Consider the following 72,089-nt stretch of genomic DNA (forward strand, 5'->3'; position numbering starts at 1 on the left):
CCCAATTGAATGGGAATCGGGCTCGCAAGGGGGCAATTTTGGATCTTGGTAGAGAGATGTTCAGTATCTCTGATTTGGTATGGTTAACTTTAAAGTCCGATAGAGAACTATACTGGTCTATGCTTTTCACCAGTGGATCTAGCCCTTTCTCCGGATTCGCCACCAGAAACAGTAAATCATCTGCAAACGCAGTACATTTTAATTCCTTTCCTTCGTATTGAACTCCAGGTATATCAGGGGATTGCCTAACTAGTTGCAGTAGCGTTTCTATCACTAATATAAAAAGTGAGGGGGACAGAGGGCATCCCTGTCTGGTTCCGTTTGTTATAGCGAAAGATGGTGACAGTGTACCGTTGACTTTTAATCTAGCGTATGGATTTTGGTAAAGGGTAAATATCGCTTTTGTGAAAGTGTCTGGGAAGGCGAAGCGTTGCAGTGTCAACTTCATGAATAACCAGTTGACTCTGTCAAACGCCTTTTCAGCGTCTATACTTAATAGGGCCAGGGGTATCTTTTTCCTATGAGCTATGTGTATAGCATGAAATATCCTGTGGGAATTGTCTTTTCCCTCTCAGCCTTGGACAAATCCCGATTGTTCATGGCCTATTAAGTCTGGTAGGAGCTTGCCTAATCTACATGCTAAAATTTTAGCCCACCATTTTAGGTCCAAGTTCAAGAGGGAAATCGGACGATAGCTTCCACAGCTCAAGGGGTCCTTCCCTTCTTTAGGGATCAAGGTGACGTGGGATTCGAGAGTATGTTTGGGCATAGAGCCTCCTTGCATAAGCGCGTTACAGACTTCTGTGAACCTTGGGACTAGAATGTCCTGCAGTTTTTTGTAGTATAATAAAGGCAGGCCATCGGGCCCTGGGCTTTTCCCAGGTGGGAATGTTTTGAGGATGTTGAGCGCTTCCTCAGGTGATATCAGCTCAACAAGGCGATTTGAATTTTCTGGTGTTAGTTTTGGGAGATGTAGAGAATCCAGAAAGTCCCTGATATGGCGCTCCCTTTGAAGCTCTTTCTCAGGGGTACCTATCTGGTATAAGTTGTATAGTTCCGAGTAGAACTCTTTAAGAGCCTTGGCTATTTCTGGGGTGTCGCTGGTCACATTGCTATTTAGCTGTTTTATAGAGGAGATATGAGTAATATTTTTAGTTTTCTTAAGCAAGGATGACATCAGTTTTCCCCCCTTATCTCCATGAGCATAGACCTTGTGTTGAAAGTTCATCATTTGCTTCGCTACTCTATGGCTAAGTAGGTCCCGGAGTTTAAGTCTGAGTTCTGTCAGTGCTATTTGATGCTCACTACGCTGTGTAGCCTTATGCTTTCTCTCAATTGTCGCTATGTCAGCCAATAGCGTATCTACTGCTCGTTCCTGTTCCTTTTTAACTCTGGTACCCAGGGAAATGACGCAACCTCTAATAAATGCCGTGTGGGCTTCCCAGACAATAGGTTGAGAGCTGTGTGTGGGTGAGTTAAGCGCAAAGTACTTCATTAACTGAGTCCTGACCTGATTCAAATGTAGTTGATTGTTCAGCAGGGATTCATTTAACTTCCAACTCCAGTTCCTTTGTGGTAGGGAGGCCAGGGTGAAGGTTGCCGAGCAAGGAGCATGGTCAGATAAAGTGATGGTTCCTAGCTCTGCTGACCTAAAAGAGGGAAGGAGAGATGCAGACGTCAATATGTGATCAAGTCGTTGATACGTTCCATGTGGAACTGAATAGAAAGAGAAGTCCATGGCCGTGGGATGAAGGCTACGCCATACATCTACCAAACGTAGTTCTTGTAGTTTCTTATGTAGTTTGCTGAGAAGTTTTTGTGTTACACGGGATTTGGCTGAAGATGAGTCAATGACGGGGTCCATTACCAAGTTCAAGTCGGCACTTAAGATTATCTGCCCTTCAGCAAAAACTTTAAGTGTGTCTAGGGCTTTCAAAAGCCAGTGTACAGGAGATTTATTTGGTACATATAGATTTGCTAAAGTGAATTTGCGGGTTGCTATTAAACCTTTGACTAGTAAGAGGCGACCCTCCGCATCTGTGTGTTGCTGCAGTAAAGTGAATGGGATGGATTGGGGAACTGCTATGGCTACTCCCTTGGAGGCCGACGCAGGTTGCACGCTATGGAACCAGTGGGCAAATGGACGGTTTGGTAGCCTTGGCATTTTCCTCTGACGTAGGTGGGTTTCCTGCAGAAACACTATCTGAGAGCCCATTTTCCTAAGTGCCATCATAACTTGACCTCGCTTCTGTGGTGAATTTAATCCCTTTACATTGAATGTCGAAGCCTTTATGTCAGCCATCTTAGCAGCTGGGTAGATTTTCTCTTAAGTAGGACTAGGGCCTAGGTTTCTGACTGGTGAGGTTTCAATGAATCGAAGAGGGATATCGGTAGGGTGGGAGTGGAAAGAAGCGGTGGGAAGAAGAGTCCAAAAAGAAAAGGGGAAAAGAAAAGAGAAAGAAAAAGGAAAGGTAGGGAGACTTATTTCTAGTCAGCGCAAGTGTGTTTAGCGCACTAAGTAGGGAGAGGCCGGAGTCAATACCAGTTAATCGCACAGTGAGTGTCTTATATGCAATTTTCCATCTGCGATTCTCTGAGAAGAAATAGTAAGCGCAATTAAAAGAGAGTTTCCCTCTGCTTATTGCCTCTCAGTAATCGCGTCGGAAAGATACTAAACAGGCGCTTGCCACTAATGGTCTTCTAGGTCATTTTCACAGGCGAGGTTAGGACATTGGCATTAAGATCAATTAATGACATATCTTGCGAATTGTTTTTGTAAGCCATCTCCATTATGTAGACGCCATGGATCAGGTGAAAGCAGTGAAGTCTGTAGTTACTATAAATGAGTCAGAAACATGGAGCCTGGGCACGATAAGAAGCCTGATCCGAAGCTTGCCCATGATCAAATGTCCATTTGCATACGTGTCCCAGACTCCATGCATGCGACTTTTCAGGACAACAGGCGGTAGAAGGTAATATAAACATTCGCATCGAAACTTTGAACTTAAAGTTATAGTTAAACGAGGTACAAGGGTACCAGAACACTTAATTAAAACAATGGTTATCATGAGCCCATGATAAGTATTGCGACTAAGTCGCATAGCCTACCGCTGTAGGGAAGTGGAATATTACAGTATACATAGAATGCAGGCTAGAGTAAAGGCACATGCGAACATAACCTGAACAAGATAGGGTTACTCTAAGAACCCTCTCGTGTCTCGAAAAAATACTGGACCCGCACTCAGCGTGAATGTCCTCAGGTTGGGAGTTCAGCGTATCCCGATAGATGCTTGGCCAGCTTCCCGGGCTTGGAACGGTGGACCTTTTTCCATGGCTCCAGCTGCGGCAGTTTCTGCAGCGACGTCGCATAGCTCACCGGCAGCCATGTAGGTATGTCCATGGGCTGCATTTCTGCATTGTGTTCCCATGCTTTGTCCAGATCTTCGGATGTGTGGACTACGATGCGCTTTCCATTCTTGTTTATGCAAAGTCCGAACGGGTACATCCAGCTATATGGGATCTTTTTCTTTCGGAGCGAATCAAGCAAAGGTTTAAGTATGCGCCTTTTTGCTAGTGTCGAGGGCGCAATGTCTTGATATAGAGCGATGTCTGAGTCGCCATATGTGATCTGTCCTTTAGCGCGAGCCGCTTCCATGATGTGCGCCGTGTCCACGAAGGACAGCAGACCGCAGACCACATCTCTTGGTCTCTCATTGGGTCTCGGCTGGGGTCTCAGCGCCCTGTGGATGCGCTCGATGACAAGTGATGTAGCAGAGTCGGAGTCTAAGATACTCGCGAATATCTCCATACCCACCGTACGCAGAGATTCAGTCGCCCAAGTTTCGGGAAGAACTTTTATGCGGATGTTACGCCGTCTGCTACGGTTCTCTTGGTCTTCTAACAGAAAGAAGGCTCTATTAAGTTCCTCAGCGTGACCGTTAAGGCACTCTGTCACTCCGTTCGCATGCGATCTTAGCTCTTGCGTCGCTTGCTCTAGGGCCTCGACTCTGTATCCAACCTGGGAGATTTTAATTTTAATGTCGGCCAATTCAGTTAGGACCGGTCTTAACGCCTTATCCAGCGCTTGGCTGAGCACTTTAGCGAGGCAGGATTTAGACACTGGTGTCGGGTCCTGCTCTTCTGCTGTGCCGCCACGTTCACTCTCTTCTCCAGAGTCCTCTACTTCCGTCTCCTTCATGCACGCCGACGCCATCTTGGCGCCAGGTCCCGGCGAGTGAGAACTTCTCTTTTTCAAGAATTTCTGCATATCCTGCTGTCCTTTATGGGATCGAGGTGTGTCTGGGGGATCTAATCCCCTATCTCTGCCATATTTGACCATTTTTGGTCCGGTCACCGCTACTTATTAAGCTGTAGATGTTAGGACGTGGAGGAGCAGTTCTCTCACACAGCCATCCACGCCAGCAGCCAGGCTCCGCCCCTAACTGAATAATTTTTAATGAATTTCCTATAGAAATTTGTGAAGCCCAAGAACCGTTGCAGTGCTTTGAGGTTCTCAGGAAGATCCCAATCTAAAATTGCCTGGACCTTCCTAGGATCCATACGGAAACCTGAAGCAGATAAAAAATAACCTAGGAATTGTATCTCCTGAACGGCGAAGACACATTTTTCAATTTTAGCATATAATTTATTCGTCCGTAGGACCTGCAGTACTTGTCTGACATGCACCTCATGTGTTCTCAGATCAGACGAATAAATTAAAATATCATCTAGGTATATTACCACAAACCTGCCGATTAGATGACTAAAAATGTCATTAACGAAATGTTGAAAGACGGCAGGAGCATTGGTCAGACCGAAAGGCATAACTAGATTTTCATAATGCCCCTCAGGGGTGTTAAAAGCTGTCTTCCACTCATCCCCCTCCTTGATACGAATCAGATTGTAGGCCCCCCTAAGATCAAGTTTGGAGAACCACCTAGCACCCGCAATCTGGTTAAACAGGTCAGGAATGAGAGGAAGAGGGTATGGGTCTCGGATGGTTATCCGATTTAATTCGCGAAAATCTAGGCAAGGACGCAGACCCCCATCTTTCTTTTTAACGAAGAAAAACCCTGCAGCCACGGGTGAAGAAGAGGGTCTGATGTGTCCCTTAGCCAAGCTCTCGGAGATATAATCTTTCATGGCTTGTCTCTCTGGACCCGAAAGATTATATAACCTGGTCTTGGGTAATTTTGCGCCGGGAATAAGGTTAACCGGGCAATCATAAAGACGGTGAGGTGGTAACTTCTGACAACCCTTTTCAGAAAAAACTTCCTCAAAATCCGAAATAAATGTAGGTAGGGTAGTTATGGAGGCGACTAAGCAATTGCTATTTAACCAATTTTCTCTGCACTGCTCACTCCACTCCAATATCTCCCTGGCCTGCCAATCCACCACTGGATTGTGTGCTACCAACCAGGGAAGGCCCAGCACTACCGGAGAGGGAAGGCCCTCCAGAACATAACATGAAAGCATCTCGTTATGGTGGTCCCCTACCCGAAGGTGTAAATTATGAACAATGTGGGTGAGGAGCAGAGACAGAGGAGCAGAATCAATAGCGAATATGGGAATAGGTCTCTGTAGCGTACAGAGAGACAAACCCATAGTGCGGGCAAAATGGGCATCTATCAAATTTACCCCTGCTCCACTGTCTAGAAAGAAAGAAATAGTCTCCGTCTTAACACCAAAAACAATAACCGCTGGCAACACAAATTGCGATGTACGTATGGAGGAAACATATACCCCCCGGCTGACATCCTCCACACAGCCTGGGGTTAGTAGTTTTCCGACGGTCTTTTGTTTCTGAGGAAAGAAGGACAGACATTAATGAAATGACCCCTCTCCCCACAAAAAAAACAAACCCCACTCCTACGGCGAACCTCAGGAGGACGGACCTGACGAGTAGTTCCTCCTAGCTGCATAGGCTCGTCTAAGTCCGTACAGACTAACTGCTGCTTGGGAGGGGTTACCGATTGCTCCGGTTTTTTCAACCTGTCCCTAAGGCGTCTATCTATTTGGATAGAAAGGGACATAACCGCATCAAGGGAAAAGGGGGTCTCATATAATTCAAGCGCATCCTTAACCCTTTCGGATAACCCAGAGCAGAACTGACTCCTGAGAGCCGGGTTGTTCTATTGGGTATCCGTAGCCCACCTACGGAAGTCAGAGCAATACTCCTCTACCGGCCGCTCTCCTTGTAGGAGTCTCCGTAATCTTGATTCAGCCAGTGCGACTCGGTCAGGGTCATCATATATGAGACCCAAGGCCCCGAAAAAATCATCCACTGACCGAAGAGCCTGGGAATCAGTGGGCAAAGAGAACGCCCAGGACTGCGGGTCCCCCTGCAGCAGGGAAATAACAACCCCCACCCGCTGTTCTTCATTACCAGAGGAGTAAGGGCGCAGTTTAAAATATTATTTACAGGCCTCACGGAACGTCAAAAACTTGTCCCTTCCCCCAGAAAATCTGTCAGGGAGAGGGACCTTGGGTTCCGCAACAACCTGGTTACCAGTAGCAACCGCTGGGCTTGCGGTCAGTTGTAATTGCTGCTGTTGCTGGAGGACCGACGCCTTTAATCCTGCCACCTGCAAAGACAGGCCATGAAATTGTTTGGACAGAGCACCAATTGGATCCATACTGGATTGTAAGTAGGTAAATTTTTTATTTATTTTTTTACCTACACAAAATAAGGGCCAGAGATAATGTAATGACCGGCGTCACGCACAGGGAGGAAAAAGGGAAAGCCCTGCCCAAGGGAGAGGGAAAGGTAGTGACCCCTGACTCACCTTGCGGCTGACACCTGACTGTCCTGACGTCCCCAGACAGGTTCCTCACCCGTGCGGCGATCACGTGCCTAAACCCTGGCTTTCCCTAAAATGAGCCCTAGATATTGAACGGGCCGGTGGGATCGCTAGTCCGCACCACTGACACTAAGAGGGAAACACCAGGGACAGGACAGACAATACAGACAAACACATAAACCCAGGTGGGAGACCACAGCAGACCACAAAGGTCCAACAGGGATCCGGAGGGAAACGTTCTGGACCAACAACCAGAGAACGCAGCAACACAGCTCCAGTGGGTCAGTATAGAAGTCCAGGCAGGAAGCTCTATATCTGGCAACCAGAGAAGTGTGAGAGGGGAATATAAGGAGGTTGGGAGTGCTGGACAAGGAACAGCTGAGCAGAAGGAGCTACGGATCCCTGAGTGAGCCAAAAAGGGTTGCAAAGCAAACCCAGAAAGCTACCATAAGGAAACAGCCCTATCTTACATAGAGCGCGCAGCCAACCGCTGCGACTTCCTGACCCCGGGTATAACGGAGTCAGGCGTGGTTCTTGACACCCTCGTGACAATTAGACACTCGCTACCAGTCCTAAATGGGGGCCTTTTTTTACACCCAGTGAAAGGGAGGACAAACTAAACTACTATCAAGACATCCTGTGTAATCAGTTGGCCGTTGTCTATGTGCGCCATCACCCATCCCCATGCAGGTCTGACGAGAGGGCCCTCTGTGCTCACATTCCACTGCCATGACTGCTGGGTGGGTGGGGGCAGGAGCAGTTTTAGCTCCATCAACAGCAACTTAAGTCTAGAGTCGCTGATGAGCAGTTTTCTTCACCCCCCTGCTGAAAAAACTACTTACCAGCAGTAGCAGGTAGACATAGAGCAGAACCTGAACCAGTAGGTCGTGGCATACTTGGACCGTACCCTGCCAACTCATATCGAAGATCCCTTGGACTACTGGGCAGACAAACTCGATTTGTGGCTGCAACTGGCCGAGTTTGCCCTGGACAAGCTTTCCTGCCCGGCCAGCAGTGTGGCAAAAGAGCGGGTGTTTAGTGCAGGGGGGCCAGGTTACCCCAAGGAGAACTCGTTTGTCCACCCAAAATTTGGAGAAACTGACCTTTGTGAAGATGAATCAGACGTGGATCAGCCAGGATTTCAACACACCAGCAGTGATGGCCAGTTCGCAGTGTTCGTCGACGAACACATGCGATCTGCCATCTTTATTCCCAAACCCGGCGATGCAGAGGTAAGTCCTTACATGTGCCTGCGCCGCGAGCCGCTCTGAAACACATGCGGTCACCGGAGCAGGCAGTTCCGAGAACAGCCTTCATCGGGCTGCTCCCGGTAACCGCATGTGTTTCAGAGCGGCTCGTGGCGCAGGCACAGGTAAGGATTTACCTCTGCATCGCCGGGCTTGGGAATAAAGATGGCAGATTGCATGTGTTCGTCGGCAAACACTGCAAACTGCCATCACTGCACACCAGTGCCTGATGTATCAGACTAGATCATCCATGGTGCCACACCTAAACTTTGTCAAAAGAGACCTATTTATTCTGGCTACCTGCTTCATCTACTATTCTGATGCTGCCACTCCCCTGATGCCACACACCTGCTGGCAGGTGCTCCTACTGCAACCCACCATCTTCAGCTGGTACTGGTATTGCCCCCCACCTCACCAATATATCACTGGGCAAGTCTGTGGACTTCTTATGCTGGGCCATGAGTAGGCCACCGTTTTGCCTTTCAGGCTTAGATTACATCACCATTTATTTGACCCTTCTTCTGATCTCTCAGAAGGAAGGAAAAATAAGACACATAACGTATCCTGTCCATGTAGCAGCTGTAAGGCCTGTATGACATGGTCTCTATTTAGCATCAGAATTGGCTTATGATTACGTAGCCAAAAGCAGGAGTGGGTACAAAACACAGAAGACATGCAAATATTTTGGATCGACTCTTGGTTTTCTTTTGGCCTTAGCAATACTGATGGATTACTGACCAAATACTGATCATGTGAAGGTGGATGCTCAACAGACAGGATCTGTTTTTGGGGGTTATTGTTCTGATGGATCAGAGGAAAGGCAAAATAATCAGTTACATTAACACAGACTTACTGCTGACCCCCTCTCCACTCTGTCTGGGGGGGCGCTACTTGTATAAGGGTTTAATAGAACAGGTTCTGTAGACATCTATGTGGAATCAGTGAATCAGTGTAAAAGGAGTGCGCTCTTTCATGCTATAGTAGGATCTTGGGCATCTGCATGTTCTTTAAACCAGACTCTAACATTGACCTGTAAGGTTGAGTTCACACTTCAGTTATTTGGTCATTTTGGCCCCGTGACTGCCCAAAGAAGTAAAGTGTGCAGTGCATGTCATACTAAGAGGAAATAGCTTTTTTTTTTTTTTTTTTATCAAATTAAACCTTTTTGGAAAATTCAGTGAGCCGACCAAATTTTTTAGAAATTTGCTCATCTCTAGTCACAATGACCCAATTAACCAGCTAAATAACTATTATATATCCCATTGATGGTGGTAAGTAAAGTGTTTTTTCAACCAAAAAATATAGATAGGTCACACTGACCCAGTTAACGGGTAGTGATGAGCGGCAGGGCCAATATTTGAATTCGTAATATTTCGCAAATATTTTGGCGAATATTTGTCATATATTTGCGAATTCCAGAATTCGTTATCTCCAGTCATTATTTTCTTGATTGCGGAAAACGGCAATTGAAAAACTTGCAATAAAAATTAGCATTTCAGAAATTTGCATTTCGGAAATTTGCAATCAACACTACTCCTAAAGTCAAATATATTGCAGCCTTCTCATTGGCCCACAAGCTAGAAGCAGGGAGGGATCATGTGTACTGATTAAAAAAAATCTATTTGAAATTACGAATATTTGAAATTACAAATATATATGAATCTATTCTAAATATTCGCAAATTCTCGAAGTACCGATATTCGCTATAAAAATTAGCAATTCGAATATTCGTGATCAACATTATTACCGGCTGAATAACTATTATATATCCCTTTAAAGGTGGCAAGTACATTGTTTCTTAAACCCCAAAAATAGGTAGGTCACACCGACCTAATTAACTGCCTGAATAACTATTATATATCCCTTTGCAGGTGGCAAGTACAGTGTTTTTTAAACCCAAAAAAGGTAGGTCACACCGATCCAGTAACCCGGCTGAAAAACTATTATACAGTCAGGTCCATAAATATTGGGACATCAACACAATTCTAACATTTTTGGCTCTATACACCACCACAATGGATTTAAAATGAAATGAACTAGATGTGCTTTACCTGCAGACTGTCAGCTTAAATTTGAGGGTATTTACATCCAAATCAGGTGTAGGAATTACAACAGTTTGCATATGTGCCTCCCACTTGTTAAGGGGCCAAAAGTAATGGGACAGAATAATAATCATAAATCAAACTTTCACTTTTTAATACCTGGCTGCAAATCTTTTGCAGTCAATTACAGCCTGAAGTCTGGAACGCATAGACATCACCAGACGCTGGGTCTCATCCCTGGTGATGCTCTGCCAGGCCTCTACTGCAACTGTCTTCAGTTCCTGCTTGTTCTTTGGGCATTTTCCCTTCAGTTTTGTCTTCATCAAGTGAAATGCATGCTCAATCAGATTCAGGTCAGGTGACTGGCCAACCATTGCATAACATTCCACTTCTTTCCCTTAAAAAACTCTTTGGTTGCTTTTGCAGTATGCTTTGGGTCATTGTCCATCTGTACTGTGAAGCGCCCTCCAATGAGTTCTGAAGCATTTCGCTGAATATGAGCAGATAATATTGCCCGAAACGCTTCAGAATTCATCCTGCTGCTTTTGTCAGCAGTCACATCGTCAATAAATGCAAGAGAACCAGTTCCATTGGCAGCCATACATGCCCACGCCATGACAATACCACCACCATGCTTCACTGATGAGGTGGTATGCTTAAGATCATGAGCAGTTCCTTTCCTTCTCCATACTCTTCTCTTCCCATCACTCTGGTACAAGTTGATCTTGGTCTCATCTGTCCATAGGATGTTGTTCCAGAACTGTGAAGGCTTTTTTTAGATGTTGTTTGGCAAACTCTAATCTGGCCTTCCTGTTTTTGAGGCTCCCCAATGGTTTACATCTTGTGGTGAACCCTCTGTATTCACTCTGGTGAAGTCTTCTCTTGATTGTTGACTTTGACACACATACACCTACCTCCTGGAGAGTGTTCTTGATCTGGCCAACTGTTGTAAAGGGTGTTTTCTTCACCAGGGAAAGAATTCTTTGGTCATTTGCCACAGTTGTTTTCCATGGTCTTCCGGGTCTTTTGGTGTTGCTGAGCTCACTGGTGCGTTCCTTCTTTTTAAGAATGTTCCAAACAGTTGTTTTGGCCACACCTAATGTTTTTGCTATCTCTCTGATGGGTTTGTTGTGTTTTTTTTAGCCTAATAATGACTTGCTTTACTGATAGTGACATCTCTTTGAATCTCATCTTGAGAGTTGACAGCAACAGATTCCAAATGCAAATAGCACACTTGAAATGAACTCTGGACCTTTTATCTGCTCATTGTAATTGGGATAATGAGGGAATAACACACACCTGGCCATGGAACATCTGAGAAGCCAATTGTCCCATTACTTTTGGTCCCCGAACAAATGGGAGGCACATATGAAAACTGTTGTAATTCCTACACCGTTCACCTGATTTAGATGTAAATACCCTCAGATTACAGCTGACAGTCTGCAGTTAAAGCACATCTTGTCTGTTTCATTTCAAATCCATTGTGGTGGTGTATAGAGCCAAAAATGTTAGAATTGTGTTGATGTCCTGATATTTATGGACCTGACTGTATATCCCTTTTGACGCTGCAACTACAGTGTTTCTTAAACCCCCCAAAAAAGGTAGGTGTATTTTAAACCAACAAAATAGGTAGGTAACACGACTTAATTGACCAGCTGAATAACTATTATATATTCTCTTTGACGGTGGCAAGTACAACGTCATCGCACAGACCTGTCACTTACCAGTAGGAGGAGCGCCGACCGGCCACAGACAGCGCATGTAAGTATAAGCTAAGAAACCATGGCAGCCAGGACTGCAGTAGCGTCCTGGCTGCCATGGTAACCGATCAGAGCCCCAGCGATTAAACTGGGACTCCGATCAGAAATGCCGCTCTGTTGTCACCAATGATGGGGGGGTTGTTAGCCTGTGGCCACTGCCACCAATGCTTTTAATACTGGGGAGGGAGGGAGGGGGGGCCGCATTGGCCACCAATGCTTTTAATACTGGGGAGGGAGGGGGGATCCGCACTGGTCACCAATGATTTTAATACTGGGGAAGGAGGGGGGTCTGGCCCCTGCTGACTGGCAGCACCCGATCAGGGGGCTGAGATCCGCACAATTAACTCCTCAGGTGCGGCACCTGAGCGGTCAATTGTGCGGATCACAGCCCCCTATAAGAGATCGGGTGCTGCCAGGCAGCAGGGGGCAGTTATGTACACAGTTCTTAGTATATTCTAACTTGAAGCGTCCCCATCACTATGGGAACGCCTCTGTGTTAGAATATACTGTCAGATCTGAGTTTTCATGATCTTGAAAACTTAGATCTGAAAAAGCTGATATGCAGACGGATCCGCACTGAATGGATACCATAGTTTGCATTTATAGGTGTGGATCTGTCTGTGCAGATACCAGACGGATCCGCACCTAGCGCAGGTGTGAAAGTAGCCCAAAACGCTGAATGGCTATGATATATCCCTGTGATGGTGGTAAGTACAGTGTTTTTTAAACCAAAAAAAAGGTAGTTCACACCGATCCAATTAATCTGATGATTAACTGTTATATATAACTTTGACAGTGGCAAGTACATTGTTTTTTCAACCCAAAATATAAATGGGTCACACCGACCCAATTAACCGGCTAAATAACTATTTTATATTCACTTTGACGGTGGCAAGTACAGTGTATTTTAAATTTAAAAAAAATATAGGTCACATCGACCCAATTAAAAGACTGAATAACTATTATATACCGTATTCCTTTGACAGTAGCAAGTTGTAATGACCGGCGTTACGCAAAGGGAAGGAAAAGGGAAGGCCCTGCCCAAGGGAGAGGGAAAGGTGGTGACCCCTGACTCACCTTGTGGCTGGCACCTGACGTCCCTAGACGGGTTCCTCACCCGTACGCCGATCACGTGCCTAAACCCTGGCTTTCCCTAAGATGAGCCCTATGTAGTGAACGGTGAGCGGTGGGATCACTAGTACGCACCACTGACACTAAGAGGAAAACACCAAGGAGAGGACAGACAATACAGACAAACATATAATCCCAGGTGGGCGACAACAGCAGACCACAAAGGCCCAACAGGGATCCGGAGAGTAACGTTCTGGAACAACAACCAGGGAACGCAGCAACACAGCTCCAGTGGGTCAGTATAGAAGTCCAGGCAGGAAGCTCTATATCTGGCAACCAGAGAAGTGGGAGAGGGGAATATAAGGAGGTTGGGAGTGCTGGACAAGGAACAGCTGAGGAGAAGGAGCTACAGATCCCTGAGTGAGCCAAAAAGGGTTGCAAAGCAAACCCAGAAAGCTACCATGAAGAAACAGCCCTATCTTTCTACATAGAGCGCGCAGCCACCCGCTGCAACCTCCTGACCCCGGGTATAACGGAGTCAGGCGTGGTTCTTGACACCCTCGTCACAGTACCCCCCTCTCTACGAGGGGCCTCCGGACACTTAAGACCAGGTCTCTCAGGATGAGAGGCATGAAAAGCCTGAACTAGCCTGTCGGCGTTTACCTCAGAAGCAGGAACCCACATTCTTTCCTCGGGACCGTAACCTCTCCAATGCACCAGATATTGAAGAGAGCGGCGGACCCGACGAGAATTAATTTTGGATATCTAAAACTCTAGATTACCATCCACAACAACAGGAGGGGGTGGCAGCGGTGACGGTTCTAGAGGTGGAACATATTTTTTGAGTAACGACTTATGAAAGACGTTATGGATTTTAAAAGTCTGAGGTAGCTCCAGGCGAAAAGCCACAGGGTTGATGATGGCTACAATTTTGTAAGGGCCAATGAACCTAGGACCCAGTTTCCAAGAGGGAACCTTTAATTTAATATTCCTAGTAGACAACCACACATAGTCATTCACTCCTAGGTCCGGACCTCGCGACCGTTTCTTATCAGCCATGCATTTGTATTTACCTCCCATATTTTTCAAGTTAGCTTGCACCTTCTGCCATACCTATGAAAGAGATGACGAAAACCGTTCCTCTTCAGGAACCCCAGAAGACCCCCCCTCTTTGAAAGTACAGAATTGGGGATGAAAACCATATGCACCAAGAAATGGTGACTTGCCAGTGGATTCCTGACGACGATTATTTATGGCAAACTCAGCTAATGGTAAATATGATGACCACAACTCTTGGTTTTCAGACACAAAACATCTTAGATATGTCTCAAGGTTTTGGTTGCTACGCTCAGTCTGTCCATTCGACTGAGGATGGAAAGCTGAGGAAAAGGACAAGTGAACCCCCAAACGGGAACAAAAAGCTTTCCAAAATTTAGAAATAAACTGGGTAGCCCGATCCGAAGCAACATCGGAAGGGACCCCGTGAAGCTTCACGATTTCACTGATGAATACCTGAGCAAGAGTCTTAGCATTAGGTAGTGCGGGTAACGCAATGAAGTGTACCATTTTGCTAAACCTGTCCACTACTACCAAAATAACTGTTTTACCCGCAGACAAAGGTAAGTCAGTGATAAAATCCATTGACAGATGTGTCCATGGCCAATTGGGAATGACAAGTGGCAATAAAGACCCTGCAGGACGTGTATGAGAGACTTTCGCACGCGCACAAGTAGAACAAGAAGACACAAAATCCTTTACATCCTGATGCAACCTTGGCCACCAAAAACAACGAGACAATAGCTCCAAGGTTGCTTTACTACCCGGGTGCCCAGCATGTGCCGAATTATGATGTTCCTTTAATAATTCGAAACGCAGGTTCAACGGAACAAACAATTTCTCTGAGGGGCAAGAGACCGGGGCGTCCCCCTGGGCCTCTAACACCTTTCCCTCCAGAGCAGAGTGTACCGCAGAGACAACCACTCCTCTTTGTAGAATGGGTACCGGATCACTCACATTACCCCCTCCAGGGAAACAACGAGACAATGCATCAGCCTTGGTATTTTTTGCCCTAGGACGATAGGTAATAACAAAGTTAAACCTGGTAAAAAATAGCGACCACCTAGCTTGTCTAGGGGTGAGACGCTAAGCTGATTCGAGGTACAGAAGGTTTTTGTGGTCCGTAATCACAGTGACGGGGTGGATTGCCCCCTCTAAAAAGTGACGCCATTCTTCAAACGCTAGTTTAATAGCTAATAGTTCCCTATTGCCAATATCATAGTTCTTTTCTGCTGCAGATAGTTTTTTAGAAAGGAAAGCACAAGGACGCCATTTGCCAGGAGACGGACCCTGAGACAGCACCGCCCCCACTCCCACCTCTGACGCATCAATTTAAACAATAAAAGGCTGGGAGACATCAGGTTGGACTAGTACAGGTGCCGAGGTAAACCTCTCTTTTAGAGAGGAAAAAGCAACTTTAGCGGTGTCAGACCATTTAGAAAAATCAGTCCCCTTCCTAGTCATGTCAGTAAGGGGTTTTACAATAACTGAATAATTTTTAATGAATTTTCTATAGAAATCTGCGAAGCCCAAGAACCGTTGCAGTGCTTTGAGGTTCTCAGGAAGATCCCAATCTAAAATTGCCTGGACCTTCCTAGGATCCATACGGAAACCTGAAGCAGATAATAAATAACCTAGGAATTGTATCTCCTGAACGGCGAAGACACATTTTTCAATTTTAGCATATAATTTATTCGTCCGTAGGACCTGCAGTACTTGTCTGACATGCTCCTCATGTGTTTTCAGATCAGACGAATAAATTAAAATATCATCTAGGTATATTACCACAAACCTGCCGATTAGATGACTAAAAATGTCATTAACGAAATGTTGGAAGACAGCAGGAGCATTGGTCAGACCGAAAGGCATAACTAGATTTTCATAATGCCCCTCAGGGGTGTTAAAAGCTGTCTTCCACTCATCCCCTTCCTTGATACGAATCAGATTGTAGGCCCCCCCTAAGATCAAGTTTGGAGAACCACCTAGCACCCGCAATCTGATTAAACAGGTCAGGAATGAGAGGAAGAGGGTATGGGTCTCGGATGGTTATCCGGTTTAATTCGCGAAAATCTAGGCAAGGACGCAGGCCCCCATCTTTCTTTTTAACGAAGAAAAACCCTGCAGCCACGGGTGAAGAAGAGGGTCTGATGTGTCCCTTAGCCAAGCTCTCGGAGATATAACCTTTCATGGCTTGTCTCTCCGGACCCAAAAGATTATATAACCTGGTCTTGGGTAATTTTGCACTGGGAATAAGGTTAATAGGGCAATCATAAGGATGGTGAGGTGGTAACTTCTGACAACCCTTTTCAGAAAAAACATCCTCAAAGTCCGAAACAAATGTAGGTAGGGTAGCTATGGAGGCGACTAAGCAATTGCTATTTAAGCAATTTTCTCTGCAATGCTCACTCCACTCCAATATCTCCCTGGCCTGTCAATCCACCACTGGATTGTGCGCTACCGACCAGGGAAGGCCCAGCACCACCGAAGTGGGAAGCCCCTCCAGAACATAACATGAAAGCATTTCGTTAAGGTAGTCCCCTACCCGAAGGTGTAAGTTATGGACAATGTGAGTGAGGTTTCTCTGAGACAGAGGAGCAGAATCAATAGCGAAAATGGGAATAGGTCTCTGTAGCGTACAGAGAGACAAACCCATAGTGCGGGCAAAATGGGCATCTATCAAATTTACCCCTGCTCCACTGTCTAGAAAAAAAGAAATAGTCTCCGTCTTAACGCCAAAAACAACAACCGCTGGCAACACAAATTGCGATGTTCGTATGGAGGAAACATATACCCCCCGGCTGACATCCTCCACACAGCCTGGGGTTAGTAGTTTTCCGACGGTCTTTTGTTTTTGAGGAAAGAAGGACAGACATTAACCCCATAGGGACACAGCCTTATTTCCCCTTAAGGACCAGGCCATTTTTTGCAAATCTGACCACTGTCACTTTAAGTGCTGATAACTTTAAAACGCTTTGACTTATCCAGGCCGTTCTGAGATTGTTTTTTCATCACATATTGTACTTCATGACACTGGTAAAATGAAGTAAAAAAAAATATTTTTTTTGCACAAAATAATACCTAATTTACCCAAAAATTTGAAAAATTTGCAAATTTCAAAGTTTCAGTTTCTCCACTTCTGTAATACATAGTAATACCCCCAAATATTGTGATGACTTTACATTCCCCATATGTCTACTTCATGTTTGAATTATTTTGGGAATGATATTTTATTTTTTGGGGATGTTGTAAGGCAGGGATGTCAAACTCGTGGCCCTCCAGCTGTTGCAAAACTACAACTCCCATCATGCCTGGGCATACTGCAGCTATCAGGGAATGCTGGGAGTTGTAGTTTTGCAACATCTGGAGGGCCATGAGTTTGACATCCATGTTGTAAGGCTTAGAAGTTTAGAAGCAAATTTGGAAATTTTTCAGAAATTTACAAAAACTAAATTTTTAGGGACCAGTTGAGGTCTGAAGTCACTTTGCGAGGCTTACATAATAGAAACCACCCAAAAATGACCCCATCTAAGAAATTACACCCCTCAAGGTATTCAAAACTGATTTTACATACGTCGTTAACCCTTTAGGTGTTGCACAAGAGTTATTGGCAAATGGGGATGAAATTTGAAAATTTCATTTTTTTGCCTTATTTTCCATTTTAACCCATTTTTTCCACTAACAAAGCAAGGATTAACAGCCAAACAAGACTGTATCTTTATTGCCCTGACTCTGTAGTTTACAGAAACACCCCATATGTGGTCGTAAACTGCTGTACGGGCACACGGCAGGGCAAAGAAGGAAAGGAATGCCATACGGTTTTTGCAAGGCAGATTTTACTGGACCGGTTTATTTACACCGTGTCCTGTTTCAACCCCCCTGATGCACCCCTGGAGCAGAAAATCCATAAAAGTGACCCCATCTAAGAAAGTACACCCCTCAAGGTATTCAAAACTAATTTTACATACGTCATTAACCCTTTAGGTGTTGCACAAGAGTTATTGGCAAATGGGGATGAAATTCGAAAATTTCATTTTTTGCCTTATTTTCCATTTTAACCCATTTTTCCACTAACAAAGCAAGGGTTAACAGCCAAACAGGACTGTATCTTTATTGCCCTGACTCTGCCGTTTACAGAAACACCCAATATGTGGCCGTAAACTACTGTACGGACACACAGCGGGGCGTAGAGTGAAAGGTGCACCGTTTGGTTTTTGGAGGGCTGATTTTTATGGACCGGTTTATTTACACCATGTCCTGTTTCAACCCCCCTGATGCACCCCTGGAGTAGAAACTCCCTAAAAGTGACCCCATCTAAGAAAGTACACCCCTCAAGGTATTCAAAACTAATTTTACATACGTTGTTTACCCTTTAGGTCAGGCATCCTCAAACTGCGGCCCACCAGCTGTTGCAAAACTACAACTCCCAGCATGCCCGAACAGCCTACAGGTATCAGCCTACAGCAGAGCATTGTGGGATTTGTAGTTTTACAACAGCTGGAGGGCCGCAGTTTGAGGATGCCTGCTTTAGGTGTTGCACAAGAGGTATTGGCAAATGGGGATGAAATTAGAAAATTTCATTTTTTTGCCTTATTTTCCATTTTAACCCATTTTTTCCACTAACAAAGCAAGGGTTAACAGCGAAACAAGACTGTATCTTTATTGCCCTGACTCTGCCGTTTACAGAAACACCCAATATGTGGTCATAAACTACTGTACGGCCACACAGCGGGGCGTAGAGTGAAAGGTGCGCCCTTTGGTTTTTTGAGGGCTGATTTTTATGGACCGATTTATTTACACCGTGTCCTGTTTCAACCCCCCTGATGCACCCCTGGAGTAGAAACTCCCTAAAAGTGACCCCATCTAAGAAAGTACACCCCTCAAGGTATTCAAAACTAATTTTACATATGTCGTTAACAATTTAGGTGTTGCACAAGAGTTATTGGCAAATGGGGATGAAATTAGAAAATTTCATTTTTTTGCCTTATTTTCCATTTTAACCCATTTTTTCCACTAACAAAGCAAGGGTTAACAGTCAAACAAGACTGTATCTTTATTGCCCTGACTCTGCCGTTTACAGAAACACCCAATATGTGGCTGTAAACTACTGTACGGCCACACAGCGGGGCGTAGAGTGAAAGGTGCGCCGTTTGGTTTTTGGAGGGTTGATTTTTATGGACCGGTTTATTTACACCGTGTCCTGTTTCAACCCCCCTGATGCACCCCTGGAGTAGAAACTCCCTAAAAGTGACCCCATTTTGGAAACTACGGGATAAGGTGGCATTTTTTGGGGTACTATTTTTAGGGTACATATGATTTTTAGTTGCTCTATATTACATTTTTGTGAGGCAAGGTTACCAAAAATTTAAATTCTGAAATTTCATCTCCATTTGCCATTAACTGTTGAGGAACACCTAAAAGGTTAATAAAGTTTGTATAATCAGTTTTGAATACCTTGAGGGGTGTAGTTTCTTAAATGGGGTCACTTTTAGGGAGTTTTTACTCTAGGGGGGCATTAGGGGGGCTTCAAAAGGGACATGGTGTCAATAAAAAAGGCCATCAAAATCGGCCCTCAAGAAACCATGTCGGTCCTTTCCTTTTGCGGCCTCCCTTTTACTGATACAGCAGTTTACGACCATAAATGTGGCATTTCTGTAAACTGCAGTATCAGGGTAATAAATATTAACTTTTGTTTGGTTGTTAACCCTTGTTTTGTTACCGGAAAAAACGTATTGAAATGGAAAAGTGCCCAAAATTGTGTTTTTCGCACCGTTTTCTTTTTTTTTTTTTAACCGTGTTAATCTGGGGGGTTAGGTCATGGGATATTTTTATAGAGGAGATTCTTACGGACGCGGCAATACCTAATAAGTCTAAAAATATTTTTTGTATCTCTAAAGTCTAGGTGTTATTTTTTATTTTTTTTATCCGATAATATTATGTGGGGGCTCATTTTTTGCGGGACGAGAGAACGGTTTAATTGGCACTATTTGGTGGGCTATATGACTTATTCTTTTTTTGCACATTTTTTTTTTTTTTGACGTGTTAATCTGGGGGGTTGGATCATGGGGTATTTTTATAGAGGAGAATCTTACGGACGCGGCGATACCTAATAAGTCTACTTTTTTTACATTTATTTAGGTTTTAGACTATATTATCCTTTTTTATACAAAAAAATAATTTTGTATCTCTAAAGTCTAAGTGTCATTTTTTCTTTTTTTTTTCTTATCGATTATCTTATGTGGGGGCTCATTTTTTGCGGGACGAGCGGACGGTTTTATTGACACTATTTTGGGGGCTATATGACTTTTTGATTGCTTGCTATTAAACTTTTTGTTATGTAAGGTGACAAAAAAAAATCTTTTTTTGCATCTTTTTTTTTTTTTCTTGACTGTGTTAATCTGGGGGGTTAGGTCATGGGGTATTTTTATAGAGGAGATTATTACCGACGCGGCAATACCTATTATGTCTACTTTTAATAAATTATTTTCGTTTTTTTGGGTGTCTCAAGTCTGAGAACCAGTTTTTTAATCTGATGTCAGTCCTAAATTGGGATATAAATTTAGTACTCCATGGAAGTGTGATACTCCCTGAAGCAACCAATAATGCAGAGGCCCGGATGATCGGGGCACGTGTCACATTGAGTTGTGGTGTCCTTCCGTATCCCCCTCCTGTGACACACTCTGCACCTTTTTAGGGTTTGTCCCTTCTTTCCAGTATGGGGGACCACACCTGGAAAGTGTTGGCCAGGGACGATCCGGGCGCCTACAGTTCCCGAGGTACTCCTGCCTGCTCTTTCCCGGTCCGAAAAGATCAGGGCCTTGAAGACTGCCTCATAGAACTGGAGGAATGTCCCTGTGCTGCCAGCGCTTCAGGATAGTACAAAAGAGTTGTACATGGCAACCTGCACCAAGTAGACCGCAACTTTTTTGTACCATGCCCGGGTTTTGCGCATGGCATTATATGGCTTGAGGACTTGATCAGAGAGATCAACTCCTCCCATATACCGATTGTAGGCGACGATACAATCGGGCTTGAGGACCGTTGCCGCGGTACCTCGCACAGGGACAGGGGTGATGCCGTTACCATGAATTGTGGACAGCATAAGGACATCCCTCTTGTCCTTATACCTGACCAGCAACAGGTTTCCAGTGGTAAGGGCTCGGGTCTCACCCCTGGGGATAGGTACCTGGAGGGGGGGGGCAGGGAGGCCGCGTTGATTTTTCCGCACGGTCCCACAAGCGAACGTGGATCTGGCGGCAAGGGACTGGAACAAGGGGATACAGGTATAAAAGTTATCCACTTACAGGTGGTAACCCTTATCCAGCAGTGGGTGCATAAGGTCCCACACAAGTTTCCCGGTAACACCCAGAGTGGGGGGACATTCTGGGGGTTGAATCTGGGAATCTCGCCCCTCGTATATACGAAATTTGTAAGTGTACCCTGAGGTACTCTCACAAATTTTGTATAGCTTCACGCCATACCTCGCCCGCTTGGAGGGCACATACTGGCGGAAAATGAGTCTACCCTTGAACGCAATGAGAGACTCATCAACCTCGACCTCCCTTCCTGGTACATAGGCCTCCAAGAATTTGGCCCCAAAGTGATCGATGACCGGCCGTATCTTATACAGACGGTCATGGGCAGGATCACCTCGGGGGGGACATGCTGCATTATCGGAATAATGCAGACATTTCCGGATGGCCTCAAACCGGGAGCGTGTCATGGCCGTACTGTAAAGTGGGGTCTGGTAGAGGACGTCCCTACTCCAGTACAGCCTGACACTGGGTTTCTTTACCAGGCCCATATGCAGCACGAGGCCCCAAAATGTCCTCATTTCGGCTGCACCGGGCCTGGCCAAAAAGGAGCCCGGATGTTGAGCGACGAACTGTTGGGCGTACAGATTCGTCTGCTCCACCATCAGATTTACCAGTGGGTCACTGAAAAAATTACGAAAAAAGTCATATTCAGTGTAGCCCACTGTGGAAATCTGGATTCCTGATTGGCCTAAAAAATCAGGAATCACGGGCTCGTATCGCTCTGGGCTACACCAGACAAGTTCACCGGCAGGGTGCTCCGGTGGATTTAACTGGTGGGCCGGGAAACCAGTACGAGCCCCAGAGCTGCTCGTACTAGGCTGGGCCACAGGGTCCCTAACATGGCGGTCCCCTTGCTCCGCCTGGCGCCGCCGCCTTGGGGGCTCATCATCATCGCTAGATGATGAGGAGGACGCGGATGATAAAAGGAATGTGGGGTCATCCTCGTCCTCACTGGGACTTTCGGAGTCGGAGGCAAGCTGGGCGTATGCCTCCTTGGCCGAGAACGTCCGGCGGGCCATAGGGGAGTGTGTGTCTGCGTGTGTATGTGCGTGTGTGGAAATCTTTATTTTGTGTGCGTGTGTGTGGGGGCACGAGTGTTCACAAACTCACCCTAAAACTAACAGAAAAAAAAAAACTGACAAAAAAAATGTAAAAAGATAAATTCTACTTCGGACGGTTGATCAGCGGTGGGGTGTGCGATGCGCTAACAGTGGCTGGACGCTAAGAGTGCCGGCCACAGTCAGCGTACACAAAAAAAAAAAATCCTGCACCCCAAAAAAGTGGGGGGGGGGGCAGGGGGGGGGCAAGTGGCAGCACCGCTGGGGGGGTCTAGGGTCACACAGCTGTGCTGTGGACCCCAGACACCCTAACTAGGGTGATGCAATGAAAAGTACAAAAACTAACTTTCCCTTTTTTTTCCCTGCCTAACCCAAACTTTCCCTATGCTGTCCCTATGTACCTGATGGGGTGCTGGGGGCAGAGATCGGGGTGCTGGCAGAGACGGCAGACACGTGCAGGCAGCTCCTCTCTCCTCCGGGTCCGGAACACAAAAGGAGGAGGAGAGGAGCGCCTGCCTCTTTTGAATCTGCCGCCGGACCGCCCACTGACCAATCAGAAAGCAATCCTGAGTCGTGATGTTACCATCACCACTCAGGATCGCTGGATGGTGATTGGTGGAGTGAAATCACACCACCATCACCATCCTGTTCCGGGTTATCGGGTCTTCAGAGACCCGAATAACCCGGAAACGCAGAAAACCGCAGGAATGAATTGACCTGCGGTTTTCTGCGATCGCCGAATTGGGAGGGTCACAGGACCCCCCGGCAAATTTTCCCCAGGTGCCTGCTCAAGGATTTGAGCAGGCACCGGGTTCCGATCACTGCCCGCCGAGCGGCGGTGATCGGAACCATTCATGACGTACCGGTACGTCATGTGTCCTTAAGTACCAGGACATCATGACGTACCGGTACATCATGTGTCCTTAAGAGGTTAATGAAATGGCCCCTCTCCCCACAGAAAAAAACAAACCCCACGCCTACGGCAAACCTCAGGAGGATGGACCTGACGAGTAGTTCCTCCTAGCTGCATAGGCTCGTCTAAGTCCGTACAGACTAACTGCTGCTTGGGAGGGGTTACCAATTGCTCCGGGTTTTTCAGTCTGTCCCTAAGACGTCAATCTATTCGGATAGAAAGGGACATAACCGCATCAAGGGAAAAGGGGGTCTCATACAGCGCAAGCGCATCCTTAACCCTTTCGGATAACCCAGAGCAGAACTGACTCCTAAGAGCCGGGTCGTTTCACTGGGTATCCATAGCCCACCTACGGAACTCAGAGCAATACTCCTCTACTGGCCGCTCTCCCTGTAGGAGTCTCCGTAATTTTGATTCAGCCAGTGCGACTCGATCAGGGTCATCATATATGAGACCCAAGGCCCCAAAAAATTCATCCACTGACCAGAGAGCCTGGGAATCAGTGGGTAAAGAGAACGCCCAGGATTGCGGGTCCCCCTGCAGCAGGGAAATAACAACCCCCACCCGCTGTTCTTCATTACCAGAGGAGTAAGGGCGCAGCTTAAAATATAATTTACAGGCCTCACGGAATGTCACAAACTTGTCCCTTCCCCCAGAAAATATGTCAGGAAGAGCAACCTTGGGTTCCGCAACAACCTGGTTACCTATAGCAACCGCTGGGCTTGCGGTCTGTTGCAATTGCTGCTGTTTCTGGAGGACCGACGCCTTCAATCCTGCCATCTCCAAAGACAGGCCATGAAATTGCTTTGACAAAGCAGCAATTGGATCCATACTGGATTCTAAGTAGGTAAAAAAAATATTGTTTTTTTTTGTTTTTTTCTACCTACACAAAATCAGGGCCAGATATAATGTAATGACTGGCGTCACGCAAAGGGAGGGAAAAGGGAAGGCTCTGCCCAAGGGAGAGGGAAAGGTGGTGACCCCTGACTCACCTTGCGGCTGGCACCTGACTGCCCTGGCGTCCCTAGACGGGTTCCTCACCCGTACGCCGATCACGTGCCTAAACCCTGGCTTTCCCTAAGATGAGCCCTAGGTAGTGAACGGGACGGTGGGATCACTAGTCCGCACCACTGACACTAAAAGGAAAACACCAAGGAGAGGACAGACAATACAGACAAACATATAATCCCAGGTGGGCGACAACAGCAGACCACAAAGGCCCAACAGGGATCCGGAGGGTAACGTTCTGGACCAACAACCAGGGAACGCAGCAACATAGCTCCAGTGGGTCAGTATAGATGTCCAGGCAGGAAGCTCTATATCTGGCAACCAGAGAAGTGGGAGAGGGGACTATAAGGAGGTTGGGAGTGCTGGACAAGGAACAGCTGAGGAGAAGGAGCTACGGATCCCTGAGTGAGCCAAAAAGGGTTGCAAAGCAAACCCAGAAAGCTACCATGAAGAAACAGCCCTATCTTACTACATAGAGCGCGCAGCCAACCGCTGTGACCTCCTGACCTTGGTATAACGGAGTCAGGCGTGGGTCTTGACACCCTCGTGACACAAGTACAGTGTTTTTTTTAACCCAAAAGAAAGGGAGGTCACACTGACCCAACTAACTGGCTGAATGACTTTTATATATCCCTGGGACAGTGGCTAGTACAGTGTTTTTTCAACCCAAGAAAATCGATAGGTCACACAAACCCAATTAACTGGCTCGGTAACTATTATATATCTATCTATCCCTTTGAAGATGGCAAGTATGGTGTTAAGCCCAAAAAAAAGGTAGGTCACACAACCCAATTAACCATCTGAATATCTATTATATATCCCTCTGATGGTGGCAATTACAGTGTTTTTTAAACAAAAAAAGAATGGTAGGTAACACCGACCCATTTAACAGGTTGAATAGCTATTATATATTCTTGTGATGGTGGTAAGTACAGTGTATTTTAAACCAAAAACTAAGGTAGGTCACAACAACCCAATTAGCCAGCTGAATAACTATTATATATTCCTTTGACGGTGGCAAGTGCAGTGTTTTTTAAACAAAAAAATTGGCTGAGCTGCAGCCTTTCAACAAGTTTTAATTAAAGTACGATCAAGGAACCCGGACACAGACTTTGGCGCCAAAATCCGGGTTCGGTACTTGGACACCTAAATGTCCGGTACAGTCCCAAACTTGGCAGTCCGGGTTCACTCATCCCTAGTCACAATATGTGGAAATCTCCTGATTAGAGAAGAGCAAACTTTTCAAAAAACCTATTCGGACTGTTCACACTTTTTTTTAAACAGTTTCAATACGATTCCAAATTATTTGTGACAAATCACATTAAAAACAGCTATTTCCCAGCTGCAGAGAGCCTGTATATCGGTGTAGAACACTGTGCATTGCAGAAACATGCTTAGGTAGTCCGCTGTGGTTTCATACTTCACTTTAGTCAATTGCGGGGCCAAAACTGACCAAATAACTCAAGGGTGAACTCAGCCTTACAGGTCAATGTTAGCGCCAGGTATGAAGAGCCGAGCAGTGGCCTATATTTCTACTATAGAGTGAAAGAGTGCACTCCTTTTCCACCATTGTCAGCTGATTCCACATACATTTCTATAGAACCTGTTCTGTTACACACTGAAACAAGTAGTGCCCCCATGACCGAGTGTACATGTTGTCAGCAGTAAGTTTGTGTTGACGTCACTGTTTATTTTGCCCTTCTTCTCATCCGTCACAAGAACAAACCCCAAAAAACATATCCTGTCTTTTAAACCTCCACCTTCACACGGTCAGCATTTGCTGAGTAATCCATCAGTATTGCTAAGGCCAAAAGACCCAGGAGTGGATCCAAAACAGAGATGACACAATTGGAATATTTTCATGTCTTCTGTGTTTTCTACCCACTTCTGCTTTTGGCTTCCAAATCATGGGCAAATTTTGATGTAAAATAAGGACTGTGTGATACATGCCTTACAGCTGCTCCAGAGACAGGATCCGTTAAGAGTCAACACAATGGCCCAGCTACAGAGTGTTGAGGGTGGCAACCACATGAGAAGTTAACATAATGGTCCAGTCACAGAGTGGTGAATTGGCAAATGCATGAGGGGTCAACACAGTAGCCCAGTCACAGAGTGGTGGGAGTTGCAAATGTATTAGGAGTTAACATAGTGGCCAAGTCACAGAGTAGGGGAAAACAGCAGTGTCAGTAACAGCACAAGATGGTGGGTGGCAGTAGAAGAACATGGCAGCAAAGGCAGCAGGTGTGTGGCATCAGGCAGGTGGCAGCATCAGAATAGTGGTCGATGCAGGTGGCCAGAAGAAACGGGTCCCTTTTATGGGTGTGGGTGTGGCACCCAGAAAGATCTAGTCTGATGGATCAGGCACTTGTGTGTGGAAATCCTGGCTGATCCATGCCAGATTTATTTTCACAAAGGTCAATGTCTTGACATTTTGTGTGGAAAGGCGAGATGTCCTTGGGGTAACTTTGCCCACCGCTTCTCTAAACACCCATTCTGATGCCACACCACTGGGCAGGCAGGAACAGTTTTCCAGGGCAAACTTGGCCAGTTGTGGCCACAAATCAAGTTTGGCTGCCCAGAAGTCTGGAGAACTTGGATGTCGGGTAGCAGGGTGCAGTCTAAGTATGCCACCACCTTCTGGTTCAGGTTCTGCTCCGTGTCTTGCTGCTGCTGGTGAGTGGTTTCTTCAGTAGGCCGTAAAGAAAACTGCTCATTAGAGACTCCAGTCTTAAGTTGCTGATTATGATGCTGGTCTGCTCCTACATATTAGGTATCGCCGCGTCCGTATCGACCGGCCCTATAAAAATATCACATGACCTAACCCCTCAGATGAACATTGTAAAAAAATGTAAATAAGAACTGTGCTAAATAAACCATTTTTGGTCATCTTACATCACAAAAAGTGTAATAGCAAGCGATCAAAAAGTCACACGCACCCCAAAATAGTGCCAATAAAACTGTCATCTCATCCAGCAAAAATCATGCCCTACCCAAGGTAATCGCCCAAAAACTCAAAAAATTATAGCTCTCAGACTATGGAAACACTAAAATGATTTTTTTTGCTTCAAAAATGAAATCATTGTGTAAAACTTACATAAATAAAAAAAAGTATACATATTAGGTATCGCCGCGTCCGTGACAACCTGGTCTATAAAAATACCACATGATCTAACCTTTCAGATAAATGTTGTAAATAACAAAAATAAAAACGGTGCCAAAACAGCTATTTCTTGCCTCACAAAAAGTGAAATATAGAGCAACCAAAAATCATATGTACCCTAAACTAGTACCAACAAAACTACCACCCTATTCCGTAGTTTCTAAAATGGGGTCACTTCTTTGGAGTTTCTACTCTAGGGGTGCATCAGGGGGGCTTCAAATGGGACATGGTGTAAAAAAAAAAACAGTCCAGCAAAATCTGCCTTCCAAAAACCGTATGGCATTCCTTTCCTTCTGCGCCCTGCCGTGTGCCCGTACAGCAGTTTACAACCACATATGGGGTGTTTCTGTAAACTACAGAATCAGGGCCATAAATATTGAGTTTTGTTTGGCTGTTAACCCTTGCTTTGTTACTGGAAAAAATGGATTCAAATTGAAAATTGAAATTTTTAAATTGTATCTCTATTTTCCATTAATTCTTGAGGAACACCTAAAGGCTTAACGACGTTTGTAAAATCAGTTTTGAATACCTTGAATGGTGTAGTTTCTACTCTAGGGTTGCATCAGGGGGGCTTCAAATGGGACATGGTGTAAAAAAAAACAGTCCAGCAAAACCTGCCTTACAAAAACCACATGGCATTCCTTTCCTTCTGCGCCCTGCCATGTGCCCGTACAGCGGTTTACGACCACAAATGGGGTGTTTTTGTAAACTACAGAATCATCGTCATAAATATTGAGTTTGGTTTGGCTGTTAACCCTTGCTTTGTAACTGGAAAAACATTGTTAAAATGGAAAATCTGCCCAAAAAGTGAAATTTTGAAATTGTATCTCTATTTTCCATTAATTCTTGTGGAACACCTAAAGGGATAACAATGTTTGTAAAATCAGTTTTGAATACCTTGAGGGGTGTAGTTTCTTAGATGGGGTCACTTTTATGGAGTTTCTACTCTGGGGTTGCATCAGGGGGGCTTCAGATGGGACATGGTGTAAAAAAATACAGTCCAGCAAAACCTGCCTTCCAAAAACCTTATGGCATTCCTTTCCTTCTGCGCCCTGCCGTGTGCCCGTACCTTGAGGGGTGTAGTTTATAGAATGGGGTCATTTTTGGGTGGTTTCTATTATGTAAGCCTCGCAAAGTGACTTCGGAACTGAACTTTTACCTAAAAATTGGGTTTTTGAAAAATCCTGAAAAATTTCAAAATTTGCTTCTAAACTTCTAAGCCTTGTAACATCCCCAAAAAATAAAATATCATTCCCAAAATGATCCAATCATGAAGTAGACATATGGGGAATGTAAAGTAATAACAATTTTTGTAGGTATTACTATGTATTATAGAAGTAGAGAAATTGAAACTTGGAAATTTGCAATGAAAATAAAAAAAAATGTAAATATGGTATTTTTTTATAAATATTATATATTTTTTTTACTTCATTTTACCACTGTCATGAAGTACAATATGTGATGAAAAAACTATCTCAGAATGGCCTGGATAAGTCAAAGCGTTTTAAAGTTATCACCACTTAAAGTGACGCTGGTCAGATTTGCAAAAAATGGCCTGGTCCTTAAGGTGAAATAAGGCTGTGTCCTTAAGGAGTTAAGAACGTGGAGGTGGCAGTGTCATCACCTGGCCAAGTTGCTGGTGTGGCTGGGCAGGAGCACTCCCCTGTGTAACTTTGACGTTAACCAGCGGCAGCTCATGCATGACATCTGCCGTTTGCTCAGGCCCTTTGAGAAGGCCACTTTATTTGTCAGTTGCCAGGACTATGGGATGAACGGCCTAATTCCACTCCTTAACATTTTGGAGCAGATGCTGATAAATCTGGCTGGACAGGGGACAGGAGATGAGGTCCCTAGGCTTTAGGGTTTTTGGTACCCGGACCCGAACCCGAACATTTCCGTAAAAGTTTGGGTTCGAGTTCGGTGTTCGACTATTTAATGGTGCTTGTTGAAAGGCTGCAGGGCAGCCAATGAACAAAAGTTTAACTTGTGTGCCCTTAGAAGCCATCACAGCCGTGCCTACTAATAGCATGGATATGATTGGCCAGTGCAGCATGTGACCCCGCTTCTATATAAGCTAGAGTCAAGTAGCGCCACATGTCACTCTGCTGTCTTGGTGGGGAGTGGGTGAAACCCCCCACCGTACAATCTAAAGGGATAAAGGATAGATACTAGGCCAAGAAGCCAGGAAAAGGGAATCAGGTCACCTCCTATAGCATCCCTAATACTTTCCCTATTGCCTCGCTATATGAGCAGACCTGGATGGCAGGACGGCTCATATCCTAGATATCTTAAAGGGGTTGTCAAAGTTATATTTATTGATGACCTTTCCTCAGGATATGTCATCAATATCAGATCGGCGGGGGTCCGACACCCGGCACCCCCTCCGATCAGCTGTTTGAAGAGAAGGTGTGTGCGGTGTCAGCGCTACCTCCTCTTCACTGTTTACCTTCTAGCCGTTGCATCTGCAGTGGTGAGCAGGTGTAATTACACCCAAGCCGTCCCATTCATTCCAATAGGAAAGCTTGGGCGTAATTACACCTGCTCACCACTGCAGATGCAACGGCTAGAAGGTAAACAGTGAAGAGGAGGTGGCGCTGACACCGCGCACGCCTTCTCTTTAAACAGCTGATCGGAGGGGGTGCCGGGTGTCAGACCCCCGCCGATCTTATATTGATGACCTATCCTGAGGATAGGTCATCAATAAATATAACTTGGACAACCCCTTTAAGGCCTTGAGTCACCCTGAGAATCCCTCACAATGGAGCTGAGGAGAGACACCCTGTTCTTCCAGGATACGGAAGAACATGAGTCTCAAAAGGCCTAGTAGCAGTGAAAAGGAGAGACCATACACAGCAAGAGGACTGGCAGGTAAGAACACAAGACAACACACTTATCTGCCGAAGACTCCACAACTGTAACCGTGCATATGTAGAGGAGCCCTAACACAAAATAGGACGCCATACATACCAGCAACTAACACAGATATCCAGCACACAAGATTCCATCAGGACCCCCATGCCACAAGGTGCATTGCAGCCCCAGGCAGCGCTGCAAATAAGCTTGTGGTTCACCCCTCCGGGAAACCAACCCCCTTCTGGAAGACACAACACACAGGGAAAACATCTAACATACATGCAGGGACAAATACCAGCAACAGCCCAGACATGTAACAACAATCAAGACGTACAACACACCCTAAACATAAACCCACACCTTACATACAACAAGTGAGGTAGGGTATAAGGAGCATACAACAGGAAGACAATTTATGTCCAACAAGGTGGCCCTCAAGGACTAGGCATAATCACCCAGGAAAGGAGCAGAGCTCCCACACCAAACAAGGCTGGAGAAGGTAATCCGTCTGTGACTTCAGGGCCCCAGGGGGGGACATAGTCATATTTTTTCTGTGAAGTACCCCAGTGCTGAATATCTTACAGGGAACATCTATTCATTAAATCCATCTGTTAAATTCACATATTTGTGTGAACTAAAGCAATTTTTTTTATCTTTCTGACACCGGCACTGCATATCTGACAGTCAAATAAAACCAGTAAAAACTGCTGTTACGCTGTTGGTTGACAAATTCCATTTTCTTGTGCTAGAAAGTACATTTGCGGCCTGTGCGGCATTTCTTACATTCCAATAAAACCAGTCAATACTGCTGTTACATTGTTTGTTGACAAATTAAAAAATTTTGTGACAGTGAAGTAATTGTATTAAATTCACCAGAAACACTGTTGTGTGACCTCAAGAAATGTTTTCTCTTTATGACACCGGCGCTGCCTTACTGTTAGTGAACTTAATTTTTGACTATTGGTGGTTACATTGTCGCCTGACATAAACCATCTGTTAGTTTGGTGGGTGAACGCAAAGAATGAGGAGAGCGTCAAATAAGGGACGTGGTCCAGTTCGTGGTGCTGCTGTTGTTGGTGAAGCTCTTGTTGCAGGGAGAGGACGTGGTCGATCTATGCCAGCTACATGTCCAAGTGAAACAACTTCCTCAGGTGCGAGTAGGCGACAGAACCTTCAGCGTTATTCGGTAGGCCTGAATGCCGCTCTACGAAAGGTGAGGCCTGAACAAGTACAGGCGATAGTAGATTGGGTGGTTGACAGTGCCTCCAGTTCCTTCACATTGTCTCCTACCCAGTCCCCTGCTGAAAGATCAAAGATGGCAAATGCAGCCCATGGTCTTCTGTCTTTAAACTCACCCCCTTGCAAATCAGCCAAGCACACTGAGCCCCAAGACATGCAGCAGTCTCTTATGTTTTTTGATGACTCTGCTGGCAGGGTTTCCGTGGGCCATCCACATAGCCCTGCCCCAGAAGTGAAAGAGATTGAGTGCACCGATGCCCAACCACTTATGTTTCAGGATGAGGACATGGGAATACCACCACAGCACGTCTCTGATGATGATGAAACACAGGTGCCAACTGCTGCAGCTTTCTGCAGTGTGCAGACTGACAAGGAGGGCAGGGGTAAAGAGTGGGTGGAAGATGATGTGGAGGATGATGAGGTCCTCGACCCCACATGGAATCAAGGTCATGCGAGTGGCGTGTGCAGTTTGAAGGAAAAGACGGCACCAGCACAGCAAAAGAGGGAGCAGGGTGCAAAAGCGGAGTGGCCGTCCCCTGGACAGTTTGCCTGCTACTGCCCACAGCACCCAGGGACCGAGCACACCAAAGCCAGCTCCAAGGAGTTCCCTGGCATGGCAGTTCTTCTGAAAATGTGCTAACGACAAGACATGAGTGGTTTGCACGCTGTGCAATCAGAGCATGAAGCGAGGCATTAACGTTCTCAACCTGAGCACAACCTGCATGACCAGGCATCTACATGCAAAGCACGAACTGCAGTGGAGTAGACACCTCAAAAACAAAGAAAGGTCTCAGGCTCCTCCCGCTTCCTCTTCTGCTGCTGTCTCGGCCTCTTACTCCACCTCAAACAGAGGATGTGGCAGCAACGCCACCACCTCCGTCACCAAACATCTCAGCACTGTCCCATGGAAGCGTTCAGCTCTCCATCTCCCAAACACTGGAGAGAAAGAGGAAGTACCCCCCTACCGACCCGCGATCCCTGGCCCTGAATGCCAACATTTCAAAATTACTGGCTTTTGAAATTCTTTCATTCCGTCTGGTGGAGAGGGACAGTTTAAAAAAACCTATGGCGGTGGCTGTCCCACAGTACGCGGTTCCCAGCTGACACTACTTTTCCAGGCAAGCCATCACTTCTCTGCACAACCAAGTGGCGGACAAAATCAAGTGTGCACTGCGCAAAACCATCTGTAGCAAGGTCCACATAACCACTGATACGTGGACCAATAAGCACGGGCAGGGACGCTATATCTCCCTAACTGCACACTGGGCAAATGTAGTGGCGGCTGGGCCTAAACGCTGATAGCAGTTTGGCATATGTCCTTCCGCCACGAGGATTTCAGGGCATTTCTCTTTGGCTCCTGTTGCCTCCTACTCCGCTTCCTCATCCTCTACCGCCTCCTCATCTGGTCACCCTAACACCTTCACCACCAACTTCAGCACAGCCAGGGGTAAACGACAGCAGGCAGTTTTGAAACTCATGTGTTTGGGGGGGAAAAAACACACACCGCGCAGGAGCTTTGAACGGGCATAGAACAACAGACCGATGAGTGGTTGGTGCAACTTAGCCTCAAGCCCGGCCTGGTGGTGTGTGATAATGGTCAAAATCTCATAGCAGCTCTGGGTCTAGTCGGTTTGACGCACAATCCCTTGCCTGGCACATGTGCTAAATTTGGTGGTGCAGAAATTCCTGAAAAACTAACCAGATATGTCAGAGCTGCTGCATAAAGTTCTTTCAGCGTTCTCACCCTGCTGTTGCTCATCTGTCTGAGCTGCAGCATAACTTCGGCCTTCCCACTCACTGCCTCATACGCGATGTGCCCCCAAGGTGAAACTCCACCTTGCACATGCTGGAGAGACTGTGGGAGCAGCAGCAGGCGATAGTGGAGTTTCAGCTGCACCACGCACGGGCCAGTGGCTCTGCGGAAAAGCATCACTTCACTACCAATGACTTGGCCTCCATGCGAGACCTGTGTGCCATGTTGCGCTGTTTCGAGTACTCCACCAATATGGCCAGTGCCGATGACACCATCCTCAGCATTACTATCCCACTTCTATGTCTCCTTGAAAAAACGCTTCGGGCGATAAAGGAAGAGGATGTGGCACAGGAGGAATAGGAGGAGGAAGAGGGGTAATTTCCACGGTTATCAGGTCAGTCATTCACAAGTGGCTTGGAGGGTGGGTTCCTGCACCAGCATAGGCCAGGTACACAATTTTCCAGCCAGGGCGCAGTTCTGGAGGATGAGGAGGAACTGTGTTCACAGCAGGGTGGCACCCAATGCCATCCTTAATTCCCTCACTGGAGCGTGATCGGAATATGCGCAACTGCAAGCGCGTGCTGGTAGACGCGCTACTAAGGACATTCTCAACTGACACCGGGGGATCAGTGGAGGCACAAGGCAGAGGAGGAGGAAGAGGTCGCAAGCACCTAAGAAGGCGGGGTTAGCATGGCCGAAATGTGGAAAAGCTTTGTCACCACGCCACAACTAGAGATGGCCTTGCGGTTCGCCTGGCGGTCGATTCGCGATGAACTTTGCGCGTTCGAGATTCTCCGAACATACGAACACATGGCGATATTTGCGCTTGCCATATTCTTTTATATTGTGAAGAACTTTGACCCATGACACGTCCATCAGGTGATACAGGACAGCCAATTGAGATGTTTCAGCACATGGAAATACCCCCTACCTTATAAATAAACCCGATCTGGCCGCCATTTTACATTCAGTGTTTTGCCAGTGTAGGGAGAGGTTGCTGTGTGGAGCAGGGACAGGCTGTTAGGGACACAAATCGCTAGCTAATAGGACCACAAAAGTCCTTTTAAGGACTGTTATAGGTGTGCTATAGATAGGTGTGATATACTGAGGGGTGTAATATACTTATAATATACTTTCTAACATAGAAAGTATATTATAGTGCAATTGTATTGTGCAGCAGTTATGTGTGGCTCTGCTGCATTGTATAGAAGGAGGAGGTAGCGTATTCTAAGACTTAACGTTTAATAGATATGCTAAAAAACACGGACATAACACATGATATAAAAAAATCAAACGTGTCACAAACACACATGCACATAATCACAATAGGAAACTACATTGATATGGTAAAGCCCATGTGGACAAAGTAACACTATACTCCAAAGCAGGTATATGTTCCACAGAAAAATATATATATATAAACAGGAACAGTCTTACCAGTGGGTGACGGTCAACTGGGTATGGTTGCGCAGTCCCAGAAGCCAGTGTTACCTGTGGAACAGGGTCCCAGATAAGACGGACTGTCCCTAAAAAACCCTACCAGGCCTATAGAGCCCTATGACTGAGGATGGTGTCAGGGCTGAGGAAGAGCAAGAAGAGCATGCTTTAAACATTTCTAGGATCCCTGGTGTTGTCCGTGGATGGGGGGAGGAGAGCGAGGATGACATTATCCTGGATGATGAGCAGGAGCCAGGCCGCTCCACCGCTTGCAGTTTAGTGCAAATGGGGGCCTTTATGCTCCAGTGTTTGAAGAGGGTCCCTGTATAAAAAGGATAAAGGGAAAGGACCAGTACTGGGTGGCAATGTACTTAGACCCCGGGTACAAACACAAAATGGCAGAAATGTTGCCAACCTCACAGAGGGCTGACAGAATGAGGCACTTCCAGGCCTTGCTTCGAGAAATGCTGCATTCTGCTTTAGCGGGCTCTGGCAGAGGAATTTCCACTCAGGGAGAAACAGTTGTGGGTACCAATCCAACAGAACAAGGAAGAAAAGGGCGGTTTGAAGATGTGTTGGTCACTTCAGACATGAGATCATTCTTGCAGCCAACCCATCGACAGCCGCCCTCCGGATCCAGCCTCGGGAAACGCCTAGTCCGACAGGTGTCCAACTACATTGGGTTAACGGCCGATGTGGACGCTCTGAGAATACTGGGTGTGCAGGTTTGACCTGTGGCCAGAGCTGGCACAATTTGCCATGGAACTGTTGGCTTGCCCCTCGTCTAGTGTCCTGTCCGAAAGGATGTTCAGCACAGCAGGGGGGATCGTGACCGATCTACCTTACATTTCTAAAAATGAATGAGGCATAGATCTCGGAGGAATTCAACACATGTGACGAGTCGACCATGTTTGATTGAAATTCCTCATGACAGCCCACAAATAACCGCCACCACCCAGAACAAATTATGGTCCTTGTCTTAGTTAAATACAAAAGGCCTTTTATGTCCGTTAAATGCCTAATTTTTGGTGCCTGTACTGGCCTACAGTTAAATTTTTATCCTGTGACCGCCTAATGTACCTCCAGCCACAGAATCCAAAGTTCTTTGCTGTCAGGTGAACACCTATTGGCTAATTTTTGGGGCCTGTACTGGCCGACAGTTCCATTTTTATCCTGTGACCACCTAATGTCCCTCCAGCCACAGAATCCTACAAAGTTGTGTGCTGTCAGGAGAATGCCTATTGACAAATCTTTGGGGCCTGTACTGGAGTGGCAAGTTCTCACAACAATACTTACTCATTTTCCACCATCACTACTCTTTGACTGCACCAATATGTTGACTTCTCATGCAGTTGCTACCCTCACCATTCTCAAACTGTGCCACTTTGTTGACTCCTCATGGTGTTGCCACCCTCCCCACTTTGTGTCACTGTTTGGCTTTGTTCACATTACTATTTATTTCGCCCTTCTTCCTATCTTTCAGAAGTATGGAAAAATGAGAAGCACAACGGATCCTATCAATGTAGCAGCTGTAAGGCCTGTATCACATGGTCCCTATTTTGCATCAGGATATGCTCATGATTTGAAAGCCAAAAGCGGAAACAAATGCTGCTTCCACCTCACCACTATGTCATAGGTCCACTCTGAGGACTTCTCATGCTGTTCCCACCCACCCCACTTCATGACTGGGACACTATTTTGCCTTTCTGCCTGGCTGACATCATCATTTATTTGACCCTTCTGATCTGTCAGAAGGAAGGGAAAATGAGACGCACAAGGGATCCTGTCTGTGTAGCAGCTGTAAGGCCTGTATGGTCTGATCAGAATTAGCTTATGATTTGGTAGCCAAAAGCAGGAGTGGGTACAAAATACAAAGATATGCAAATATTCCATTCACCCGTCATCTCTGTTTTGGATCCACTCCTGTTTTTTTTGGGCATTAGCAATACTGATAGATTACTGACCAAATGCTGACCGAGTGAAGGCGGATGCTCCACAGACAGGATCAGTTTTATGGGGGTTATTGTTCTGACGGATCAGAGGAAGGGCAAAATAATCAGTGACGTCAACACAAACTTACTGCTGACCCCCTCTCCACTCTGTCAGGGGCTCTACTTGTATAAGGGTTTAATAGAACAGGTTCTGTAGACATCTATGTGGCGTCGGTGTAAAAGGAGTGCGCTCTTTCACTCCATAGTAGGATCTTGGGCCTCTGCACAGTTCTTTATACCTGATGCTAACATCGACCTGTAAGGCTGAGTTCACATTTCAGTTATATGGTCAGTTTTAGCCCCATAACTAAATAAATGAAGTATGAAATGTAAATGTGACCCCTGTCATCTGCATGTCATACTGACTCACAGTGTTATTTCACTACCAGAGCGGACTCCCTATGTGTGTTACTGCAAGACACAGTGTTCTACACCGCTATACAGGCACAGTGTTCTACACCACTATACAGGCACAGTGTTCTACACCATTATACAGGCACAGTGTTCTACACCATTATACAGGCACAGTGTTCTACACCACTATACAGGCACAGTGTTCTACACCATTATACAGGCACAGTGTTCTACACCACTATACAGGCACAGTGTTCTACACCATTATACAGGCACAGTGTTCTACACCACTATACAGGCACAGTGTTCTACACCGCTATACAGGCACAGTGTTCTACACCATTATACAGGCACAGTGTTCTACACCACTATACAGGCACAGTGTTCTACACCCCTATACAGGCACAGTGTTCTACACCACTATACAGGCTCTCTGCAGCCGGAATAGCAGATTTTTAATGTGATTCGTCTGAATAAATTCAGATCAAATTGAACCTTTTGGGAAAATTCAGAGATCCTTTTGCAGCCTGGTAGGGCTTTTTTTTAAAACTTTTTTACAGCCATTTTTCAGCCTCAAAGTTCAGGTCTCCGTTGACTTTAATGGGGTTCAGTGTCCAGGGTCATATTCAGAACCCGTTGAACCCGAACAAGCCTTGGTCTGCTCATCACTAGTCATTATGTGTGTCGCCTGCTCTCTATTTCCATTTACCAGATTCTACCTATTAGACAGTTACAGCAGCTTTTACTTTCTTTAACTTTTTTACTCAAGTATTTGACAAAGCTCAACTTTTTACCTGAAGAAACTTTGTTTAATCTCTTGACAACTAATTATGAGAAGTTTCCTGGAGCCCAGGAGACACATGAGGTCATGGAGAAAACTTTCCACGCTCCATTCCCTTTACTGTATGTGTGTGTATATATATGACCATGTGTCTGATCTCCTCACACAAGATCTCTGCATTGTGAAGGGTCTGGATTTCTTTATTTATCGATGTATTAATAATGGGAAGATGAAAAGTATTTCCAAGGAGACATCTGCTGTAAGTACAGAATCAGTGTACATGTGTGTATTACTGCTAGTTGTAGTAACAGTAGTAGTATTACTAATAAACATGCTTTGTGTATATGATGCTGTCATCTTCAGTAACATTGTATAAAGTACTATAATATCTTTTATAGATATAATATAGATATAATAATTACACATAGATGTATGTAGACAGTGAAGAGAAGTAAAATTCATTATTTTCAAATGGTCACTAGGACCAATGATTGTCTCCTAATTACATGTGCTACTTGTGATATTAAATTTAACATAACTTGTATTTCTTCTTATAGAATAGTTTCTACCTCTTGCTATTAGTCAGCTGTGTCTGTGAGTTAGTTGCTTTTGGCTGTTACACCAGGTGCTTGCACAGAGTGTAAATGTGAGATGTGATAAATTACACTGACTGCATGGAATAGGGGAGCCTGCGATGTGTAGTCTCTAGCTAGCGTGAATCAAACCGTGCAAGCACCTGGTGTAACAGCCAAAAGCAACTAACTCACAGACACAGCTGACTAATAGCAAGAGGTAGAAACTATTTTATAGGAAGAAATGAAAGTTATGTTTTATTTAAGATTACAAGTAGCACATGTAATTAGGAGACAATCATTGGTCCTAGTGACCATTTGAAAATAATGAATTTTGCCGTGTCTCAACATGTGTGAATGAGTTAGCTTTGATAATTGAATTAGAGCAGTAAAACCCAACTTTCGGCCGAGCTTCCAGTGCAGGATAAACCCTGTATAATGTAGCGCTGCTCCTCCAGTAGGACACCTGCACATCTCACCATAGGCTTCCATACATTTCTTCTCCTGGACTGTATAAGGGCATCCTGTTTCCAAATCCACTTGGTTTCTTCATCAAGTCTATTGTAAAATATGAACGGCGCTCCATATTCTGTACAAATGACTTGAAGGAAGAACCAAGTCCCCCCCAATATATAAACTGTATTCTATGTGTGCTCCTGGCTGCAGATCTCCACTGATCAGCAGCTTCTTCTGGGTATAATGTAGAGAAGAGACTATAAACTGCAGGGGGTCTAAGAAATACTGCTGGATGGAAGTGCAGACTCCTAATAACATGTGCAGAATGTGACTGATGAGGTGTCCTCAGGTTCTACAGACTCCTTCTTCACATCAGCAGAAGAAGACTTCACAAAGACAGGGATTTATAGCCAGGAAATTGGAGAGAAAAGTTCACTGTGGACATTGCAATGTAAAGGGTTTGGCCAGCCTTTGAAAAATGTACTAAAAGTAGAGAAAATGCTAAAACATAAAAAATAACTGACACTTACCTGGTGAATCCTCCATGGCACAGCTCTGGTGGTCCTCACCAGTATAGTCAGTGATGATGTGCCATACATACAGATATGACCGCTGCAGCCGATCACTGGCCTCAGCGCTAATGCCTGTATATCCAGCAGAAGACAAAGTGATTGTCTCCAGTAGTCACATACTCATGGCGTGTCATCACTGCAGGACAATTCAAACAGACTGGTGGGGACTCCAGAACAGCATTTCTGGACAGGATGAGTATAAACAATTTTTTTTTGCATTTTCTTTGCTTTTACAAAAAATTTTATAAACTCTTAGGGGGGCATTTACTATCAGAAATATGCAAATTTTCTGGTGAATATCTGTTGCAGATTACGGCGCAAAAGTTATTTCCACGATCACGTCAGGTCTAAAAAAGAGGCGTACAGTTGTAGCAGCGGTAGCGCTCACTGCTTTCGCATATCGCTACTAACTTAACGTGAGTTCTCCTCCTTAGAGGAGCAATACACAACAAGGCCAGTAGATGGCAGTGTTAAGCTAAAGTATGGAGTTATGTGCAAAAAAAGAAAAAAGAAAAGAAAAAGAGCACAGTATCTGCTCAGTGAAGTGTATTATCAGCAAGTTTACACGGATTACAATGGGGACACGGTTTGGGGCATGGCTTCACAAACTTACATAAAATAGAAAGTAGCAGTTTGTTCATAAAACTCCAGGTATTCATTCCTAACCCTTCTTTGCCACCCTGCTGCTGGCACTGGAGAGATCTGTAGTGGCATTACAGGTGAAGGGGGTACACCAGAACGCTGCCCTATTTTCTTGGCTTCTCCCCACTGTCGGAGCTCATATTATCTCTGATGGTGAGGGAACCGCTTCATCCCTGATACTGGCTACCCTCATCCGTACCCCGGGCTCCCCGCTATCGCTATCACCCGTAGCATTTGGTATCCCCTGTCAGTATCCCCCCCCCACTAAAGTTGTCCGGTTGGCAGGATTACATGGATCTGTTGATGGCCGATGCTAGCTGCCATCCAGACTCTAACTGTAAGGGCCATGTGATGATGCTGGTGCAGAGAGTGAACCTGTGCAGGTGGTGGGGAGCTGCACATACTGGACTGCATCCTCCTCAGCATCATGTACTAAATCCTGCCCCCGCCGCTGCTGACACCATATTCTTCTGCAAGATAGCGTGCTCCCCTTGATTTCCAGCCTACACCGAAGGCCTGGGTGATATGGTACCGCCAGGCGCAGGGCACAGATCGGCTCTGTCTGCTGGGGCTCCTTGAAAATGGGCGGCCGCCCAGTAGTGTTGCGTGGAGTCTCATCTCTGTGTGCCAGCAAAAACAAATATGGTATTTATATGTCCTATGTTGAGAATGCCCATACAGTATATACCACTAAAATTATATATAGTAGATAGATTGAAGAAATGAACCTTTTTGGAAACGGCGCTGATAGCTCAGGTAGGTTTGACACTTCATGGATTTTTCGAGCTGTTTCTGATTCTCTGCAAGCGAATCCAGACAAGAGGTGAGGCTCATGTTGACGTCCGTCAGCGCCTGCAGCACGGAATCCACTTCCCCCAAGCGGAAAATCCATGAAGTGTCAAACCTACCCGAGCTATCAGTGCAGTTTCCAAAAAGGTTCATTTCTTCAATCTATCTACTATCTGCCATATCCCTGAAACCGTATCCCACAGAATGATTAAGGACCTGGGCAGCAGCAGACACCCCCGCAAGCTGGACGGGCTTATACCAGCATAAGTGATTCAAAGGTGTTGCGACTCATCGCAACCCAAAACGGTAAACACAATCAGTGTATTGTTGTTTTTAAACTACCAAACGGTTCTACACACGAGGCGCTGACTCCTGTCTCATTTTTTATCTCTCTTTCTCTGTGGGAGGTGTATCATCTGTGTCCTCTGTATCCCCATAGCCACGCAGCAGTGAAGGCCATGAGCTGGTTTGGGTGCCACCCTGCTGTGAACACGGTTCCTCTTCCTGAATCTCCTCCTCCTCATCCTCCAACTTGTCATCCTCCAGAATTGTGCCCTGGCTGGACAATTGTGTACCTTGGGTTTGTGGGTGCAGGAACCCACCCTCTGAGCCACTTGGGAATGACTGGCCGGAAACCCAACAAAATGATCCGTCTTCCTTCTCCTTCTTCTTTGCCACATCCTCTTCCATCATCGCCAGGAGCATTTTTTCAAGGAGGCATATAAGTGGGATAGTAACGCTGAGAACGGCATTATCGGCACTGGCCATGTTGGTGGAGTACTCGAAACAGCGCAACAAGGAACACAGGTCTCGCATGGAGGCCCAGTCATTGGTGGTGAAATGGTGCTGTTCCGCAGAGCGACTCACCCGTGCATGCTGCAGCTGAAACTCCACTATCGCCTACTGCTGCTCGCACAGTCTGGCCAGCATGTGCAAGTTGGAGTTCCACCTTGTGGGCATGTCGCATATGAGGCGGTGAGAGGGACAGCCGAAGTTACGCTGCAGCGCTGACAGGCGATCAGCAGCAGGGTGAGAACGCCGAAAGTGCGCACAGACGGCCCGCACTTTATGCAGCAGCTCTGACATATAGGGGTAATTTTTAAGGAATCTCTGCACCACCAAATTCAGCACATGCACCAGGCAAGTGATGTGTGTCAAACCGGCTAGTCCCTGAGCTGCTACGAGATTTCGCCCATATTCACACACCACCAGGCCGGGCTTGAGGCTGACTGGCACAAACCACTCATGGGTCTGTTGTTCAAGGCCCATCCACAGCTCCTGCGCAGTGTGGGGTGTGTCCCCCCAAACAGATATGTTTTAAAACTGCATGCTGTTGTTTACCCCTGGCTGTGCTGAAGTTGGTGGTGAAGGTGTTAAGCTGACCGGATGTGGAGCTGGTAGAGGATGAGGAAGCGGAGTGGGAGGAGGAAGCAACAGGAAGCAAAGAGAAGCGCCCTGCAATCCTCGGTGGTGGAAGGACATGCACCAAACTGCTATCCGCCTCAGGCCCAGCCACCACTGCATTTATCCAGTGTGCTGTTATGGAGATATAACATCCCTGACTGTGCTTACTGGTCCATGTATCCGTAGTCAGGTGCACCTTGTCACAGTTGGCGTTGCGCAGTGCACACCTGATTTTGTCCCATACTTGGTTGTGCAGAGAAGGGATGGCTGTCCTGGAAAAGTAGTGGCGGCTGGGTACGACGTACTGTGGGACAGCCACCAGACGAAATAAAAGCATTTCAAAGGCCAGTAATTTAGAAATGCTGGCATTCAGGGCTAGGGATTGCGGGTGGGTAGGGGGGTACTTCCTCTTCCTCTCCAGCGTTTGGGAGATGGAGAGCTGAACGCTTCTGTGGGACATTGTGGAGATGCTTGGTGACCCAGGTCTTGGTGTTGCTGGCAGATCCTCTGTTTGCAGGGTGGCAGGTGGCACTGTCACTCCAGAGGTGGATGAAGAGGCCAAGACTGTGGCAGAAGAGGAAGCAGGAGGAGCTAGAGACCTTTCTTGTTTTTTGAGGTGTCTACTCCACTGCAACTCATGCTTTGCACTTAAATGCCTAGTCATGCAGGTTGTGCTCAGGTTGAGAAAGCAGTGTAGGCTACCTCCTCATTCTCCACTGCCGCTTCCACCTACACCGCCACATCCACTACCTCCTCAACCTCCTACTCGATATGGACCTCGTCCTCCTAGATCAAGATTACAATTTTTTATTTTAATGTATTTTATGTTATTTGAAGTAATTTTCCTATCCATATTTGTTTGCAGAGCACTTGCCATGCTCTTAACCACATTTTGCTGCCATTTGCAGCCCTCTAGCCTTTTCCATGACAGATTTTTTTACAGCCATTATAGTGCTCAAAGTTTGGGTCCCCATTGACTTCAAAGGGGTTCGGGGTCAAGTTCGGATCTCAAACTCAAACTATTTTGTGAAGTTCGGCCGAACCCTTCGAACCCGAACATCCAGGTGTCTGTTCAACTCTACTTGTGACCACTGTGGTCTCATGGTGGGGAGTGGAGAAAACCCCCCACCGTATGATGACTGGGGGATAAGGAAACCAACTAGGCCTGAACACAAGGATAAGGGAGCAGGTCACCTCCTAATGCGTCCCTATACCTAGACCTAACTCCTCACCGAATGAGTGGACCTGGATGGTAGGACAGCTCATACCCTGGATACCTAAGGCCCTGAGTCGCCCTGAGGAGAAGTGCCCTGTTCTTCCAGGACACAGAAGAACAGGAGTCTCAAAAGGCCTAGAAGCAGGGAAAGGAAAAGACCATATGCAGTAAGAGAAACGGCAGGTAAGAAAACAAGACAACACACCTACCTGCCGCTGCCACAATGACTGGAACCCGTAATTATGTACCAGAGCCCTAACACCAAACAGGACACCATACCAGCAACTCTCACAAGTATCCAGCACACCAAATCATAACCACACACCAAACATACAACACATGTAAGGGAGGGAAGACATGGCTGGATACCTCGATGTCCCACTAGGAGGCCCTCACTCTGGGAGATGGAAACATGAAGACCAGGAGCATAACTCCAACACACACCATGACTGGAGTACCACTGACTCCTGGCCTCTAGCCACAGGTAACATGAAGCACCTAGTGACCACGCCCAACAAGGTGGTTAACCCCTCCAGCAGCGAACAGAGGAGGAAACAACTGAAAGGGGCAGTGCGCACACCAGCATAAAAAGCTACATATTGCCGCAGGCAACAACATGCAAGGCAACCATGTCACGGCACACACCACAAAGGCCATGACACTGCCCCGCATGCTGAAACAGCAACATATTGCCAGAGGCAACAGCAAGCGTGGCATAAGTGTCACAGCGCACACCAAAGGCTGTGACATGTGGCCAATCACTGGCCTCAGCATTACCATTTTCTGCCTTTGCCCTAATGGAGTATCATTTCAGAAATCTCCATTTGTAAGGGTGAGGGATTTAGGCTACCAACATATGGTGTATGCCCCGTATCTAATGTCATAGTCTTATGTCTACTTATCTGGTCTTAAAAAAAAAAAAAAAACACAGCCTGGCTTAATGTTATTAGATGTTTCCTTTAATTTCTTATTGTACTTGCAGACAAATCTGACTGTGGTCACAGAGTTTCTCCTTTTAGGATTTCAAAGCAGTCAACTTTTGAGAAATCTTCTATTTCTTCTGTTTCTTGTTGTTTTTGTTGCCACAATATGTGGAAACCTCCTGATCATCATCCTGGTGTCCACCAGCAAGAACCTCCACACCCCAATGTACTTCTTCATCTCACAACTGTCCATCAGTGACATCATATTATCCACAAATATTGTCCCCAACCTGCTCCACATCCTACTGAATAATGGAGGAACCATCAGTTTTATTGGTTGTATGACTCAGTTTTATTTTTTTGTTGGCACAGATGAATTTGAATGTCTTCTTCTCGCTGTGATGTCTTATGACAGATATGTGGCCATCTGTAATCCCCTCCGTTACTCCTCCGTCATGACAAATATATTTTGTGTTACTTCAATCATTAGTAGTTGGTTGATAGGCAATTTTTGTTCATTCATTATTACGATAACATCATCAAAACTAAATTTCTGTGGGTCAAATATCATCGACCATTTATTCTGTGACCTTGTCCCCTTACTAGACCTGTCCTGTTCTGACACCTTCTCTGTTCACTTGGAGATTTTTGTTTTGGGACCTCCATCTATAATGTTCCCAACCTTAATCATTGTAGTGTCATATATTTACATTGTGATTTCAGTCCTAAGGATCCCATCCAGTACTGGTAGACAGAAAGCCTTCTCCACCTGTGGCTCCCACCTCATTGTGGTCTCCATTTTTTACTGGACAATATTTAGTGTTTATGTTTTTCCTAAGAGAGAAAAAACTTGGGTCAGTAGTAAAATCCTCTCTCTGCTGTATACCGTATTTACTCCATTTGCTAACCCCATTATATACAGTCTGAGGAATAAAGACATAAAGAAAGCCGTACAGCAAACATTACATAAACACACATCCCGTAATAAACATTAATACACATTTAGAGACAAGCAAATCACTAAAAATGGAATTGGTTCAACCAATTTGATTTGAGTGCAAATTGACTCTACCCAAATCAAAAGTGCTCTAACTGCCCTGAAAGCTTTTGTATAACACTAGTCTCATAGGACCCATATTCTCTCTTTTTTAGTTTTGTTTCTCTCTCTGTCAGATTCAGAAGCAACTTGAAATCTTACAAAATAAAGGTGAAATTTGATTCAATTAGAACTGATTTGCTTATCTCTAATTGATGCTGAGCCGCTCACCAGTGATCAGCAGATCTGGATTTCAGGATTAATTTGAGTCTCCTCAAAGCTGAATTTCCTCCTGCTTCGTGTGAATTGATTTAACCTGAAAGTGTAAAAAAAAAGTGTGACCATCTTGCTTAAAGAAATCGTGTGCGTCCTGTCAACTGAACTTTACTTTCTAATATGATGAATCAAAGTCTTGATCTTGACTAATTTCTTCTGATCTTCCTATGATGTCAAACATGGGCAAATGTAAGCATTTAAAATAGACCTTTAAATATTACCACAGGTGCACCTCAAAATATCTCAAGTGACATCAATTATCTTTTCAGAAGCTAAACCATAACATCATTTTATGGAATTTTCTAAGTTTTTGAAGGCACAGTCAACTTGGTGCATGAAAACTTTTGAGCTACTGGGAGTGTGGTGAAAGAATTACAAGCTGAAATAAACAATTGTCTCTAATATTCTTATGACATTTCACGTTCTTGATATCTAGAAGTGACTGAAACCTTAAAGTACACTGCCTATAACCCTGGAATATTCTGCATATGAATCATTGACCACAACTCTCTGGACATGGTCCTTTAGCCTGTTTTCAATCCAATTACAAATTATACTTTCCAAGAATATAAACCTTATTTTACCTATTAAACGTCTATGAGGGACAGTATCAGAAGCCTTTACAAAATATAACAATACTAGATCCACAGCTGGCCCTTAGTCCAGACTTCTACTCACCTTCTTATAAAAACAAATCATGTTAGTCACAGCTCATGTCCTTGGTGTTAGAGCTGATTGGCCTAGGCGACAGTAGCCACATAGCCGATCACTTTCTAAAGTGCATTAAGCAGCAAATATTCTACTGGCTCTCTCTCCGCCAAAACAAAGTGTTTATCGACAATGGCCGCAAGATTGTGTCCTCAGCATTAGACCACTGATTGGTGATTGGCTGCAGCGGTAACAAGCCATATACCAGTAAATTCCCGGTGCAGTTTGTAAACAAGCAGCCCCATGATGGGAGCACCACTTCCTGTTCATTACACTGCCCGTCTTCTCAGAAGTGCAGTGTAATGTCCAGCACTTACTCCATTCAAGTGAATGAAACTACACCTCCACTACAGAGGAGACGACGGGCAGTGTAATGAACAGGAAGCAGTGTCACATGGAACACCACACCCTCTTCAAACAGCTGATCAATGGGGGTGTTGGGTGTCAGACCCCGCCTATCTGTTATTGATGACCTAACCTGAGGGTAGGTCATGAATATAAAGATGCTACACAACCCCTTCAAAGACATTTTGGGATGGACATTACATACAGCTCTACAATACAAACAGGTTAATACAGCAACACATACCTCTTATATCCTAAAACGTCTCTTCTCTGATGTAGATTTTCTCTTTCCTAATCTTCTCAATTTGGCTCAAACCTTCATCATGAGTTCTTTCAGCCACCTCTTCTCTCTGTAGAGTTTGCACACAGACATCTTAAGTTCCTCATCCTCATCCTGGTGCCCCAACAGAGTTATCCGGCTGCTACCCTAAAAACAGTGCCAATTGTGAGCCAAATGCACCCAAATACTATACTGTAGAAATAATAGTGCCATACAGTAATGTAGTAATAGTGCTCCTCAAAGTCCCACTAACAATTATTACCTGGAGTGCCCTCATTAGTAGAAGTGCCCTAATAGTGATAATTCTACCTGAAAGCAGTAGTGCCCTCCACATTGTAATGATAAAATTGCCCAATAGTACCCCTGGTAGTAGTAATAATGCCCTATCGTAGAAATAATGTTCCTCATAGAGCCTCTAATTGTAATAAAGCCCCCATAGTAAGCCAGCAGTAAAATTACCCTCAAATTTCCCCCAGTATTGAGAAACACCCCAATAGTTCTCCTAGTAGTAATAAAACGCTTTTATTCCATATGCTAATTAGGTTCTGAAGGTGCCCAGGGGCGGCGTTTATGCGGCCGGTGCCCAGGCTCCACGGAGCTGTTCAAATCAAACCCCTCCCCTTTCACCCCTCTGGCCCGCCCTCGGTTCTTCAGATACCATCCTCCAGTCAATGACAAATCCGGCGCCTGCGCACTCCATTACCCACTAGGGCAGAGGCAGCAGAGCGTTTAATCCGCATGCGCCGGCCCGTACATCCCGATCTAGCCGGCGGAAGTAAACTGCCAAAATATCGGGATGTACGGGCCGGCGCATGCGCATTAAACACTCTGCTGCCTCTGCCCTAGTGGGTTATGGAGTGCGCAGGCGCCGGATTTGTCATTGACTGGAGGATGGTATCTGAAGAACCGAGGGCGGGCCAGAGGGGTGAAAGGGGAGGGGTTTGATTTGAACAGCTCCGTGGAGCCTGGGCACCGGCCGCATAAACGCCGCCCCTGGGCACCTTCAGAACCTAATTAGCATATGGAATAAAAGCGTTTTTAAGAGAGAATAGGCGACAGACAGCAATATGAAAGGTAACATTATAATATGGGGAATGTAATGGATATCATGATGTTTGTGGTGTATAATGGTCATTTTAGGTGAAAGACTCTCTTTAAATAGCCTTCTATAGTGCCCCGAATAGTTTTAAATAGTCTCCTTTAGTTCCCACAATAGCTCACATAGCCCCTTTAAAGTGCCACACTGCTTCCCCTCTAGTGCTACACACTGTGCCCCCTCTAGTGCCCTATTTATTTTGTCAGACACTGTGCCCCCTTATAGTGCCAAACACTGTGCCCCCTTATAGTGCCAAACACTGTGCCCTTTGATAGTTTCACACATCTGTACCCCCCTAATAGGGACACCTATCTGTGACCATCTTATAGTGCCACACATCTGTGCCCTTATAGTGCCCTACTGCCCCTGTATCTCTCAAAAACACAACAACAACAAAAAAGTACCTTATTCCTACTCCATGCCGCAGTCCGAGGTGTAGAGCCCACATCTCTTCCAAGTTATCCTGCAGCCTGTCACCGCACCACAAGATTACGTCATCCCGCTCACGCAGGCGCCGCCTGTGCAGGGACAGAGAAGTCACAGGCTGCAAACTGACATGGAAGAAGCCTGCAGCCTACATAATGTACGGTGGCCACAATATTTATGATACATGTGCCGTGAATATGGAAGAAACCTCACAGACAGAATTACCCTGGTTTTGCGGACTGTCTGCAAATCTACGGACGGTTGGCAACCCTGTACACTGTTTGATCAGTGATTTTCCAACTCACTGTAATTTCACTTTGCACATGCTAGAGCATCTGTATGAGCAGCAGAAAGCTATGAATGATTTTGTCATGCACCAGACAGACCCAACAGGGAACATGTGTTGTTTTGAGGTCAGGCATTGGCAGCTCATCCAAGATGCCTGTCTTGTGCTGAAGCTCCTCGAAGAGGGCACAAAATTAGTCAGTAGGGAAGACTGCAGCATGAACAACGTCATCCCTCTCATATTTATCTTCGAACAGGACAACAGCAGAATAAAACATATAACACATTGTGCTGTCTGGCCTGTAACTGTTGGGGACCCACAAGAAGAAAGTCTCATGGAGGATCAGGAGCCGACACTGGAGGAGATGAAGGAGCAGGAGAATGAGGATGATACCCAATCATCTCAGTGGGTTGTGGTGCCAAAAAGAACTGGGTCCTCGGACACATTGGCCAGATTGACAAGTTCTATGCTTGCTCATTCTTAGGCGTATCACTCACATGAAGGAGTCTTATCATTACTGTTTAGACATTCTCTTAGATCCTCGCTATCAAAGCAAAATGGAAAAATGTTTTCTTTCTGGTGAAAGGGAGGCCAAATTATTAGAAATAAGTGAACCCGTGGATGTTCGGATTCGCTGGGTTCGGCCGAACTTTGTTTCAAAGTTCAGTTCGGGTACTCAAACTTGACAATGAACACCATTGCAGTCAATGGGGACCTGAACTTTGGGGCTGTAAAATGGCTATAAAAAATAGCCATAGAAAGAGCTAGAGGGCTGCGAAAGGAAGCAAAATGGGGGTAAGACCATGACAATCGCTAGGTGGAATATGAAGTTAAGGAGGCTGTGGATGTGGCAGTGTAGGTGGAAGAGGCGGAGGAGGAAGCCAACACTGTTATTGTTTTGTTAAATTTTTTGTTTTGTTTTTGGGGGGGTCCTTTATTTATTTATTTTAACCCCTTCAGTACCGGGCCACTTTTCACCTTAAATCCCAGGTCGATTTTTGCAAATCTGACATGTGTAATTTTATGTGGTAATAACTTTCTAACTCTTTTACTTATCCAAGCCATTCTGAGATTGTTTTCTCATGGCACATTGTACTTCATTGTACTAAAGCTCAACTGGACCATGAAAGTCAAGTGAGCGTATGGACCCAAGGCGCAAATTCACAACTTCATCAAGTCTAAAAAGAAGTAGAAAGTATTGTGCCGATAAAAAATTATAATAGAACCAAAGTAATAGTTGCAACAAACCAACAACTAGAATGGACCTCACAGGAGAAGTGATACATAATAAATATGAATAAAAATGGAGAGCAAAAATTATATATGCATATATATGTATACATACAGTCATGTGAAAAAATTAGGACACCCTTTGAAAGCATGTGGTTTTTTGTAACATTTTTAATAAAAGGTTATTTCATCTCCGTTTCAACAATACAGAGAGATTAAAGTAATCCGACTAAACAAAGAAAACTGAAGAAAAGTCTTTTCAAGATCTTCTGTAAATGTCATTCTACAAAAATGCCTATTTTAACTGAGGAAAAAGATAGGACACCCTTGCCCCTAATAGCGAGTGTTACCTCCTTTGGCTGAAATAACTGCAGTGAGACGGTTCTTGTAGCCATCTACCAGTCTTCGACATCGGTCTGAGGAAATTTTACCCCACTCCTCAATGCAGAACTTTTTCAGCTGTGAGATGTTTGAGGGGTTTCTTGCACGTACAGCCCTTTTCAAGTCACCCCACAGCATCTCAATGGGATTCAAATCTGGACTTTGACTTGGCCATTCCAGGACTCTCCATTTCTTCTTTTTCAGCCAATCTTTGGTTGATTTACTAGTATGTTTTGGGTCATTGTCATGTTGCATGGTCCAGTTCCGCTTCAGCTTTAATTTTCTAACTGATGGTCTCACATGTTCTTCAAGCACCTTCTGATACACAGTAGAATTCATCGTGGATTCTATGATGGTGAGCTGACCAGGTCCTGCTGCAGCAAAGCAGCCCCAAACCATGACACTTCCACCTCCATGCTTCACAGTTGGTATGAGGTTCTTTTCTTGGAATGCTGTGTTTGGTTTACGCCAAACATGTCCTCTGCTGTTGTGTCCAAATAATTCAATTTTGGACTCATCTGTCCAAAGAACATTATTCCAGAAGTCCTGGTCTTTGTCAACTTTATCTCTGACAAATGTCAGTCTGGCCTCGATGTTTCTCTTGGAAAGCAAAGGTTTCCTCCTTGCACACCTCCCATGCAAGTTAAACTTGTACAGTCTCTTTCTGATTGTAGAGGCATGTACTTCTACATCAACAGTAGCCAGAGCCTGCTGTAGTTCTCGAGATAACACTTTAGGGTTTTTGGAGACCTCTTTTAGCATCTTGCGGTCTGCTCTTGGGGTGAACTTGCTGGAGCGACCAGTCCTGGGCATGTTGGCAGTTGTTTTGAAAGCCCTCCACTTGTAGACTATCTTCCGGACAGTGGAATGGCTGATTTCAAAATCTTTTGAGATCTTTTTAAATCCCTTCCCAGACTCATAGGCTGCTACAATCTTTTTTCTGAAGTCCTCTGACAGCTCTTTTGCTCTCACCATGGTGCTCACTCTCACTTCAACAGTCAGGAGCACACCAAACTAAATGTCTGAGGTTTAAATAGGGCAAGCCTCATTCAACATGCAGAGTAACGATCTACTAATTATGTGCACCTGGTGTGATATACCTGTGTGAGATCTGAGCCAATTTAAGAGGGAATACATGTGAGGGTGTCCTATCTTTTTCCTCAGTTAGAATAGGCATTTTTGTAGAATGACATTTACAGAAGATCTTGAAAAGACTTTTCTTCAGTTTTCTTTGTTTAGTTGGATTACTTTAATCTCTCTGTATTGTTGAAACGGAGATGAAATAACCTTTTATTAAAAATGTTACAAAAAACCACATGCTTTCAAAGGGTGTCCTAATTTTTTCACATGACTGTATCTGTATATAGAGAGTAAAATTATTTTGCTGTCCAAATGTAGGTAAACAATAAATTAATAAATAAATAAATAATAGATTAAAGAGCTTGATGATCAGAATATAACTAAATAATTCAATGAATAAAACAATGCATAGTTCAAAACAGATTGGGGATCAAGTTATGAATAAATAATTAAAAACTCACAGGATGTGCACTTCATATAAAACCAAATCATAGTCCCTCTGGTGATGGTTAAAGCTTAAGGGTTTGCTAGAAACAGGAAATACACTATTGTGTAAACAAACCGGATTCCCAAAAAGTTGGAACACTATACAAATCGTGAATAAAAACTGAATGCAATTATGTGGGGGTGCCAACTTCTAATATTTTATTCAGAATAGAACATAAATCACGGAACAAAAGTTTAAACTGAGAAAATGTACCTTTTTAAGGGAAAAATATGTTGAATCAGAATTTCATGGTGTCAACAAATCCCCAAAAAGTTGGGACAAGGCCATTTTCACCACTGTGTGGCATCTCCCCTTCTTCTTACAACACTCAACAGACGTCTGGGGACCGAGGAGACCAGTTTCTCAAGTTTAGAAATAGGAATGCTTTCCCATTCTTGTCTAATACAGGCCTCTACCTGTTCAATCGTCTTGGGCCTTCTTTGTTGCACCTTCCTCTTTATGATACGCAAAATGTTCTTTATAGGTGAAAGATCTGGACTGCAGACTGGCCATTTCAGTACCCGGATCCTTCTCCTACGCAGCCATGATGTTGTGATTGATGCAGAATGTGGTCTGGCATTATCTTGCTGAAAAATGCAGGGTCTTCCCTGAAAGAGATGACGTCTGGATGGGAGCAGATGTTGTTCTACAACCTGAATATATTTTTTTGCATTGATGGTGCCTTTCCAGACATGCAAGCTGCCCATGCCACACGCACTCATGCCACCCCATACCATCAGAGATGCAGGCTTCTGAACTGAGCGTTGATAACAACTTGGGTTGTCCTTGTCCTCTTTGGTCCGGATGACATGGCGTCCCAGATTTCCAAAAAGAACTTCGAATCGTGACTCGTCTGACCACAGAACAGTCTTCCATTTTGCCACACTCCATTTTAAATGATCCCTGGCCCAGTGAAAACGCCTGAGCTTGTGGATCTTGCTTAGAAATGGCTTCTTCTTTGCACTGTAGAGTTTCAGCTGGCAACGGCGGATGGCGCGGTGGATTGTGTTCACTGACAATGGTTTCTGGAAGTATTCCTGAGCCCATTCTGTGATTTCCTTTACAGTAGCATTCCTGTTTGTAGTGCAGTGTTGTTTAAGGGCCCGGAGATCACGGGCATCCAGTATGGTTTTACGGCCTTGACCCTTACGCACAGAGATTGTTCCAGATTCTCTCAATCTTCGGATGATGTTATGCACAGTTGATGATGATAGATGCAAAGTCTTTGCAATTTTTCGCTGGGTAACACCTTTCTGATATTGCTCCACTATCTTTCTGCGCAACATTGTGGGAATTGGTGATCCTCTACCCATCTTGGCTTCTGAGAAACAATGCCGCTCTGAGAAGCTCTTTTTATACCCAATCATGTTGCCAATTGACCTAATTAGTGTTAATTGGTCTTCCAGCTCTTCGTTATGCTCAAATTTACTTTTTCCAGCCTCTTATTGCTACTTGTCCCAACTTTTTGGGGATTTGTTGCCACCGTGAGAATTTGAATCAACTTATTTTTCCTTTAAAATTATACATTTACTCGGATTAAACGTTTGATCTGTCATCTACGTTCTATTACAAATAAAATATTGACATTTGCCATCTCCACATCATTGCATTCAGTTTTTATTCACAATTTGTTTAGTGTCCCAACTTTTTTGGAATCCGGTTTGTATATATATATATATATATATATATATATATATATATATATATATAAAACACAAAGAAAAACAGCAGCACTTGTTGGTAAAATCCGGTGCAAAAATCCTCAGACCATGGGCACAACGGTCATCAAATGGTTGTAGTTTTCCAAAAAAGAGGCAGCACTCCAATGTGAAGGAAAAATGACCCGTTTTATTCCCACCGCTTTATACACTGCTCTGCACTGCCATTTTTCTATTTACTGATTGAATCATGGACCTCCCGATGTGTTCACATATAGGGACTTGCACAGCTCTGCACTGCCTTTTTTCTATTTAATGATTGAATCATGGACCCCCCCGATGTGTTCACATATACCAGAGCTGATAAGGAGAGAATCCTACAGGGTTTGGTGAGTGATCCCCTGTTGTTATCAACTCCCACCACTGTTGATCTAAAGAAACAATATGAAGCTGATGCCAAGAAGATTGTATCTATGGACTTACACCTTATGACACTGGGACAGTACTATAAGGAACATAGAATCCATAGGGCAATTCGCTCACAATTGAAACCAAACCTATTCCCTGGTGATTCAGCGTATACCTTTGACATTATTTTGCTTAATTTAGAATATTTGCAACAGGAATTGGTGGAAGCGAAGGAGAGACACCTGAAAACTAAAACCGCACTTCAGTTAGTACTCAACACAGATGAATGGAACCAGTATGATGCCAATTGCACCCAGTTTCTGGAAAAAATTTGTATGGGGATGAAGAGGTCATAAAAAGGAGGAAATGGCTCAGAGATTCGGATGATTATGCTAAAGGGAAAATATACACTTGGCAAGAGGATGTACAGAGGAGACAGGCACCACCTTATCGATAGAGATGTCACGAACATAATATTTTCCGTTCAGGAACGGTGAACGCTAATTTTTGCAAATGTTCGCGAACGGGCGAACCGGGTGAACCGCCATTGACTTCAATAGGCAGGCGAATTTTAAAACCCACAAGGACTCTTTCTAGCCACAGTAGTGATGGAAAAGTTGTTTCAAGGGGACTAACACCTGGACTGTGACATGCCGGAGGGGGATCCATGGCAAAACTCCCACTGAAAATTACATAGTTGACGTAGAATTGGATTTTAATACATAACGGGCGTAAATCACCTAACAATCCTCTTTTTTTTTTTTTAACAACGTGGTTTAAAATGTATATGTCACGGAAGGTGTACAGAAACTAGAAGACACAAAATGAAGATCCGACTGACTGGATCCAAAACTAAGGAACCAAAGGGTAAGCCCTGTAACAGACCTGGCTCTCTCCCTTACTGCTCAGCCTATGCAACAATCTCTATGGTAGATGATTACATATCCTCGTTCCTCGACTGTATGACACCTGAACACCCTATAATAGTGAGGGGACATGACCACCGGCTCCCTACACTTCATATGGAAGGAGTCAGGGTCACCTAGGATCCAGCAAACAGGAAAACACAAATGAATGAACAAACCTATCTGTAGAAGACTCAGTAGTAGCATCCAGCATGCACACACTCCAGGTAGTTGTATAAACCGCAAAGTGATGCAGTATGGGAAGGGATTTAAAGGGATGCAATCAGTGCAACTACATGACAGCTGAGGTAGGCTAATGAGATGAGAAAACGAAAGCAAAACAAAAGAAACCTCAAGTAGGAGGTTCTGAAGAACGTCTGTCAGAGCTTCTCAGATGTCTGGTGGTGACAGTACCCCTCCTTCTACGAGTGGACTCCGGACACTCAGAGCCCACCTTCTCAGGATGGGACCTATGGAAAGCCCTGATGAGACGAGTGGCCTTAATATCCGTCACTGGGATCCAGATCCTCTCCTCAGGACCATAACCCTCCCAATGAACGAGGTACTGGAGAGAACCGCGGACAACACGAGAATCCACAATCCTAGAGACCTGAAATTCAAGATTACCATCAACCACAATCGGAGGAGGAGGCAAAGACGAGGGTACAATGGGTTGGACATAAGGTTTTAATATGGACTTATGAAAAACATTATGGATCTTCCAAGTCTGAGGAAGATCAAGAAGGTAGGCAACAGGATTGATGATGGACAAGATTTTGTAAGGCCCAATAAACTTAGGACCCAACTTCCAGGAGGGAACCTTCAATTTGATATTCTTAGTAGACAACCACACCAGATCACCAACATTCAGGTCCGGACCAGGCACACTTCTCATATCCGCCACACGCTTATATCTCTCACTCATGCTCTTTAGATTATCCTGAATCTTTTGCCAAATAGATGACAAAGACGAGGAGAATCTGTCCTCATCAGGTAAACCAGAAGACCCCAGAGAATGTCCCAAACTGCGGATGAAACCCATATGCACCAAAAAATTGTGACTTATCAGAGGACTCCTGACGACGGGTTTTTAAAGCAAACTCAGCAAGGGACAAAAAAGAACACCAATCCTCCTGATTCTCCGCCACAAAACAGCGCAGATATGTCTCCAGATTCTGATTGACGCGCTCTGTCTGGCCATTCGACTGCGGGTGGAAAGCAGAAGAGAATGACAACCGAACCCCCAAGCGAGAACAGAAAGCCTTCCAGAATCTTGAAACAAACTGCGTGCCCCTATCAGAGACTATGTCTGAAGGAATACCATGCAATTTGACAATGTGATCAATAAATGCCTGCACCAGCATCTTAGCATTGGGCAAGCCAGGAAAAGGAATGAAATGCACCATTTTGCTAAAACGGTCCACCACCACCAGAATCACAGTCTTCCCCGAGGAACGAGGCAGGTCCGTAATGAAGTCCATGGACAGATGTGTCCAAGGACGGGAAGGAATGGGTAACGGAAGGAGAGGACCTGATGGCCGTGAATGAGGGACTCGCAGGCTGCCACAAAACCTTCAACAAACTTACGAAGCGCCGGCGACCAGAATCTCCGAGTGAAGAGATCCACTGTGGCTCTTGCCCCCGGCTGCCCAGCAAGGACAGTATCGTGGTGCTCCTTAAAAATCTTGTGTCTTAAAGCAAGAGGCACAAACAACCTCCCAGGAGGACAAAGATCAGGAGCCTCTGACTGGGCTACCTGAACCTCTGCCTCCAATTCAGGATAAAGAGCAGAGACCATCACACCTTCAGCCAAAATAGGACCCGGGTCTTCAAAATTCCCAACTCCCGGAAAACAACGTGACAGGGCATCCGCCTTCACATTCTGAACCCCAGGGCGGAACGTGACAACAAAATTAAACCTTGAAAAGAACAAATACCATCTGGCCTGTCTCGGGTTCAGACGCTTGGCTGACTCCAAGTAGGCCAGATTCTTATGGTCAGTAAACACGGTAATAGGGTGTCTGGCTCCCTCTAGCCAATGGCGCCATTCCTCAAAAGCTAACTTGATGGCCAACAACTCCCTATCTCGCACATCGTAATTTCTCTCTGCGGAGGAGAGTTTCTTCGAGAAAAAGGCACACGGTCGCCATTTGTCAGGAGAGGGACCCTGAGACAAGACCGCACCCACACGCACCTCAGAAGCGTCCACCTCAACTATGAAGGACAGAGAAATATCAGGTTGTACCAAGATGGGAGCGGAAGCAAAACTCTCCTTGATACTAGAAAAGGCCTTACGCACCTATACCGACCAGGAGGAAAAATCTACCGCCTTTCTAGTCATATCAGTGAGTGGTTTAACAATAGAGGAATAATTCTAAATAAACTTCCTGTAATAATTGGCAAAACCCAAAAAACGCATCAGCGCCTTCTGATTCTCAGGAAGCTCCCACTCAAGCACAGCGCGGACCTTCTCGGGGTCCATGCAAAAACCAGAAGCGGAGAGAAGAAACCCCAGAAATTGAATTTCTGGAACCGCAAACACACATTTTTCCAGTTTAGCGTACAATTTATTCTCCCGCAGGATGAGCAAGACCTGACGTAGGTGGTCCTTATGAGTTTTGAAATCAGGAGAAAAAATCTAAATGTCATCTAGATACACTAATACAAATTTCCCCATTAAATGATAAAAAATGTTGTTCACAAAATGCTGAAAGACGGCTGGAGCATTCATCAAACCAAAAGGCATAACCAAATTCTCAAAATGGCCCTCAGGGGTATTGAAGGCCGTCTTCCATTCGTCTCCTTCTCTGACCCTGACCAGGTTGTATGCCCCTCTTAGATCCAACTTGGAAAAAACTTTAGCCCCAACAACCTGGCTAAACAGGTCCGGGATCAGAGGAAGTGGATAAGGGTCACAAATTGTGATACTGTTCAGCTCCCTGAAATCCAGACATGGTCTTAAAGAACCATCTTTTTTCTTAGCAAAGAAAAAAACAGCGGCAACAGGTGACTTCGAGGGTCGTATGTGTCCCTTTCTCAGACTCTCAGAGATATAAGCACGCATAGCGACCCTTTCAGGTTGGGAGAGATTGTATAAACGAGATTTAGGCAGCTTGGCGCCTGGGGTTAGATTAATAGGGCAATCGTACTCCCTGTGAGGGGGCAAGTCCTGAACACCACCCTCAGAAAACACATCCGAAAATTCAGAGAGAAAAGATGGTACAGTCTTAGTAGAAACCTCAGAAACAGATGTTGTGAGGCAATTCTCTCTGCAAAAGTCACTCCAACCATTTATTTGCCTCGCTTGCCAATCAATGGTGGGGTTATGTTTAGTGAGCCAGGGTAGCCCCAACACTAGAGGAGTAGGCAACCCGCTTAGGACGAAACATGACACATCCTCAACATGAGTATCACTCACAATCAAACGGATATTGTGAACTATGCCCTTTAATTATTTCGGAGAAAGTGGAACGGAATCAATAGCAAAAACAGGTATATGATTTCCCAAAGTGCATACCTGGAAACCATGAGTTATAGCACATTGATTATCAATGAGATTGACAGCTGCTCCACTATCTACAAAAATCTCACAAAAAATGTTCTTGCTCTCTAGCGCCATCCTGGCAGGTAGGACAAAACGGGAACTACAAGCAAACGGAAAACCTTCAATTTCCGCATCAACCTTGCCAATAGTAACAGATGGAACGTTTTTAGAGGATTTTTTTCTTTTTGTTTCTTTATTACTCTCAAAAAACTGCCTGAATCTCCTAGAGGGACAAACATTTGCCAAATGATTTATACCTCCACAACAGAAACAAACCTTTCTATGAGAGCTGAATCTTCTATTGTCAGAGGCAAGCAAACCCAGCTGCATAGGCTCCTGCTCAGAAGGGATTGAGAGCGACTGAGACCCCTGTGCACTGAATGAGACCGCCGCACTGTCCTTGGACTGAGTATGACAGGAAGGAGTGATCTCTCCTCTCTCTCTAAGACGCCTGTCAATACGAACGGCCCGAGACATGGCAGAGTCTAAGGAGGTAGGTCTCTCATGAAAGGCAAATGCATCTTTCAATCCCTCTGAAAGACCATGGCAAAATTGACTTCGGAGTGCAGCATCATTCCAACCAGTATCAGCTGCCTATCTCCGAAATTCAGAACAGTATATCTCTGCGGACTGTTTACCCTGGCATAAAAGACGTAGTCTAGACTCAGCCAGAGCAATACGATCCGGATCATCATATATCTGACCCAGCGCTAAAAAAATAATCCATCCACTGAACAGAGGGGCCGTCCCCCCACCGGCAGCGAAAAGGCCCAGGACTAGAGTTGAGCGAACACCTGGATGTTCGGGTTCGAGAAGTTCGGCCGAACTTCCCGAAAATGTTCGGGTTCGGGATCCGAACCCGATCCGAACTTCGTCCCGAACCCGAACCCCATTGAAGTCAATGGGGACCCGAACTTTTCGGCACTAAAACGGCTGTAAAACAGCCCAGGAAAGGGCTAGAGGGCTGCAAAAGGCAGCAACATGTAGGTAAATCCCCTGCAAACAAATGTGGATAGGGAAATGAATTAAAATAAAAATTAAATAAATAAAAATTAACCAAAATCAATTGGAGAGAGGTCCCATAGCAGAGAATCTGGCTTCCCGTCACCCACCACTGGAACAGTCCATTTTCATAAATTTAGGCCCAGCACCCAGGCAGAGGAGGGAGGTCCCATAACAGACAATCTGGCTTCATGTCAGCAGAGAATCAGTCTTCATGTTATAGCAGAGAATCAGGCTTCACGTCACCCAGCACTGCAACAGTCCATTTTCATAAATTTAGGCCCAGCACCCAGGCAGAGGAGAGAGGTCCCGTAACAGACAATCTGGCTTCATGTCAGCAGAGAATTAGTCTGCATGTCATTGCAGAGAATCAGGCTTCACGTCAGCCACCAATGCAACAGTCCATTGTCAGATATTTAAGCCCAGCACTAAGGCAGAGGAGAGAGGTCCCGTAACAGAGGATCTGGCTTCATGTCAGCAGAGAATCAGTCTTCATGTCATAGCAGAGAATCAGGCTTCACGTCACCCACCACTGTAAGAGTCCATTTTCATAAATTTAGGCCCAGCACCCAGGCAGAGGAGAGAGGTCCCGTAACAGACAATCTGGCTTCATGTCAGCAGAGAATCAGTCTTCATGTCTAGTGTTGAGCGCGAATATTCGAATTGCGAATTTTTTTCTCGAATATCACGATTTCGAGATTTCGCGAATATTTAGAATATAGTGCTATATATTCGCGAAATCGAATATTCTTTTTTTTTTTTTTTTTTTTTTTTTAATGCTCCATTCAGGGCCCGTTGCCGTGCTCATGGAGCGTCCCCATCACCATGGGGACGCTTCATATACTAGAATGTACTGTCGGATTAGAGAATTACGTTGAAATCACCATGCGATTTTTTCGTGTTATATTAATCGCATCGCAATTTCAGCTTCGCACTGCTATATTCCATACATGTGTATTTTACGAAATTTCGTACTATTGCTCTAACTTCGTCTTTTAGAATATTACGAATATTCTAAAAGACGAAGTTAGAGCAATATTACGAAATTTCGTAAAATACACATATATATTGTAATTTAGCTAATATACTGCTATAATCATTTTTTTTTTCTTTCATTTTTTTTCCCTCTTCTGAACTTAAGCTTTGTAAAATATGTACACTGTTAAAAAAAATTAATATAGCAGTATATTAGCTAAATTACAATATATATGTGTATTTTACGAAATTTCGTAATATTGCTCTAACTTCGTCTTTTAGAATATTCGTAATATTCTAAAAGACGAAGTTAGAGCAATAGAACGAAATTTCGTAAAATACACATATATGGAATATAGCACTGCGAAGCTGAAATTGCGATGCGATTAATATAACACGAAAAAATCGCATGGTGATTTCTACTTATTACTGCTATAGTCCATCAGTTGAAATCGGCATGCGATGAATATAACTCGAAGAATAGTACTGCTATATTCCATATTCGCCGAATATGGACTATAGCAGTACTAAGTAGAAATCACCATGCGATTATTTCGTGTTATATTAATCGCATCGCAATTTCAGCTTCACACTGCTATATTCCATACATGTGTATTTTACGAAATTTCGTACTATTGCTCTAACTTCGTCTTTTAGAATAATACGAATATTCTAAAAGACGAAGTTAGAGCAATATTACGAAATTTCGTAAAATACACATATATATTGTAATTTAGCTAATATACTGCTATATTTATTTTTTTTAACAGTGTACATATTTTACAAAGCTTAAGTTCAGAAGAGGGAAAAAAAATGAAAGAAAAAAAAATGATTATAGCAGTATATTAGCTAAATTACAATATATATGTGTATTTTACGAAATTTCGTAATATTGCTCTAACTTCGTCTTTTAGAATATTCGTAATATTCTAAAAGACGAAGTTAGAGCAATAGTACGAAATTTCGTAAAATACCATTGCCTTATACTAATATACTAGAAAATTCGCAACATGCGATTAAAATAATCGCATATTATTCGCAAAAATTGCAATAATTACGAATATTCGATTTCGACGAATATAACACGAATATTCACTCGAATATTCGCGATATATCGCGAAATCGAATATGGCACCTCTCGCTCATCACTATTCATGTCATAGCAGAGAATCAGGCTTCACGTCACCCACCACTGCAACAGTCCATTTTCATAAATTTAGGCCCAGCACCCAGGCAGAGGAGAGAGGTCCCGTAACAGAGAATCTGGCTTCATGTCAGCAGAGAATTTGTCTGCATGTCATAGCAGAGAATCAGGCTTCACGTCAGCCACCAATGCAACAGTCCATTGTCAGATATTTAGGCCCAGCACCCAGGCAGAGGAGAGAGGTCCCGTAACAGACAATCTGGCTTCATGTCAGCAGAGAATCAGTCTTCATATCATAGCAGAGAATCAGGCTTCACGTCACCCACCACTGTAAGAGTCAATTTTCATAAATTTAGGCCCAGAACCCAGGCAGAGGATAAAGGTCCCGTAACAGACAATCTGGCTTCATGTCAGCAGAGAATCAGTCTTCATATCATAGCAGAGAATCAGGCTTCACGTCACCCACCAATGCAACAGTCCATTGTCAGATATTTAGGCCCAGCACCCAGGCAGAGGAGAGAGGTCCCGTAACAGAGGATCTGGCTTCATGTCAGCAGAGAATCAGTCTTCATGTCATAGCAGAGAATCAGGCTTCACGTCACCCACCACTGTAAGAGTCAATTTTCATAAATTTAGGCCCAGAACCCAGGCAGAGGAGAAAGGTCCCGTAACAGACAATCTGGCTTCATGTCAGCAGAGAATCAGTCTTCATATCATAGCAGAGAATCAGGCTTCACGTCACCCACCACTGTATAAGTCCATTTTCATAAATTTAGGCCTAGCACTCAGGCAGAGGAGAGAGGTCCCGTAACAGACAATCTGGCTTCATGTCAGCAGAGAATTAGTCTGCATGTCATAGCAGAGAATGAGGCTTCACATCAGCCACCACTGCAACAGTCCATTGGCATATATATTTAGGCCCAGCACACAGGCAGAGGAGAGAGGTCCCGTAACAGAGGATCTGGCTTCATGGCAGCAGAGAATTAGTCTGCATGTCATAGCAGAGAATCAGGCTTCACGTCACCCAGCACTGTAAGAGTCCATTTTCTTAAATTTAGGCCTAGCACCCAGGCAGAGGAGAGAGGTCCCGTAACAGAGAATCTGGCTTCATGTCAGCAGAGAATTAGTCTGCATGTCATAGCAGAGAATGAGGCTTCACGTCAGCCACCACTGCAACAGTCCATTGGCATATATTTAGGCCCAGCACACAGGCAGAGGAGAGAGGTCCCGTAACAGAGGATCTGGCTTCATGTCAGCAGAGAATCAGTCTGCATGTCATAGCAGAAAATCAGGCTTCACGTCACCCAGCACTGTAAGAGTCCATTTTCATAAATTTAGGCCCAGCACCCAGGCAGAGGAGAGAGGTCCCGTAACAGACAATCTGGCTTCATGTAAGCAGAGAATTAGTCTGCATGTCATAGCAGAGAATGAGGCTTCACGTCAGCCACCACTGCAACAGTCCATTGTCAGATATTTAGGCCCAGCACCCAGGCAGAGGAGAGAGGTCCCGTAACAGAGGATCTGGCTTCATGTCAGCAGAGAATCAGTCTTCATGTCATAGCAGAGAATCAGGCTTCACGTCACCCACCACTGTAAGAGTCCATTTTCATAAATTTAGGCCCAGAACCCAGGCAGAGGAGAGAGGTCCCGTAACAGACAATCTGGCTTCATGTCAGCAGAGAATCAGTCTTCATGTCATAGCAGAGAATCAGGCTTCACGTCACCCACCACTGTATAAGTCCATTTTCATAAATTTAGGCCTAGCACTCAGGCAGAGGAGAGAGGTCCCGTAACAGACAATCTGGCTTCATGTCAGCAGAGAATTAGTCTGCATGTCATAGCAGAGAATGAGGCTTCGCATCAGCCACCACTGCAACAGTCCATTGGCATATATATTTAGGCCCAGCACACAGGCAGAGGAGAGAGGTCCCGTAACAGAGGATCTGGCTTCATGGCAGCAGAGAATTAGTCTGCATGTCATAGCAGAGAATCAGGCTTCACGTCACCCAGCACTGTAAGAGTCCAATTTCTTAAATTTAGGCCCAGCACCCAGGCAGAGCAGAGAGGTCCCGTAACAGACAATCTGGCTTCATGTCAGCAGAGAATTAGTCTGCATGTCATAGCAGAGAATGAGGCTTCACGTCAGCCACCACTGCAACAGTCCATTGGCATATATTTAGGCCCAGCACACAGGCAGAGGAGAGAGGTCCCGTAACAGAGGATCTGGCTTCATGTCAGCAGAGAATCAGTCTGCATGTCATAGCAGAAAATCAGGCTTCACGTCACCCAGCACTGTAAGAGTCCATTTTCATAAATTTAGGCCCAGCACCCAGGCAGAGGAGAGAGGTCCCGTAACAGACAATCTGGCTTCATGTAAGCAGAGAATTAGTCTGCATGTCATAGCAGAGAATGAGGCTTCACGTCAGCCACCACTGCAACAGTCCATTGTCAGATATTTAGGCCCAGCACCCAGGCAGAGGAGAGAGGTCCCGTAACAGACAATCTGGCTTCATGTAAGCAGAGAATTAGTCTGCATGTCATAGCAGAGAATCAGGCTTCACGTCAGCCACCACTGCAACAGTCCATTGGCATATATTTAGGCCCAGCACACAGGCAGAGGAGAGAGGTCCCGTAACAGAGGATCTGGCTTCATGTCAGCAGAGAATTATTCTGCATGTCATAGCAGAGAATCAGGCTTCACGTCACCCAACATTGGAACAGTCCATTGGCATATAGTTAGGCCCCGGCACCCAGACAGAGGAGAGGTTCATTCAACTTTGGGTAGCCTCGCAATATAATGGTAAAATGAAAATAAAAATAGGATTGAATGAGCTGCGTTGGGTGCCACCCCGCTGTGACCATGCTTCATCCTCATCCTCCTCCACCTCCTCCTCATCCTCGTCCTCCTCGTCCTCCAGTAGTGGGCCCTGTCTGGCCACATTTGTACCTGGCCTCTGCTGTTGCCAAAAACCTCCCTCTGAGTCACTTCGAAGAGACTGGCCTGAAAGTGCTAAAAATGACCCCTCTTCCTCCTCCTCCTCCTCCTCCTCCTCCTGGGCCACCTCCTCTTGCATCATCGCCCTAAGTGTTTTCTCAAGGAGACATAGAAGTGGTATTGTAACGCTGATAACGGCGTCATCGCCACTGGCCATGTTGGTGGAGTACTCGAAACAGCGCAACAGGGCACACAGGTCTTGCATGGAGGCCCAGTCATTGGTGGTGAAGTGGTGCTTTTCTGTAGTGCGACTGACCCGTGCGTGCTGCAGCTGAAACTCCACTATGGCCTGCTGCTGCTCGCACAGTCTGTCCAGCATGTGCAAGGTGGAGTTCCACCTGGTGGGCACGTCGCATATGAGGCGGTGAGCGGGAAGGCCGAAGTTACGCTGTAGCGCAGACAGGCGAGCAGCAGCAGGATGTTAACGCCGGAAGCGCGAACAGACGGCCCGCACTTTATGCAGCAGCTCTGACATGTCGGGGTAGTTGTGAATGAACTTCTGCACCACCAAATTCAGCACATGCGCCAAGCAAGGGATGTGCGTCAAATTGGCTAGTCCCAGAGCTGCATCGAGATTTCGCCCATTATCACACACCACCAGGCCGGGCTTGAGGCTCACCGGCAGCAACCACTCGTCGGTCTGTTGTTCTATACCCCGCCACAACTCCTGTGTGGTGTGGGGCCTGTCCCCCAAACATATGAGTTTCAGAATGGCCTGCTGACGTTTACCCCGGGCTGTGCTGAAGTTGGTGGTGAAGGTGTGTGGCTGACTGGATGAGCAGGTGGAAGAAGAGGAGGAGGAAGCCGAGAAGGAGGAGGTGGCAACAGGAGGCAAAGAATGTTGCCCTGCGATCCTTGGCGGCGGAAGGACGTGCGCTAAACAGCTCTCCGCCTGGGGCCCAGCTGCCACTACATTTACCCAGTGTGCAGTTAGGGAGATATAGCGTCCCTGGCCGTGCTTACTGGTCCACGTATCTGTGGTTAGGTGGACCTTGCTACAGATGGCGTTGCGCAGTGCACACTTGATTTTATCGGATACTTGGTTGTGCAGGGAAGGCACGGCTCTCTTGGAGAAGTAGTGGCGGCTGGGAACAACATACTGTGGGACAGCAAGCGACATGAGCTGTTTGAAGCTGTCTGTGTCCACCAGCCTAAATGACAGCATTTCATAGGCCAGTAGTTTAGAAATGCTGGCATTCAGGGCCAGGGATCCAGGGTGGCTAGGTGGGAATTTACGCTTTCTCTCAAATGTTTGTGAGATGGAGAGCTGAACGCTGCCGTGTGACATGGTTGAGACGCTTGGTGACGGAGGTGGTGGTGGTGTTAGTGGTACATCCCCTGTTTGCTGGGCGGCAGGTGCCAACGTTCCTCCAGAGGAAGAGGCCGAGGCGGCAGCAGCAGAAGAGGTAGCAGGGGGAGCCTGAGTGACTTCCTTGGTTTTAAGGTGTTTACTCCACTGCAGTTCATGCTTTGCATGCAGGTGCCTGGTCATGCAGGTTGTGCTCAGGTTCAGAAGTTAATGCCTCGCTTCAGGCTCTGATGGCACAGCGTGCAAACCACTCGGGTCTTGTCGTCAGCACATTGTTTGAAGAAGTGCCATGCCAGGGAACTCCTTGAAGCTGCCTTTGGGGTGCTCGGTCCCAGATGGCGGCGGTCAGTAGCAGGCGGAGTCTCTTGGCGGCGGGTGTTCTGCTTTTGCCCACTGCTCCCTCTTTTGCTACGCTGTTGGCTCGGTCTCACCACTGCCTCTTCCTCCGAACTGTGAAAGTCAGTGGCACGACCTTCATTCCATGTGGGGTCTAGGACCTCATCGTCCCCTGCATCGTCTTCCACCCAGTCTTGATCCCTGACCTCCTGTTCAGTCTGCCACTGCAGAAAGACGCAGCAGTTGGCACCTGTGTTTCGTCATCATCAGAGACATGCTGAGGTGGTATTCCCATGTCCTCATCATCAGGAAACATAAGTGGTTGTGCGTCAGTGCATTCTATGTCTTTCACCACTGGGGAAGGGCTGGGTGGATGCCCTTGGGAAACCCTGCCAGCGGAGTCTTCAAACAGCATAAGAGACTGCTGCATAACTTGAGGCTGAGACAGTTTCCCTGGTATGCATGGGGGTGATGTGACAGACTGATGGGGTTGGTTTTCAGGCGCCATCTGTGCGCTTTCTGCAGAAGACTGGGTGGGAGATAATGTGAACGTGCTGGATCCACTGTCGGCCACCCAATTGACTAATGCATGTACCTGCTCAGGCCTTACCATCCTTAGAACGGCATTGGGCCCCACCATATATCGCTGTAAATTCTGGCGGCTACTGGGACCTGAGGTAGTTGGTACACTAGGACGTGTGGATGTGGCAGAACGGCCACGTCCTCTCCCAGCACCAGAGGGTCCACTAACACCACCACGACCATGTCCACATCCGCGTCCCTTACTAGATGTTTTCCTCATTGTTATGGTTCACCACAACAACAAAAATATTATTTGGCCCAATGTATTGTATTCAAATTCAGCGGGATATAAATTTGAGGCCTAGTATTTAGGCGCTGGGTGACCGGTATGGATTTAGTGACAGAATTAGACTTGGAAATGCACAGTAGCGTGTGTGTGAAGTTATTCTGAATGACCCTATGTGCACCTTGAATATTTTATAGCCTTTTAGGGATAGATTTCAAATAGCTCTGATATAGCAGAAACCACTAAATTATGAAATTGCTAAATTGGGAATTGTATTTCAACCCAGAACAAAAAATGTGCTTTGGCGGACACTAAATAACTTGCCCATCCACAACAGGACAGCGGTAACGACAGATTTAGTGGGATATAAATTTGAGGCCTAGTATTTAGGCGCTGGGTGACCGGTATGGATTTAGTGACAGAATTAGACTGGGATATGGCCAAAAAATAACCACACTATTGCTGGTTAAATGCACTTGGTGTGACAGCTTCACCCTGATGTAGGCTTTAGCCAAAAAACAACCACACCATTGAGGGTTAAATGCACTTGGTCGCAGCTTGTGCTGGCGCACCACAAGACACAAAATGGCCGCCGATCACCCCAGAAAAAAGTGACTGACAAACGGTCTGGGCAGCCTAAAAACAGTGAGCAATTGAATTTCAGCAGCTCAATGATGCACAGCTTCAGATCGATCGATTAATCAAGTCCTTTGGAGAAGTTAATCTGCCTAATCTCGCCCTACTGTCGCAGCCGCAACCTCTCCCTATGCTAATCAGAGCAGAGTGACGGGCGGCGCTATGTGACTCCAGCTTAAATAGAGGCTGGGTCACATGGTGCTCTGGCCAATCACAGCCATGCCAATAGTAGGCATGGCTGTGACGGCCTCTTGGGGCAAGTAGTATGACACTTGTTTATTGGCTGCTTTGCAGCCTTTCAAAAAGCGCCAAGAAAGCGTCACAAACGCGCCAAGAAAGCGACGAACACCGAACCCGAACCCGGACTTTTACGAAAATGTCCGGTTTCGGGTCCGTGTCACGGACACCCCAAACTATACAGTTCGAGTTCGCTCATCCCTACCCAGGACTGAGCGTTATCCCTGAGCAGCGAGATGATGATCCCCACCCTCTGCTCCTTATCACCAGAGGAATGGGGAAGAAGGCGAAAATGGAGTTTGCAAGCCTCTCTAAAACAAACAAAATTCTCACTACCCCAGGAGAACGTATCCAGGAGCGAGATCTTAGGCTCAGAACAAACTCCATGAACGCAAGCTGAATCGGTCACCTGAAACTGATAAACAGTTTTACGGAGATCTGCTACCTCCAATGAAAGACCCTGCATGTGTTCAGTCAAAAGTGAAACCGGATCCATGCTTAAGACGGTTTTGGTGGTTTATAATGTCACAGAAGGTGTACAGAAACTAGACACAAAATGAAGATCCGACTGACTGGATCCAAAACTAAGGAACTAAAGGGTAAGCCCTATAACAGACCTGGCTCTCTCCCTTACTGCTCAGCCTATGCAACAATCTCTATGGTAGATGATTGCATATCCTCGTTCCTCAACTGTATGACACCTGAACACCCTATAATAGTGAGGTGACACGACCACCGGCTCCCTACACTTCATACGGAGTGAGTCAGGGTCACCTAGGATCCAGCAAACAGGAAAACACAAATGAATGAACAAACTTATCTGTTGAAGACTCAGTTGTAGCATCCAGCATGCACACACTCCAGGAAGTTGTAGAAACCGCAAAGTGATGCAGTATGGGAAGGGATTTAAAGGGATGCAATCAGTGCAACTGCATGACAGATGAGAGAGGCTAACAAGATGAGAAAACAAAAGCAAAACAAAAGAAACCTCAAGTAGGAGGTTCTGAAGAACGTCTGTCAGAGCTTCTCAGATGTCTGGTGGTGACAAGGACTTCAGTTGGTCCTGTGCCATGCCAAACTTCCTCAGTTGTCAAAGGAAGTAGAGCCGCTGGTGAGCCTTCTTTATGATGGACAAGATGTTGGGATGCCTGAATAGGTCCTCAGAGATAGTCGTGCCTAGGAGGCACTGGGTACCCTTGCGACTTCATATCTGTCAATAAAGGTCAGGGGAGGTACAACCCTTCTCTTCCTGAAGTTGATGACCAGCGTGTTTCGAACCAGGTTGTGCGCGCCACACCAGTTGCAGACCCTGTCGATTTCCTTACTGTAGGCCTGCTCATCGCTGTCGCTAATCAGGCCCACGAGTGTGGTGTCACCTGCGAACTTGATGACTTTAACTGAGGCCTCCTCCGATCTGCACTCGTTCGTTTCGTTTCAAAACTTTAATTTCGAAAGTGTGCAGACTGACAAGGAAGGCAAGGGTGAAGACTGGGTGGAAGATGATGTAAAGGACGATGAGGTCCTCGACCCAACATGGAATCAAGGTCATGCGAGTGACCTATGTAGTTCGGAGGAAGAGGCGGTGGTCGCACAGAGCCACCAGCACAGCAGAAGAGGGAGCAGGGTGCAAAAGCGGAGCTGCCATCCTCTAGACAGTACTCCTGCTAATGCCCACTACAACAAGAGAATGAGCACACCAAAGCCAGCTCCAATGAGTTCCCTGGCGTGGCAGTTCTTCAGACAATGTGCTGACGACAGGAGACGAGTGGTTTGCACGTTGTGCAATCAGAGCCTGAAGTGAGGCATAAATGTTCTCAACCTGAGCACAACCTGCATAACCAGGCATTTAAGTGCAAAGCACGAGCTGCAGTGGAGTAGTATAGTGGATCTCCTAGCACCCCGACCGGGTACCTCCTTTGATAGATGCTCCTGGTGCTTTCCGAGGACTCCAAGCACTCCACTTGACACCGTAAGCACTGCAGACCCCACGAACCGCCGAAGCTTGGTTGAGGTCTCGCCGTCTCCTACCCACCCTGGACCTACGACAAGGCTCCAGGCTCCAGTGCGTGAACCTCTCCTAAATCCAGAGAGCAAGAACAGGTCTTACAAGAGCTAGTAGTTATAGCCAGGGGAGTATAGCAAATCTTCAGCGTATAGCAATTCCCCAGTGTCGAACAGTTACCCAAACACCAGCCTCAACATGATGAACTGTAAAACAGGAACCTCTTTATTTGAACACACAAGCATTGATTTTTACACATCTTCCAACAAGGTTACCACCCACAAGGTTTTGTAAAAACAGCTAATAACCACGTACAATACACTCAGACACTCCCACACTAAATTCTCCCCTCTGCCTGTGATATAATTACCTCACACTGGGTTGATGCAATCATCACAGGCAGGAGAATACACAATGCCTTCTGACCTGGAGACAACTGAGACGTAATTCAATTATCTCTCAGGACAAAGGGACATCACCAATACACACAGAGAGACAATGGAGCAGACCTCACTACTCAACGTGTACAATGTCACACCCTTTACAATACACATAGACATTTAACATCCCAAAATGGAACAAATTAGACAAGGGGTTCAAGTTAGTACAAGTCCTTCGTGAACAAAGGAGGCCTGGCTGATGAGAGGGCCCATAATCCTGGGGAAAAAGGCTGGAAGCGAGTGGCGAGGTTGGTTTTGTCACAAGTAGACACCTCAAAAACCAAGAAAGGTCTCTGGCTCCTCCTGCTTCCTCAACTGCTGCAGTTGTGGCCTCTTCATCCACCTCTGGAGTGACAGTGCCACCTGGCACCCCACAAACAGAGGATCTGCCAGCAACACCAACACCTGGGTCACCAAGCATATCCACAATGTCCCACGGAAGCGTTCAGCTCTCCATATTCCAAACGCTGGAGAGGAAGAGGAAGTACCCCCCTACCCACCCACGATCCCTAGCCCTGAATGCCATCATTTCAAAATAACTGGCATTTGAAATGCCGTCATTCCGTCTGGTGGAGACGGATAGTTTTAAAGGCCGTATGGCTGTGGATGTCCCACAGTACCTCATGCCCAGCCGCCACTACTTTTCAAAGCGAGCCATCCTTACCCTTCAAAACTAAGTAGGGGACAAAATCAGGTGTGCACTGTGCAACGCCATCTGTGGCAAGGTACACCTGACTACGGACACGTGGACCAGTAAGCACAGTCAGGGCCTGTATATCTCTATAACAGCACACTGGGTAAATGCAGTGGTTTCTGGGCCTGAGGCGGATTGCAGTTTGTCGCATGTCCTTCCACCACCAAGTATTGCAGGGCGCTTCAGTTTGCCTCCTGATGCTTCCTCCTCCTACTCTGCTTCCTCATCCTCTACCAGCTCCTCATCCGGTTAGCGCAACGCCTTCACCACCAACTTCAGCACAGCCAGGGGTAAACAACAGCAGGCAGTTTTAAAACATATCTGCTTGGGGGACAAACCCCACACCGCGCAGGAGCTGTGGACGGGCCTTGAACAACAAATCGATGAGTGGTTTGTGCCTTTCAGCCTTAAGCCAGGCCTGGTGGTGTGCGATAATGGGCAAAATCCCGTATCAGCTCTGGGACTAGCCGGTTTGATGCACATCCCTTGCCTGGCACATGTGCTGAATTTGGTGGTGCAGAGATTCCTTAAAAATTACCCCGATACGTCAGAGCTGCTGCAGAAAGTGCGGGCCGTCTGTGCGCGCTTTCGACGTTCTCACCCTGCTGCTGCTCGCCTGTCAGCGCTGCAGCATAACTTCGGCCTTCCCGCTCACCTTCTCATATGCGACGTGCCCACAAGGTGGAACTCCACCTTGCACATGCTGGCCAGACTGTGCGAGAAGCAGCAGACGATAGTGGAGTTTCAGCTGCAGCACGGCGGAACAGCACCACTTCACCACCAATGACTTGGCCTCCATGCCTGTGTTCCTTGTTGCGCTGTTTCGAGTACTCCACCAACATGGCCAGTGCCAATAACGCCGTTCTCAGCGTTACTATCCTACTTATATGCCTCCTTGAAAAAGCGCTCCTGGCGATGATGGAAGAGGATGTGGAAAAGGAGGAGGAGGAGGAAG

At 45.6% G+C, this 72,089-nt stretch overlaps 1 protein-coding gene across 1 annotated transcript; it reads left to right on the top strand.

The window, feature by feature from the left end:
* The first annotated feature begins 38,065 nt into the window (after positions 1 to 38,065).
* LOC122929283 (olfactory receptor 1468-like) lies at positions 38,066 to 54,463 on the top strand. The gene is made up of 4 exons (XM_044282800.1): positions 38,066 to 38,095; positions 44,470 to 45,376; positions 54,216 to 54,266; positions 54,309 to 54,463. Exons 1-4 carry the CDS (start codon positions 38,066 to 38,068, stop codon positions 54,461 to 54,463), a joined length of 1,143 nt encoding a protein of 380 aa, XP_044138735.1.
* Positions 54,464 to 72,089: the final 17,626 nt, after the last annotated feature.

The sequence above is a fragment of the Bufo gargarizans genome, chromosome 2 (assembly GCF_014858855.1).
Source record: "Bufo gargarizans isolate SCDJY-AF-19 chromosome 2, ASM1485885v1, whole genome shotgun sequence".
Taxonomy (NCBI): domain Eukaryota; kingdom Metazoa; phylum Chordata; class Amphibia; order Anura; family Bufonidae; genus Bufo; species Bufo gargarizans.

Coding starts and splice junctions, on each gene's coding strand:
- LOC122929283 (XM_044282800.1), top strand. CDS start 38,066: ATGAAAAGTATTTCCAAGGAGACATCTGCT. Junction 38,096..44,469: donor TTTCCAAGGAGACATCTGCT/GTAAGTACAGAA, acceptor TTGTACTTGCAG/ACAAATCTGACTGTGGTCAC. Junction 45,377..54,215: donor AGCCGTACAGCAAACATTAC/ATAAACACACAT, acceptor ACTATAAGGAAC/ATAGAATCCATAGGGCAATT.